The sequence below is a fragment of the Symphalangus syndactylus genome, chromosome 23 (assembly GCF_028878055.3).
Source record: "Symphalangus syndactylus isolate Jambi chromosome 23, NHGRI_mSymSyn1-v2.1_pri, whole genome shotgun sequence".
Classification (NCBI taxonomy): domain Eukaryota; kingdom Metazoa; phylum Chordata; class Mammalia; order Primates; family Hylobatidae; genus Symphalangus; species Symphalangus syndactylus.
The window spans coordinates 34,288,443-34,349,941 of NC_072445.2; the positions used below are offsets into that span (position 1 = coordinate 34,288,443).

General features: G+C 43.2%; 4 pseudogenes; 1 reads left to right on the plus strand and 3 right to left on the minus strand.

The window, feature by feature from the left end:
- Positions 1 to 14,980: 14,980 nt before the first annotated feature.
- On the minus strand, positions 14,981 to 16,033 carry LOC129473120 (uncharacterized; annotated as a pseudogene).
- A 15,925-nt stretch (positions 16,034 to 31,958) lies between these two features.
- Positions 31,959 to 33,787, minus strand: LOC129473121 (cell division cycle protein 27 homolog; annotated as a pseudogene).
- Positions 33,788 to 34,071: 284 nt separating this feature from the next.
- Positions 34,072 to 37,872, minus strand: LOC129473122 (sterile alpha motif domain-containing protein 1-like; annotated as a pseudogene).
- A 1,413-nt stretch (positions 37,873 to 39,285) lies between these two features.
- On the plus strand, positions 39,286 to 39,437 carry LOC129473891 (uncharacterized; annotated as a pseudogene).
- The last annotated feature ends 22,062 nt before the right edge of the window (positions 39,438 to 61,499 follow it).

The window sequence follows — 61,499 nt, forward strand, 5'->3', positions numbered from 1 at the left end:
ATCATGTAACTTTAGTTTGCTTAGTTTTCATTAAGTTTGTTAAACTTGAATTGTGAATAAATATATGGCTGATTCATATTGTGATTAAACTTCACATTGACATAAACTGTACACTAAAACTTGCTGCACATTGTCATCCAAAATAATACTTAGGTAAAACCAAAAATACTATAAGCCAATGTCAAGGAACCTACCCTAAAATAAAAATACAGTTAACATGGAATTGCAAAGCTAGAATGGGAGAAATATTTACCCATAAAATATTGTTTGGAACATTGATATAACACTAGAAAAGAATTTTTCTAAATAACTACAATGTTCAACTGTGACTGTGCATCTGTGAACAGGCATTTTGAATCACTGCCCTGTGGTGTGTGGCAGTACAATTTTACAGAAATGGACTACAATAATTAATAAAATTCTCTAATGGGAAGATTTTAATGAATAAGTATTTACACTATAAATATTTATAATATTGCTGCTATTATTTCACAAAATAAAAAAAGCTGTATTATAGCCTGTAAAAGCAAATAATAGCCTTACATTTCTAAATAAGGAAAAAATATAAATTTTATGAAATACAGTTAAGAGTAATTGATAAAATAAAAATTGGGGCATAAATTATATCATAGTTTGGATAGAGGTTGAAAAAAGTGGATGAAAATTTTAATGAGCCCTTTTTGCCTGCACTAAACTTAATCTTATAGGTGAACATTATAATATATATAGGATACCTACTAGCTATCTAATTTACTTTTTACACAATGTATAAATCCTAGCCTATTGGTCTTAATATTTGAGCCTAAAATAATACACAAGCATAAAAGACAACAAAATAAGGAAGAAATGTATGGAGACAGTGACATTATCAAGGTGGTGGAATAGGGTGTCCCTACTTTTGTATTCCCCTGCAGCAATAAAAACTAGTCAGCCATCCATCAACCAAAGTAACTTTATGAGAGAGCCAGGCACAGTGGCTCATGACAGTACCTCCTCCATTCAGGAGCCTGAGGCGGGAGGAGTGCTTCAGGCAAGGAGTTAAAAACAGCCTGGGCAATATAGTGAGCTTCGGGATACAGGGCATTATGAAACCTTGCTAAAACCCAAGATCGAGAAGAGTCATTTTGAGAAGGCAGGCCCTTTGGTTAATAAGGTGTCATATTATCCAAAGCAATCTGTAAGTTAACTCAAATCCCTATCAAAATCCCTGTCCCACTTTTTATAGTAATAGAAAATGCAAGCCTACAATGTAGGCTGAATGGCCAAGACAAACATGAGGAATAAGTAAAAGATGGGGACATCATACTCGTGACTCACACACAACAGTTCAAATGTCACTGTTTGTAGATAACCTGGGGAAACCCTGCTAGGTACTCAGTGGGAGCCACACTCACCCACACATCTGCTATTAGGCCCAACATATAGCAGAACCTGCCCTAGTGCCTGCTCCACAGAACAAAGCCCTGAAGACAATCCAGCCTGCCCAAAAACATGACAGAACTCACAACCACACGTGCTCCTGGTAACAAGCCCACTAAAGGTAAAACCCACTCCAGATTCGGCAGCCACCTTGTGACGCAGCTACAATCCTTTTTACTGCAAACCCAGTAAAGATCTCATAAGCCTCGAGACCCAACAGTTGAAGATCCTTACCTACAAAAACCAGTTTATAAAAATGAAAAGAGATGGCTGGGCACAGTGGCTCACACCTGTAATCCCAGCACTTTGGGAGGCCGAAGTGAGTGGATCACGAGGTCAGGAGTTCAAGACCAGCCTGGCCAAGATCGTGAAACACTGTCTCTACTACAAATACAAAAATTAGCCGGGCATGGTGGTTGGCATCTGTAATCCCAGCTACTCGGGATGCTGCGGCAGATAATTGTTTGAACCCAGAAGGCGGAGGTTGCAGTAAGCCAAGATCATGCCATAGCATTCCAGCCTGGGTGACAGAGTGAGACTCCATCTCAAAAACAAAACAACAACAATAACAACAAAATGAAAAGAGGTGTTTGCTCCTTCAAATGCACAAACACCAATTCAAGTCTATATTGTGTCCATTCTAACGGTTCTATTTTAACATAGAACTGGAAGTCCTACATAGAATAATTAAGTCCTACATCAAATAATTAAGCAAGAAAACTAAAAGATCCAAATTGAAAAGAAGAAATAACTTCACTGTTTGTAGATGACATAATGTTATATATATATAAACATAAATAGTACATTTAAAGAATGCATTTAATGCATCTAAATATAAATAGTCCATCTAATAAGTGCACTCAGTAAAGAAGCAGAATATACAATTAACATACAAATACCAGTTTTGTTTCTATATGGTAGCAACGAACCAGTAAAAAAGAAAAAAAATCTCATTTACAATAGCAACAAAATAATAGATTTCTTCCCAATAAATTTAACCAATATGGTGAAAGATCTTTACAATAAAAAATAAAATATAATAATAAAAAAATAAAGAAGATACAAATAAATGTAAATATATTACCTGTTTATGGATTAGAAGAATGTTGTCTAAGTGCCATATTATCCAAAGCAATCTTTTCTTTGGAATTAAGTAAATTATTTCCAAATTAAGTAAATTTGGAAAAAAGTAGATTAATTCAACTTCCTATCAAAATTCTTGTGCCACTTTTTACAGTAATAGAAAATAAAGTCTATGATGTATGTAAAACTATAAGAAATATTGAAAGGCCAAAGCAATCATGAGGAATAAAACAAACTCTGGGGACATTATACTTTATTATTTAAAACTACATTTCAAGACTACAGTAAACATAATAGAATGCTATGTTTATAGGAACAAACACAAAAACCAATGGAACAGAATACAGAGCCTAGAAGTAAATCTATGCATCTAAAGTTAATCTTTGACAAGGGCACTATGAATACGCAATGCAAAAAGTTTAACCTTTTCAATACTTAGTGCTGGGAAAACTGGATACTCGCAAGCACAATAATAAAACTTGATCATATTTCTTACGTCAGACCCAAAAATTGACTTAAAATAAAGACTTAAATTTAATACAAAAATCCTTAAAAGAAAATCTTTAAAAAAGCATATGAAAGGCCTCCATGATACTGGTCTTGGCAATGTTGTTTTAAATATCATATCAAAAGTATAGCAATAAAACCAGACATAAAGTTGTAGTGTATTAAACTATTGTGCACAGCAAAAATTAACAAAACATTTAAGATGGGATAAAATATTTGCAAACCATATATAACAGGTTAGTATTCAAAATATAGCAGAAACTCATACAAATCAGAAGCTAAACAATAATAATTATAATACAGAACTAAAAAATAGGCAAAAGACTAAACTTTTTATTATTATTATTATACTTTAACTTTTAGGGTACATGTGCACAATGTGCAGGTTTGTTACATATGTATACGTGTGCCATGTTGGTGTGCTGCACCCATTAACTCATCATTTAGCATTAGGTATAGCTCCTAATGCTATCCCTCCCCCCTCCCCCCACCCCACAACAGTCCCCATAACAGAAGGTGTGTGATGTTTCCCTTCCTTTGTCCATGTGTTCTCATTGTTCAATTCCCACCTATGAGTGAGAACATGTGGTGTCTGGTTTTTTGTCCTTGTGATAGTTTGCTGAGAATTATGGTTTCCAGCTTCATCCATGTCCCTACAAAGGACATGAACTCATCATTTTTTATGGCTGCATAGTATTCCATGGTGTATATGTGCCACATTTTCTTAATCCAGTCTATCATTGTTGGACATTTGTGTTGGTTCCAAGTATTTGCTATTGTGAATACTGCCGCAATAAACATACATGTGCATGTGTCTTTATAGCAGCATGATTTATAGCCCTTTGGGTATATACCCAGTAATGGGATGGCTGGGTCAAATGGTATTTCTAGTTCTAGATCCCTGAGGGATCGCCACACCGACTTCCACAGTGGTTGAACTTGTTTACAGTCCCACCAACAGTGTAAAAGTGTTCCTATTTCTCCACATCTTCTCCAGCACCTGTTGTTTCCTGACTTTTTAATGATCACCATTCTAACTGGTGTGAGATGGTATCTCACTGTGGTTTTGATATGCATTTCTCTGATGGCCAGTGATGGTGAGCATTTTTTCATGTGTTTTTTGGCTGCATAAATGTCTTCTTTTGAGAAGCGTGTGTTCATATCTTTCACCCAGTTGTTGATGGGGTTGTTTGTTTTTTTTCTTGTAAACTTGTTTGAGTTCATTGTAGATTCTAGATATTAGCCCTTTGTCAGATGAGTAGGTTGCAAAAATTTTCCCCCATTCTGCAGGCTGCCTGTTCACTCTGATGGTGCTTTCGTTTGCTGTGCAGAAGCTCTTTAGTTTAATTAGATCCCATTTGTCAATTTTGGCTTTTGTTGCCATTGCTTTTGGTGTTTTAGACACGAACTCCTTGCCCTTGCCTACATCCTGAATGGTATTGCCTATGTTTTCTTCTAGGGTTTTTATGGTTTTAGGTCTAACATTTAAGTTTTTAATCCATCTTGAATTGATTTTTGTATAAGGTTTAAGGAAGCAATCCAGTTTCAGCTTTCTACATATGGCTAGCCAGTTTTCCTAACACCATTTATTAAATAGGGAATCCTTTCTCCATTGCTTGTTTTTGTCAGGTTTGTCAAAGGTCAGATAGTTGTATATATGTGGGTACTATTTCTGAGGGCTCTGTTCTGTTCCATTGGTCTATATCTCTGTTTTGGTACCAGTAACATGCTGTTTTGGTTACTGTAGCCTTGTAGTATAGTTTGAAGTCAGGTAGCGTGATGCCTCCAGCTTTGTTCTTTTGGCTTAGGATTGACTTGGCTATGTGGGCTCTTTTTAGGTTCCATATCAAATTTAAAGTAGTTTTTTTCCAATTCTGTGAAGAAAGTCATTGGTAGCTTGATGGGGATGGCATTCAATCTATAAATTACCTTGGGCAGTATGGCCATTTTCACAATATTGATTCTTCCAACCCATGAGCATGGAATGTTCTTCCATTTGTTTGTATCCTATTTTATTTCATTGAGCAGTGGTTTGTAGTTCTCCTTGAAGAGGTCCTTCACATCTCTTGTAAGTTGGATTCTTAGGTATTTTATTCTCTATGAAGCAATTGTGAATGGGAGTTCACTCATGATTTGGCTCTCTGTTTGTCTGTTATTGGTGTATAAGAATGCTTGTGATTTTTGCACATCGATTTTGTACCCTGAGACTTTGCTGAAGTTGCTTATCATCTTAAGGAGATTTTGGGCTGAGATGATGGGGTTTTCTAGATATGCAATCATGCCATCTGCAAACAGGGACAATTTGACTTCCTCTTTTCCTAATTGAATGCCTTTTATTCCATTCTCCTGCCTGATTGCCCTGGCCAGAACTTCCAACACTACGTTGAATAGGAGTAGTGAGAGAGGTCATCCCTGTTTTGTGCCAGTTTTCAAAGAGAATGCTTCCAGTTTTTGCCCATTTAGTATGATATTGACTGTGGGTTTGTCAGAGATAGCTCTTATTATTTTGAGATACATCCCATCAATACCTAATTTATTGAGAGTTTTTAACATGAAGTATTGTTGAATTCTGTCAAAGACGTATTCTGCATCTAATCATGTGGTTTTTGTCTTTGGTTCTGTTTATATGCTCGATTACATTAATTGATTTTCGTATGTTGAACCAGCCTTGTATGCCCAGGGATGAAGCCCATTTGATCATGGTAGATAAGCTTTTTGATGTGTTTCTGGATTCAGTATGCCAGTATTTTATTGAGGATTTTTGCATCAATGATCATCAAGGATATTGGTCTAAAATTCTCTGTTTTTGTTGTGTCTTTGCCAGGCTTTGGTATCAGGATGATGCTGGCCTTATAAAATGAGTTAGGGAGGATTCCATCTTTTTCTATTGATTGGAATAATTTCAGAAGGAATGGTACTGGCTCCTCCTTGTACCTCTGGTAGAATTCGGCTGTGAATCCATCTGCTCCTGGACTTTTTTTGGTTTTTAAGCTATTAGTTGTTGCCTCAATTTCAGAGCCTGTTATTGGTTTATTCAGAGATTCAACTTCTTCCTGGTTTAGTCTTGGGAGAGTGTATGTGTCGAGGAATTTATCCATTTCTTCTAGATTTTCTAGTTTATTTATGTAGAGGTGTTTATAGTCTTATTTGATGGTAGTTTGTGTTTCTGTGGGATCAGTGATGATATCCTCTTTGTCATTTTTTATTGCATCTATTTGATTCTTCTATCTTTTCTTCTTTATTAGTCTTGCTAGTGGTCTATCAATTTTGTTGATCTTTTCAAAAAACCAGCTCCTGGATTCATTGATTTTTTGAAGGGTTTTTTTTGTCTCTATTTCCTTCAGTTCTGCTCTGATCTTAGTTATTTCTTGCCTTCTGCTAGCTTTTGAATGTGTTTGCTCTTGCTTCTCTATTTCTTTTAATTGTGATGTTATGGTGTCAATTTTAGATCTTTCCTGCTTTCTCTTGTGGGCATTTAGTGCTCTAAATTCCCCTCTACACACTGCTTTGAATGCGTCCCAGAGATTCTGGTATGTGGTGTCTTTATTCTCGTTGGTTTCAAAGAACATCTTTATTTCTGCCTTATTTCGTTATGTGCCCAGTAGTCATTCAGGTGCAGGTTGTTCAGGTCCCGTGTAGTTGAGCAGTTCTGAGTGAGTTTCTTAATCCTGAATTCTAGTTTGATTGCACTGTGGTCTGAGAGACAGTTTGTTATGATTTCTGGTCTTTTACATTTGCTGAGGAGTGCTTGACTTCCAACTATGTGGTCAATTTTGGAATAGGTGTGGTGTGGTGCTGAAAAAAATGTATATTCTGTTGATTTGGGGTGGAGAGTTCTGTAGATGCCTATTAGGTCCACTTGGTGCAGAGCTGGGTTTAATTCCTGGATATCCTTTTTAACTTTCTGTCTCATTAATCTGTCTAATGATGACAGTGGGGTGTTAAAGTCTCTGATTATTATTGTTTGGGAGTCTAAGTCTCTTTGTAGGTCACTAAGGACTTGCTTTATGAATCTAGGTGTTCCTGTATTGGGTGCATATATATTTAGGATAGTCAGCTCTTCTTGTTAAATTGATCCTTTTACCATTATGTAATGGCCTTCTTTGTCTCTTTTGATCTTTGTTGGTTTAAAGTCTGTTTTATCCGAGACTAGGATTGCAACCCCTGCCTTTTTTTCTTTTCCATTTGCTTGGTAGATCTTCCTCCATCCCTTTATTTTGAGCCTATGTGTGTCTCTGCACATGAGATGGGGTTCCTGAATACAGCACATTGATGAGTCTTGACTCTTTATCCAATTTGCCAGTCTGTGCCTTTTAATTTGAGCGTTTAGCCCATTTACATTTAAGGTTAGTATTCTTAAGTGTGAATTTGATCTTGTCATTATGATGTTAGCTGGTTATTTTGCTCATTAGTTGATGCAGTTTCTTCCTAGTCTCCATGGTCTTTACAATTTGGCATGTTTTTGCAGTGGCTGTTACTGGTTGTTCCTTTCCATGTTTAGTGCTTCTTTCAGGAGCTCTTTTAAGGCAGGCCTGGTGGTGACAAAATCTCTCAGCATTTGCTTGTCTGTAAGGGATTTTATTTCTCCTTCATTTATGAGGCTTAGTTTGGCTGGCTATGAAATTCTGGGTTGAAAATTCTCTTCTTTAAGAATGTTGAATATTGTTCCCCACTCTCTTCTTGCTTGTAGAGTTTCTACTGAGAGATCAGCTGTTAGTCTGATGGGCTTCCCTTTGTGGGTAAACTGACCTTTCTCTCTGGCTGCCCTTAATATTTTTTCCTTCATTTCAATTTTGGTGAATCTGACAATGGTTTGTCTTGGAGTTGCTCTTCTCGAGGAGTATGTTTGTGACATTCTCTGTATTTCCTGAATTTGAATGTTGGCCTGCCTTGCTAGATTGGGGAAGTTCTCCTGGATAATATCCTACTGATTGTTTTCCAACTTGGTTCCATTTTCCCCATCACTTTCAGATACAGCAATTAGACATAGATTTGGTGTTTTCACATAGTCCCATATTTCTTGGAGGCTTTGTTTGTTTCTTTTTATTCTTTTTTCTCTGAACTTCTCATCATGCTTCATTTCATTCATTTCATCTTCCATTGCTGATACCCTTTCTTCCAGTTGATCGCATTGGTTACTGAGACTTGTGCATTCATCACGTAGTTCCTGTGTCATGGTTTTCAGCTCCATCAGATCCTTTAAGGACTTCTCGGCATTGATTATTCTAGTTATCTAATTTTTTCTCAAAGTTTTTAACTTCTTTGCCATTGGTTTGAACTTCCTCCTTTAGCTCGGAGTAGTTTGATCTTCTGAAGCCTTCCTCTCTCAACTCATCAAAGCCATTCTCCATTCCATTGCTGGTGAGGAGCTGCATTCCTTTGGAGTAGAGGTGCTATGATTTTTAGAGTTTCCAGTTTTTCTGCTCTGTTTTTTCCCCATCTTTGTGGCTTTATCTACATTTGGTCTTTGATGATGGTGACGTACAGATGGGTTTTTGGTATGGATGTCCTTTCTGTTTCTAAGTTTTCCTTCTAACAGTCAGGACCCTCAGCTGCAGGTCTGTTGGAGTTTACTGGAGGTCGTCCACTCCAGACCCTCTTTGCCTGGGTGTCAGCAACGGTGACTGCAGAACAGCAGATACTGGTGAACCACAAATGCTGCTGCCTGTTGTTGGTTCTTCTGGAAGTTTTGTCTCAGAGGAGTACCCGGCCGTGTGAGATGTCATTCCACCCCTACTGGGGGATGCCTCCCAGTTAGGCTACTCAGAGGTCAAGGACCCACTTGAGGAGGCTGTCTGCCCATTTTCAGATCTCAAGCTGCATGCTGGGAGAACCACTACTCTCTTCAAAGCTGTGGGACAGGGACATTTATGTCTACAGAGGTTATTGCTGTCTTTTGTTGGTCTGTGCCCTGCCCCCAGAGGTGGAGCCTACAGAGGCAGGCAGGCCTCCTTGAGCTGTGGTGGGCTCTACACAATTCGAGATTCCTGGCCACTTTGTTTACCTACTCAAGCTTGAGCAATGGCAGGTGACCCTTCCCCAGCCTCACTGCCACCTTGCAGTTTGATCTCAGACTGCTCTGCTAGCAATGAGTGAGGCTCTGTGGGTGTAGGACCCTCAGAGCCAGGTGCAGAATATAATCTCCTGGTGTGCTGTTTGTGAAGCCTATTGGAGAAGCACAGTATTAAGGTGGGAGTGACCCAATTTTCCAGGTGCCATCTGCCATCCCTTTCTTTGACTAGGAAAGGGAATTCCCTGACCCCTTGCACCTCCCAGGTGAGGCGATGCCTCATCTTGCTTCAGCTCATGCGTGGTGCACTGTACCCACTCTCCTGCACCCACTGACCAGCACTCCCCAGTGAGATGAGCCTGGTACCTTAGTTGGAAGTGCAGAAATCACCAATCTTCTGCGTTGCTCACACTGGGAACTGTAGACTGGAGCTGTTCCTGTTCAGCCACCTTGGCTCCACTGACCAAGACTAAATATTTTTTACAAACATATTCAAATGGTCAACAGTTGTGTAGAAAGATGCTAAACATTACCATTCATGAGAAAATTGCAAATCAAAAGATACCACTTTACAGAAGTTGGAATGGCTAATATAAAAAAAAGAAATATGACAAGTGTTAACAAGGATGTGACAAAATATTTCTGAACAGTCTTAATGAGTTGTAAACTGGAAGAGTCATTATGAAAATTAGTATGCAAGTTATTTTAAAAAATAGAACTATTGTACAATCCCGAAATTCCACTTCTGTCTATAAACAAAATAAAATCAGCATCTCAAAAATAATTTGCACCCCTGTATTCAATGCAGCGTTATTCACAACTGTCAAGGGCATTTTTTTAAAAAAAACGACTTATCTGTAAATGCTGAATGGATAAGGAAAATGTGTTATAAATAGACAACTGGATATTATTCACCCATAGAAAGGAATGAAATTCTGCTATTTCAACAACATGAATGGACCTGCGTACATCATGCTCTGCAAAATAAGCCAGGCACAGAAAGACAAACACTGTATGTTCTCACTTAAATGGAGAATTTAAAAAGCCTGAACTCATAGAAGCAGAGAGTACAATGGTAATGACCAGGCCTGGAGGTAGAAAAAATGATAAGGTGTTCAGAGTACAAACTTTCAGTTATTAGATAAATAAGTTTTGGGGGTCTAATGTATAGCTTTAAAATGTAGTGAATAACAGTGTTTTGTATGCTTAAAATTTGCTACAACAGTAGGAGACCTCAAATGCTCTCGCTACAAAAAACATAACCATGTGAGGTGACATAAATGTTCATCTACTTAATTGTATTAAACATTTTACAATATATATCTATCAAATTATTATAATGTACAAAATACATAATTATGCAATTTTTGTTGGTCAAAAAATTAATGTTATGTACACATGCATATATTCACATAAGTATGTATATACACATATATAAAACATATACACATATATCAATTACATATGTTATGTATATACTTGTGTGTGTGTATATATATACACACACATACATATCAATGACAAAATCCTAGTAAGCTTCAAACTAAACAATAGAAAATTATAAAATGATAACTATTTAAAAATCAGGAAACCAATGGGTATTTCATACATGATCAGCAATATTCTAAGTTCCTCAATGGCAAAGTACATGTTTTAAATTTAGAAAGTAGATACATTAAACCATATTACAGTTTAGGAATTATGGCACAGAGTGTTTACACTATTAGCCTCAATACATACCAAAAACTTAAAATTTTGAAGTAAAATAACATTAGGTTTTATTATATGGAGTAGATGCTCAGTGTTCTGATAAAATTATTGAGTATGAATTTCTGTAGAATCACATTTGAAACTTTCACAGGATATGAAATTATAAAGCAGAAAACATAGGACATCTGAATGTGGTGTTTCTGGGATTTCTAAACCAAATCCCAATATCTCCACTACTGTCACACATTTTAGACAAGACTCAAAATGGAAATTAGAAAATGTTTAACATAGAGTTCCTTAAAAATCACAGATGGCCCCATGTCCTCAAAGGCAATAAAAGAGCAAGCAGCCAGGTTCTCCAGTCCCTTGTAAGCCATGCAAAGGGCTTTGATTTTCTTTGTAACCTAGATGAATGATCGTTGAAGGGGAAGTCCAGTCCTAGAAAATTGAAGAGCACGGGGCAGAAGACGTCTGTCTCTAATGAAAGCAAGAGAAAGAAATCAGGGCTTCTCAGAAACGATTTCCATTGGAGCATAGCTTCACAAACCACTTAAGATCTGGCTTTCTCCTTGACCTTTGGACATCTCATCTGTGTCATCTGCCTTATTCACTCCCACCTATTTGGATGTTTGGCTACTATCTCCTGTCTCCTCACACTCTGGGGCTTTTTTTTTTTTTCTCAATGTAGGTGATTAGGTTTAGCTTAGAGAACAGCCAAGGTGTCTGTATTAGAAAAAGTAATATGACTTATGCTGTGATTTTCCAATTACTACTTAGTACTGTGCTCAGTGGATAAAAACAGAACATTATAAGAGTCTAAAAATGTAATACCAAATACTATTTCCTCACAGAAACGTTATGATATTTAAAAACTTTACTAAACTTGTGGGTCCTTAGCTCCACGTCCCAGTGCTGCTGAATCAAAACTTGAGTGGTTGGCTGGGCATGGTGACTAACACCGCTGATCCCAGCACTTTGAGAGGCCAAGGCAGGCAAATCACTTAAGCCCAGGAGTTTCAGGCCAGCCTGGGCAACATGGCGAGACCTAGTCTATGCGTTGAGGGTGGGGTGGAGGGGGAAAGGTGGTGGTAATGGGAGGTGGTAACGCGATTATTAGGTGTGGGCAACCACATTTTGCGCCTCTAAATTTGTGGAGTTACCACTAATCTAAAATTAAGGATACAGAACAGCTGAAGAAAGAAAAAGATTTTTGTCGAGATGAAACCTCCTCGTGGGGGTCCGCAGCTGCAATACCGCCAGGAGGCAGCATCCCACCTCTTCCGCCTGGCTGTAGCCCCACCAGGAACCCGGCTGTAGCCGGTACTATATCCCGAAGGCTCAGGCTAGGGTTTTCTGCCCTCCTGGGTGTCTTCCCGCTCCCCGGACCCCAGGCAATTGAATTCATTCATCAAGCGCCGGAGCGACCGTCCAAGCTGGGTTAGCAGGGCCCACAGTCGCCAGCCAAGACCTCCGCTCCAGAACCCGTGGGCTGCTTTCCCCGGGGGAGGACATTGTCTTCGCCAGCCATGAAGAAATCCGTCCCTGTGCACCCTGTTTCCCATTGCCACCGACTTCGTGTAAACTCTAGTCCCAAGGACATGAGAGAGACCCAGGCCTGGCCCCGTGGACACGCTCGGTGCCACGACTTCCACCAGATGGACGGGTGCACTCTACAAATCTCGGGGCCCACCGCACCAAGGAGACAGAAGCAAACAAATGAAGGACCCTACGAAACGCACCCCCAAAGCAACCAACCAATCCAAGAAAAAAAAAACACGTCTCAGGTTTCCATTGGTTATCCTGCATGGGGGGCCCTGACCCTCTGTTCTAGCCTGTCCCAAGCACCCTCCTCCTCACCCCGGCTTGCTCAAAGGGGCCCTGTCTACCTGAGCAGAGCCTCCCTCTCCAAGGCTCTGTCTCTCCCGCTCTAAAACTCCCTCACCCTCTCCCTTTCTCTACTTCCTCCTCCACCTCTCGCTTTTCTGTCACCTTCTGTCTCTCTCCCCCTCCACCTTTCTCTCTCTCCCCCCATTTCTATCTCTCCATCCCGGTCTCCCTAGCTCTCTTTCAAGATGTGTCTGTGTCTTTGTGTGTCCTTGTGTTTGTGTCCGTGTGTGTGTCCGTGTGTGTGTGTGTGTCCGTGTGTGTGCGTGTGTGCCTGTGTGCGTGCACCCGTGTGTATCTCTGTGTGTGTCGGGGTGGGTTTGCTCCTGGTGGTGGTGTAGTGTGTCTGGGTGTCCGTCAGCCCCTCTTTCCCGCGATCAGGCTGCCGGGGCTCTAGTGCCAGCGCGGGGCAAGGCCTTCTTGTCCTTTTGGCCATGGGCGGGTTCTCCTCGGGACAAGCGACGATGGTGTAGGTATTATGAGAAAAAAAGTCCCGCGGGTTTGGGCCGGCTGTTCGCCCCTGGGCAGCCCTGGCGGCTCTGGGTGTGTGGGGCAAGAAGGGGCCTTGCAGGAGGGGCAGCGAGGGATCCAAAACAATTTTCCGTGGCATGGCGGAGGACCCGAGGGGATCCCAGGACTGTGGCTCCCGGGCCATGACGCCTCCGAGCACACCCTGTCCTGAGGCGGCCCGATGTGTTGGAAGCTCGGAAGCTCGCTAGCCGGGGTAAGGCCTGGAGCGTCAGCGAAAGGGAGGCTGCCTGGTGGGCCTGGAGCCTGGGCAGGGGACTGAGGCATCGCGGCCTGACTAGGGATTCCTGTTTCCTGCAACATGGGGAGTCTCCAAAATGGCCTGTTTGGAAACTGGAAAGGAGAGCGAAGACACGATGCTGCTTTTCCACGCTTCGCTGGAGGTTTCTGTGTCCCCACAGAGCTCAGGAAAGAAACAGTCAACATGGTCACGCTTTTGGGGGCCAGAGACACGTGAGCAACAGGCCCCCTTGCAGAGGGCAAAGGAACGTGGAATCCGGAATCATGGTTCACTGGGCTTGAGTGTGACTCCTGTGTGGACGGGAGTGTCTTCCTCGCACTCTGTTGCAGGCTCAGCGTGAGGATATGTCATCTATGAACCATGTGGATGAAAAACGGACAACCATTCGGAGTCTCGGCTCTGCTCTTTGGGGAATTCGCTCATTCCTTGGGAGGCGGAATTCGTCTGAATCGCTCCCGGATGAAGTAACCCAGGCTGGCGATCCCAAGGGCCGGTGAGCGCACCCTCAGCCGACGCGGCCGTGGGTCGAGCACTCAGCCTGCACTGGGCACCCAACATTTTCCCGGAGTTCGAGGTCCTGCTGGTCCAGGAGGCAGAAGACCGCTTTTCTCTTTGCCTTCCTTTCTCTGTTTCTTGCTCCTTTTCTCCCTCTGTCTATCCTTCCCTCTGTTCTTCCTTGTCTCCCTCTCTCCCTCCCTCCCTCTGTTCTTCTTTCCTTCCCTCTCTCCCTCCATCCATACCTCCCTTTCTCAATCCTTCCCTCCCTCCCTTCCTGTCTTTTTCTTTCCCTCCCTTCCTCCCTCCATCCCTTCCAAGTTCCCTCCGTTCATCCGTCCTTTCCTCCCTCTGTCCCTCCCTCTCGCTTTGTCTCCGTTCCTCTCCCCATCTCTGCCTGGCTTCCCTCCGCCTAGAAAGGGCAGAACCACGGTTTGCGCGAGATCTCGGAGTCTACATTTAGTTACCGGGCGCTCCACGTGATGCCGACGAGGATGGCGGGGCACGGGTGGGCAAGTGAGGGTGGAGCTGGGAGGTAGTGGAGTTGAGCTGCTGAAAGGAGAGCAGGCCTGGCCGCTGCACGGGCCGGTGTTTCCCGGGGTGGAGGTCTCCGCCTACACCACTGAAGAAAGCAGGGGGACGGGGGAAGGGATGAGAGCCCTGCCTGGGCTGGTCCCAAACCCTAGCCGGCTGCCCGCGGACCCGCGCATGCGCAGTAGATGGCCCATCTCTGAGTACCTGGGCTGGCTCTGAAATCCTTGGGATGCTCAGGAAAGAATGACAGCCCTCCTTTCTGTGGAGTCTCTCGCCGGACCTGGACTCAGGGATCCTAAACAGGTCAGCTGGAAGGGAAGACACAGGTCTCCATGCCGAACCAGAGGTTCACCGCGAAAGAGGGGCCACCGCCCTGCCCCCACCCGGTCCCAACCCCGCGTCCTAAAGCTCCTCCAGCTGAGCCCAGTGTTCTTCTCGGCTGAGGAGTGGTTCCAGAAAAGCGGGCTCTTCCACATCCTTCAACTCCCCCAGTGGCTCCTTTGCTAGGAAAGGTTGTGCCTATTGCTGAAATTCTGGGGTCGACAGGAGCTCATATAACAGGGTGGATGCTACTGCAGATGAACGCTCCAGCTCCTGGAGCGGTTGGGAGGGTGCCTGGATGGCTTACATCTGCTTCTGACACGCAGAGGCCTCCATGGGCGCGAGCTGCGGAGGTAGATGTGCCTCAACTTCGCGTTCCCACGCGCCCTGGCGACCTGGGGACCCTGGCCCCAGCCCCAATACGGACTCGTGTGGGACGTGTGCGGCGCAAGCACACCTTGCCCCTGTGACTCAGCCTGAGCGCCTCAAGTTGTCCCACTGAGCACGCACCCAGAAGGCCGCCGTGCTGTGGGTCCTGGTCCCCCTGCCATCTATTTGACTCAGCCTGAGCGGCCCAAGCTGTCCCATTGAGCACGCACCCAGAAAGCCACCGTACTGCGGGTCCTGGTCGCCCTGCCATCTGTTCGGGTGCGGAGGTCACCCAGGTGTCTGAGGGTGGGACAGCGCCACTTCCGAAGGAGCCAGGGCAGCAAACCCAAAATCCCCTTGTGCCGCGGCAGGTTGGGAGATTCCTTCTGCCTGCGAAGCCTGGCTGGGCTGCAGCAGAGGGGCGACCCTTGCTGCCTGGTTCACGAAAGCCCCCTGTTCCCCACGCCCTGGCGTGGGTGAAGGCGACCAAGGAGGGAGGGTGTCACCTGCTGAGGGCCGCGTTGCACAGGCCGCCTGCGTGCGCGGGTTCCCTGCCACCCTGGCCTGGATGCCTGGACCTTCGATTCTGACACGAAATCTGAATCCTGGACTCCAAAAGTCAGGTCTCTCTGGCCAGTTCGGATACGGGTTCCGCTCAAAGTACGCTGGCAGGGCATCTTTTTCGTTCATGTTACAAAGGAGTCTCCTCCGCCATCCTCGTCCTAGCGGGGAAGGGGCTGTCAGAAGGTGTCGGGAGAGCCATCGCGAGGGCACCTGGCTGGAATTTCACGGACAGACACGGGCAGAGAGAGGCCGGCGTCTCCCGTGAGCCTCAGTTGGCCTCTGTGCTGCAGGCAGGTCCAGTCAGGAGTCCGACCCCGCCAGTGGCCCTTATGAAGACCCACCAGCTTCACCCCTTCATGAATATGCATGAGCACGCAAGGGCCCTGGGTAACCCGTCCTCGGAAGCCAGAAACCACAGACAAAGGGCCTTGTGTGGTAGGTGAAGTGGGGGCCAGATCGGCCGGGAAAGGGGGTTTCTGGGGCTGGCTCTCTGAGTTCTCCAGAATTCTATAAAAACTGAAAGTTTCTCTCTGGGCTCACACACGATTTCATGGAGAAACCACCCTGGAAGGGTGGAGAACTGAACCTCCATGACATGTGGAACTGAACCTCCATGACAGTCTTGAGTTTTCCAGGCCCTCTCCGTGAAGGCAGCAATGCCCGTGGGTGTCGCCGTTGCCGTGATAGTCTCACACAAGCAGGTGTGTGGATCTCATTCATTTTCTTTTTTTTAATTTTCATTTTTATTTCTACCTCTTAAAGTCAATGATAAAGTCACAAGTGTAAAATGAATGCATTTAAAAACATAAAAGATACATTTTGGTGACAAGAAGTATGCAATGATCATGAAAATCTACTGTACACTTTGCCAAGGTCAAAGAATGAGGGACAATGTGGAAAAGCCAACCTTCAAATATATCCTTAACAAAAACTCTCTCCTACATAGTAAAAGCATCATCTGAACAGCAGCTCCAACCGAGAAAAAAAAAACAAAAAAACAAAAAGCAGGATAGATGAGAGAGATAACTTTCCCCAGGTTTTCCACATAAAAACATGTGGTCACCAGGAATTCAAGGTAACTTCAAAAGCCACATTTAATTCAAAATAAAATGAACATTTCTGACAGATGACAACAGTATGATACTGATTTTTTTCTTTCCTAGATACAAATGATATGGGGGGTTTCTTAACAGTTTAGTAATCTTCTAAGAACAACTGTAGAAATAACCCCAATTCCACCATCCCAGCCACTGGTATAAAACAAATAACCTTCCATTGATACTGTCTTTCACATAACTAAAATATCCTCACTTACTTGGAACAATTTCATGCTTGCACATGATCACAAGCACTTGTTTTTAGATGTTGTGGAATTATTGGAGCTGAGATTTTTGAAACAATATCTGAATCTTAGCAGAGAGATAATAATCCTTTCACTATACATTGATTGGGCTTCCTTAACCAAATCTGAGCAACTACTGTAATAATAATGCTGGTAGTAGTCCATGATACTCCCAAATTCTTCCCTTTAATAAATATATAATTCATGTAACTCTAGCAAATATGTTACATTGCACACTTTCTTAACAAGAAATGGCTGTTTTCAGGCCTTATTAGGAAAACAAACAAACAAACAATGGCGGTTACTACCTGTTTTTTTATCACTGATAAGCTACAATAAAGCTCAAATACGGACAGTTTAATTATGTGATATTAAGTAAAAAATGAAAACCATTATAGTTTTACCAAAAGAAACATAAAAAATATAGCAAGAAGTCAAATGATCATGGCATAAGTCCCAAAGATTACACTATGATTCTGAACAGGATTTTCAAAACAAAGGGTATCTACATACAATTTCTGTAAATATTTCTTGTACTAGAAAGATCCAAAGCAAACGTAGGCACAGCCCTACCTTGTCAAAGATAAATATTCAGATAAACTAGAAGTTCCATCTGCTAAAGTGCATCCGCTGACCAGGTCTACCGTGGCCCTGCTACTTACAGCCATCTAAGAAAGTGGCCTCACTCATGCTCATTCATTCATTCTGTGGCCTATCAAGAGTCACACATAACAATGGTTTTGCTTTTTTAAGAAAACCAAATACTTTATACAGTGAACTAGAGAAAAAACAATTCTAAATATACTTTTAAAGTTCTAGAGAGTTAAGATAACCTCATTTTTTAAAATAGTGAAAATGTAAAGGGTCCATAGAAAGAGTTGTATTAAGTACATGCTTCCTATTTTAATAATTAACTTGCTGTGCTCTTAAAATCTGTATGAGAGAAGCGAATATTTTACTCATGTCTTTTGTCAAGAGATTCAAAAGCAAAAGTAGCAGTGCTGTAAAATTTCATAAAATTTGTGGGATTTTTAAAAGCTAAATTATTCAATATTTTGTATTGTTATTGCACTCATATATTGATTGCCCGGAATATATATACAGCAACCCAGCAACAGTGATTGCAACAAAAGTAAGGTAAATAGATCTACAAAGCATTTGATTTCCTTAGTAGATACATGAAGTTTTCATAGAGGAAATGCAAATTCAGATCAGGTTACATAAGCTTAACAATTATTTATACCTTATATAAAATTAAATCTAACCCTCACCACTACAAATCTGTAAGGAATCCCTGTCAGGAATCTACAGGACTTGGCTCGTATTTACATTCGACACACACTTAGAAATTTCATAAATGATGAGATGCAGGCTTAGGGGATTCCTCAAAGGGCTCCACCCAAAAGGAAAAGAAAGTGAGTTAAACAGAGAATTACCACTGACGTATTTGTGGGTAATCAGCTCATTCCTCAGCCTCTAGACAGTGAGGAGGATGAAAAAATGGAAGAAGATAACAAAGAAGAGGAAGAAAAAGATCACAGTGAAGCGATGAAGCCAGAGGAGGGACCTCAAAATTTAGAGAGAAAAAATCATGAAGCTGCCCCTCCCTGAATCTTTAAAAGCTTACTTGACATATTTTAGAGACAAATAACTTAGATCAAGAAGAAAGAATGCCTACTGATAATTCCTTCAGTCTTGAAAATGTAGCATTTGTTAGGAATTAAAAGAATTATTTCTTTCATCAGAGCAAATTATAGTGGAAAAAGTGTCACTTGTTACTGTCAGTAACATAAATGATGTATTGAGTGAATAAAAGAATTCCTTTTATAAAATCTATTTTTCTTTAAATCTTGGAAAATTGTTGTTTTAGCTCAGAGTGATTTCAAAGCGGAATGCAACAGCAGTCAAGACTTGTGTACTATAAATCCTTTTGTGATTCCTTATGGATCTCGTTCATTTTCATGTAGAAAAGGAGAACGAAACTACAGAGAAAAGAAACGCCCTGTGCATCACGGCCTGACGATAGATTCCTGTTTCCTGCAACATGGGGAGACTCCACTATGGCCTGTTTCCAAACAGGAAACTGGAAAGGAGAGCGAAGACACGATGCTGCTTTTCCATGCTTCTCTAGAGGTTTCTGTGTCCCCACAGAGCTCGGGAAACAAACAGTCAACATGGTCATGCTTTCAGGGGCCAGAGACACATGAGCAACACGCCCCCTTGCAGAAGGCAAAGGAACGTGGAACCCGAAACCACACTTCAGTCGGCCTGAGTGTGACCCCTGTGTGGACGAAACTATCCACCTCGAGCTCCATTGCAGGCTCAACGTGGGGCTATCTCATCTGTGAACCATGTGGATGAAAAATGGACAATCACCCCAGTCTCGGCTCATTGCTCTCTGGGCAATTCGCTCATTCCTTGGGAGACGAAATTCGTCTGAATCATTCCCGGATGAAGTAACCCAGGCTGGCAATCCGGAGGGCTGGTGAGAGCCCCGCAGGCCGATGAGGCTGTGGGCCCAGCACTTAGCCTGCACTGGGCACCCAACATTTTCCCGGAGTGCGAGATCCTGCTGGTCCTGGAGGCAGAAGACCGCTTTTCTCTCTGCCTTCCTCTCTCTGTTTCTTGCTCCCTCCCTCCCTCTTTCTCTCCGTCCCCCCCTCAGTTCCTCCCTTCCTCCCTCCCTCCCTCCTTCCCTCTCTCCCTCCTTCTATCCCTCCATCCCTTCTGAGGTCCCAATGTTCATCCGTTCTTTCCTCCCTCCATCGCTCCCTCCCTATCTGTCTCCGTTCCTCTCCCCATCTCTGCCTGAGTTCCCTCCCGCGTAGAAAGGGCGCGGAAAGAAGAGCAGGACTGGCATCTGCCTGGGCCAGTGTTTCCCTGGATGGTCTCCGCCCGCCCCACTGAAAAACGCGGCAGGGGGCAAGACGGAAGGGATGAGAGCTCCGCCTTGGCTAGTTAGAAAACCTAGGCTGCTGCCTGCTAACCCGCGCATGAACAGTAGACAGTCAGCCTCCAGGCACCTGGACGGGCTCTGGGATCCCCGTGATGTTCAGGAAAGAATGACAGCCCTCTTCTGAGTGGAGTCTCTCACGGGACCTGGAACTCAGGGATCCTAGGCAGGTCAGCTGGAAGGGAAGACATGCCTCTCCATACAGACTCAGAGGTTCACCGCGAAAGAAAGGCCGCCGCCCTGCCCCCAACCCGCCCCAATCCCGCGTCCTAAAGCTCCTCCAGCAGAGCCCGGTGTTCTTCCTGGCCGAGGAGTGGTTCCAGCCGAGCGGGCTCTTCCACGTCCTTCAACTTCCCCAGTGGCGCCGGATCTAGGAAAGGCTGTGACTTTTGCTGAAACTCTGGGGTTGAGAGGAGCTTATCTAACAGGCTGGGGGTGAGTGTGGATGAGCGCCCCTGCTCCTGGAGCGGTTGGGAGGCGCCTGGATGGCTTGCATCTGTGCTTGACGCAGAGGCCTCTGGGGTCGTGAGCTTCGGAGGTGAATGTGCCCCGTCTTCGGTTTCCCACGCCACTCTGGCGACCTAGGGCTCCAACACCACCGCGGACTCCGGTGGGACGTGGGTGGCACAAACACACCTTGCCCCTGTGACTCAGCTTGAGGGGGCTCAAGCTGTCCCACTGAGCACGCGCCCAGCAGGCCCCCATGCTGCGGGTCCTGGTCCTCCTGGCATTTATTGGGGTGCAGAGGCCACCGAGTAGTCTGATGGTGGGACAGTCCTACTTCCAGGGGAGCCAGGGCAGCGAACACAAAATCCTTGCGCGCCGGGGCAGGTTCAGAGATTCCTTCTGCCTGCGCAGCCTGGCTGGGCTGGAGCGGGGGGACGTCTCTTGCTGCCTGGCTCACGAAAGCCCCCTGTGGGAGATCCTCAGGCGTGCAGAGCGTGTGGGGTGCGGGAAGCCCCGTTCCCCACGCCTGGGTGTGCGTGAATCGATTGAGGAGGGAGGAGGCTGACACCCGCCAGGGGTGTTAATTAGTAGCCACAGTGGCCTCAAAGAGCTCAAATGAAAGGAAGAATTGCACGTCTCTCACTTGAAGTCCAGAGCTAGAAATGATTAAGCTTAGTGAAGATGTACAATTTGCATCGCTAGAGAGACGTCAACACTTGGCTTCAAAACTTCAAAGGATGGGCTGACTCTCTTTGAGGACCACTGCAGTTGGTGAGTAACTTACAGCCAATGCTCAAGAAATGGAACGTCACAGTCTGAGTGACAACACATCTGTTAACAGCATGGTTTACTGAATATTTTAATCCCACTATTGAGACCTACTGCTCAGAAAAAAAAAAAAAAAAAAATTCCTTTAAAGGGATAGCTACTTGGCCAGGGGCAGTGGCTCACACCTGTAATCCCTGCACTTTGGGAGGCCAAGGTGGGTGGATCCCTGAGGTCAGGAGTTCGAGACCAGCCTGGCAAAAATGATGAAACCCATCTCTACTAAAAATACAAAAAAATTAGTTGGGCATCGTGGTGGTACCTGTAATTTCAGCTACTTGGGAGGCTGAGGCAGAAGAATGTCTTGAACCCTGGAGGCGGAGGTTGCAGTGAGCAGAGACCATGCCACTGCTCTCCAGCCTGGGCAAGAAGAAGGAAACTACATAAAGGAAAAAAAAAAAAGGAAAGAAAAGAAAAAAAGGAAAAAAGATTGTTGCTTATTGACAATTCACCTAGCTACCCAGAAGTTTAGATGGAGATGTACTTGGAAATTAATGTTATTTTAATGGCTGCTAACACAATATCTATCCTTCAGCCTGTAGATCAAGGAGTGGTTTTGACTTTAAAGTGTTTTTATTAAATAATAAATGCATTTTGTTAAGGTATAGCTGTAATAGATAGTAATTTTTTGATGAATCTGGATAAATTGAATTGAAAACCTTTTGGAAAGATTTCACCATTAATCCCTTCATGATATTTCAACCTCCTCTAGTGAATCACAAATGCCCTTAATAGCAAATGCCATTAAGGACATTTGTGATTGACGGGAGGAGGTTGAAATATTAACATTAACAGGAGATTGGAAGAAGTTGATTACAGCCTTCAGGGAAGGCTAATTCTACATGCTAAGGCCATAATTGTGCAGGGGCACAATGCACTACAGAAAGCCGCAGGGACCTCTGACCTTGAAAGCACAGTATTGTCCAAGGTTTCTCCCCATGTGATAGTCTGAAATATGGCCTTGTGGGATGAGAAAGACCTGACCATCCCCCAGCCCGACAACCCTTAAGGGTCTGTGCTGAGGTGGATTAGTAAAAGAGGAAAGCCTCTTGCAGTTGAGATAGAGGAAGGCCACTGTCTCCTGCCTGCCCCTGGGAACTGAAAGTCTCAGTATAAAACCCGAGTGTACATGTAGAATTAGAATACAACATAGTTTAAGCATAACTTTTATAAGCACTGGGAAACAAAATGTTCATGCGACTAACTTGATTGTAACATTTGCCTTATTGTGGTTGTCTGGAACCAAACCCACACTGTCTCTGAGTATGCTCGTAGGTTTTTGGTTGTTCTTTGTTTTGAGACAGGGTTTCACTCTGTCACCCAGACCAGAGTGCAGTGGCACGATCATAGCTCACTGCATCCTCAAACTGCTGGGTCAAGTGATTGTTCTACCATAGCCTCCTGAGTAGCTGGGACTACAGGCATGCAGCACACTATGCCTGGCTATTTTTGTTTGTGTGTTTGAGACAGAGTCTCGCTCTTTCACCCAGGCCAGAGTGCAGTGGCTCTATCTCGGCTCACTGCAAGCTCTACCTCCCGGGTTCATGCTATCCTCCTGCCTCAGCCTCCCGAGTACCTGGGACTAGAGGCACCCACACACGGCCCGGCTAATTTTTTGTATTTTTAGTAGAGATGCGGTTTCACCATGTTAGCCAGGATGGTCTCTATCTCCTGACCTCGTGATCCACCAGCCTCGGCCTCCCAAAGTGCTGGGATGACAGGCGTGAGCCATCGTGCCCAGCCTGCCTTTTCTTTCTGGTGGCAGAAGCCCCATCGTGTGTGGTGCGCCTGATCTCCAATGCTTTTGAACAGTGTAGAAAGTGTTGCTGTCTGTATTTAATTTTTTCCTACATGTATGGTCTCGATCGATCACAAGATCAATAAGCCCTTCTCCTTATTCTACTTCCCTTTCTAGCAACGGAGAACTTTGATTGGATTTTTCCTGTCTACAGACAGGAATGAGTCTGCTGTTTTCTTTTTTAAACCCGAGGTGACTGAGCCTGAGGGCCTAGAGCATAGCTACCCTCCCCCAATCCCCAACTGGTGATTGTGGTGGTGGTGGTGGTGGTGCTTTTGTGTTCCAGCTTCTGTTCTGTTGTTGTTGTTGTTGCTGTTGCTGCTGCTGCTGGTGCTGTCGTCGTTGTTTTGGTATTTTACAGACTCAGAGGGTGTAGGTGCTTGTTTGTTAGAACAGCATATTACTGCCTCCGGATGTAGAAGTGGACCTCCAGTGTATCCGATATCCACGTGGTGAACGTTTTCTCCGACGGGCGATTTATTCATCCCTCATTCCCTTCTTACCCTCCTCCTCCCTTTTGGAGTGTCTGTTATTTCCATCTTGATGACTGTGTGCCTACCCACTGTTTACCTCCCTCTTGTAAGTAGAAGGCAGTTTACTGGATACATACTTGCTTCCAGCTCTATCCATGTTGTGGGAAAAGACGTGAAATCACTCATTTTTGTGCCTGCACCATTGGAAAATTGTAACTTTCTTGGTAGTTTTCTTTTTTCTTTTCTTTTCTTTTCTTTTTTTCTTTCCTTCTCCTCCTCCTCCTTTTTTTCATTTTTTTCAGCTGGGCTCTCCTACTTGTGTTGCTCAGTTGCTCAGGCTGGTCTCAAACTCCTGGCCTTGACACTTCTCCCGTCACATCCACTGTCTGGTTGTTGAAATGATCATCTCTCATAAAATTGAAAAGATGAAAAAAATAAAGAGAAAGACAAAAAGCACGGGGTGAACGTTTCTCTTGCCGCCTCCCAGGGTGCACGTTGGACCCGATAGGAGGGAGGGAGTTTGGCTGGGTGGGTTTTCAGTGCTAAATCCTCCTGAGGGCCTCCTTCCCTCTCCCCCTTGTCCCCGCTTCTCCTCCAGCCAAGGATCCCACCGCCGCCGTGGGATTTTCCATGGGAGAGGTATGGGAGAGGACTGACACGGCTTCCAGATCTATATCCTGCCAGACGTCTCTGGCCCAGCGTCCCCCACCGGCTGCCTGCCACCTTCCGGGAGCTCTGAGGCCGATGCCCCGCCCCCCTTCACGTCCCGCCACCCTCCCCTGGCTGGCCTTTGCCAGGTGACCTCAAGGGAGCCGCGGTGATGCTGCTTTCGAATCCTCCAGCGAAGACTTCCACCAGATGCCCCAGGAGGGCCGGATGGGATGAGACTGGACCACCCCGGACCGTGCTGTTCTTGGGGGTGGGTTGACGTACAGGGTGGACTGGCAGCCCCAGCATTGTAAAGGGTGCCCGGGTATGGAAATGGCACATAGGATGCCCTCCTTCCAGTCAGCCTTCTTGCAGATTCCTCAGGCATGAAGACATCTTCCCATCAGAACCTCTTTTCTTCCCTTCCTCCACCACACAGATGAGACGCATGAGAGGGAGAAACAGCTCAATAGATACTGTTGACCTTCATTTGTGGAATCCTCAGTCATCTACAGACAGACAGGTGACTAGACAGGGACCCACATCAAATACCATTTCCAGGTCCTCATGGTGGGATTGGTCTCTCTCTCTCTGTCTCTCTGTCTCTGTCTCTGTCTCTGTCTCTCTCTCTCTCTCTCACACACACACACACACAATTTCCACATCTAGTTCACAAACCACACTAATTTACCCTTTTCACAGTACGCAGACTGAGTAAAACCCACCCCAACCTCCACCAGGCGGCTGACGAAACTCCTTCTCTACAATTGATTAAAAAGATTATTTGGGCTGGGCACAATGGCTCACACCTCTCATTTCAACACTTTGGGAGGCCAAGGCGGGCGAATCACTTGAGGCCAGGAGTTCAAGACCAGGCTGGCCAACATGACGAAACCCCATCTCTATGAGAAATAGAACAATTAGCCAGGCCTGGTGGCATAGGTTTGTAATCACAACTACTCGTGAGACTGAGGCGGGCGAGTTGCTTGAACCAGGGAGGCCGAGGTTGCAGTGAGCTGAGATCGTGCCATGGCAATTATTGAGACAGAGCGAGACTCTGTCTCAATAATAATCATAATATTATAATAAGATTAGTTGTGCGTGCTGATACCTGCCTGTAGTCGCAGCTACTCGGGAGGCTGAGATAAAGAGAAGATCACTTGAGACTCCACAGGTCAAGGCTTCAGTCAGCTGTATCCTGGGCAGTCACCAGTCAAGGAGATATGAACCTCCCTGTTTTCTTTTCTTTTCTTCTCTTTTCTTCTTTTTTCTTCTCTCTTTTTCTCCCTTCCTTCCTTCCTTCCTTCCTTCCTTCCTTCCTTCCTTCATCCCTCCCTCCCTTCCTCCCTTCATTCCCTTTCTTTCTTTCTTTCTTCCTTCCTTCCTTCCTTCCTTCCTTCCTTCCTTCCTTTCTTTCTTTCTTTCTTTCTTTCTTTTCTTTCTTCTTTCTTTTTCTTCTTTCTTTCTTTCTTTCCTGCCTGACTGCCTTCCCGCCTTTCTTCTTTCCTCTCTTCCTCCCTTCCTTCTTTCCTCCCACCTCGGCCTCCCAAAGTACTGGGATTACTGGCATGAGGCACCATGCCTGCTTGGCCTAAAGAGACTCCCTTTGAAAGTAAGGCACAGACAGCGCCTTCCAGTGATCTGATTCATTGATTGACTGATTTAGAGACAGCGTCTCACTCTGTCACCCTGGCAGTGGTGTCATCGTAACTCACTCACTGCAGCGTGGACCCTCCTGGACTCAAGTGATCTTTCCACCTCAGCCTCCAGAGTGGAGTACCTGAGACCACAGACACGCGCCACTGTGCCCAGATCATTTTTATTTATTTATTTATTTTTTTCCCGAAACAGAGTTTCACTCTTGTTGCCCAGACTGCAGTGGAATGGCGCGATCTTGGCCCACAGCAACCTCTGCCTCCCGGGTTCAAGCAATTCTCCTGCGTCAGCCTCCCGAGTAGCTGGGATTGCAGGCATGCGCCACCATGTCTGGGTGATTTTGTATTGTTAGTAGAGACGGGGCTTCTCCACGTTGATTAGGCTGGTCTCGAACTCCTGATCCGCCCTCCCCGCCTCCCAAAGTGCTGGAATGGCAGGGGTGACCCACTGCGCCTGGCCTTCATTTTTACATGTTTTTCCACAGACAGGGTCTCATCATTTTGTTGCAACCCTCCTGACTCTGCGTCTCCAAGTGCTGGCCTGACGGGCATGAGCCACTGCGCCTGGACTCCGGGGAATGATTCAGGACCACGACTGCTGTACTAATTCTTTCTTTCTTTCTCTTTCTTTCTCTTTCTTTCTTTCTTTCTTTCTTTCTTTCTTTCTTTCTTTCTTTCCTTTCATTTATTGATGAATTTTTTTATTATTGACTGATTGATTGATTTTGAGATTTAGTCTCGCTCTGGGCGAGGCGAGGTGAGGCGAGGCACATCGCTTTCGGAGCCGCAGCACCGCCTTCTAAAGCAGCATTCAAATGCACAGAGCCCTATTCCCTTCCTGGAGTTGGAGCTGATGCCTTCCATTGCCTTGGGCTTCTTTCCATTCAGAAGCTTTTACAGGCACAACCCCACCAAGAGGCTGGCTGCGGCTGAGGATTAGGGGGTGTGATGGGGCTGGACACTCGGTACCCTATTGTTGCAAGCTCAGCCAAGACATCCCCCGACCCCCATCGCTTGCTCACCCTTTGAGATCCCCTGCCTCCACCGTCTTGGAGGCTCACCTCTTACTTTAATTTCTGTCTTTCTTCCTTTCTTGCGTTTGAGGAGGGAGCGCAGGAATGAGGGTGTGTGTGGGGAGGGGGTGCGGGGTGGGGACGGAGGGGAGCGTCCTAAGGGTCGATTTACTATCATGCCTCTTTCACCGCCACCACCGAAGATGAAAGCAACAATCAGCTAAATATCACGTGTTCTCATCTAGAAGTGGGAACTTCTAGATGAGAGTTCTGCGTGGGCAGAACGAGGGGGACGAGAAACGTGGGAGCCTACTTGAGGGAGGAGGGGTGGAAGGACAGACAGCTTCAGGAAAAAACAAAACACAACAAAACATGAAAACTGTGGAGTACTGCGCTCAGTATCCAGGTGATGAAATCATTTGCACACTGAACCCCCCCCCCGTCAGAAGATTACCTGTGTAACAATCTTGCACATGGATGCTTGAACAAGAAATGAAAGTTAGGGGAGAAAGAGAGAGATAGAGGAAGAGAGGGAAAGAGACAGAGAAAGAGAGAGAGAGAGAAGTAAAATGAAACACCACCTCCTTGACCTGAGTCGGGGTTTCCGGCTTTTTGGGGGAACATTCAGCGACAATGCAGTATTTGGGCCTTTTTTTTTTTTCTTCTTTTCTTTTTTTGGACTGAGTCTCTTTTGCTCTGTCACCCAGGCTGCGGTGCAGTGGCGCTCTCTGGGCTCACTGAAACCTCTGCTTCCCGGGTTCCAGTGATTCTTCTTCGGTAGCTGGGAACCAGCTGTTTTCTCCTGTTATTAACTAGCGCTTTTCTGAATCTCTCCAAGTGCAGTGAGAGCCAGTTGATGTTTACTATACTTCATAACATCTTATTTTCTAGAAATCCGTAAGCGAATGCTGCTGCTGCTCTTGCTGCTGCTTCTGCTCTTGTTGCTGTTGTTGTTGTTGTTTTCAAAGCACACCCCGGCCACCGTTTATGGGATCAAAAGCATTACAAAATATGTGTAATTATTTCCTGAGCACGCCCTTCCTCCTCCTCTCTCTGTCTCTCTGTCTGTCTCTGTCTCTCTCTTTCTCTTTCTTCTCTCTCTCTGTCTCTGCCTATTTCTCTCTCTCTGCCTGTCTCTCTCACTGTGTCTGTATTCTGTCTTACTCCCTTTCTCTGCTTGTCTGTCTGTCTCTCTCTCTCCCTGTCTGTCTGTTTCTCTCCATCTCTGTCTCTCTCTCCTTCTGTTTCTCTCTGTCCATCTCTGTCTTTCTCTGTCTGTCTCTCTCTTTCTTTCTCTCTGTCTCTGTGTCTCTCCCTCTCTGCCTGTCTCTCTCACTGTGTCTGTCTTCTGTCTAACTCTCTTTCTCTGCCTGCCCATCTCTCTCTCTGTCTCTCTCTCTGTCTCTCTCTTTCTGTCTCTTTCTCTTTGTCTCTCTCTGTCCATCTCTGTCTTTCTGTCTGTCTCTTTGTCTGTATCTCTCTTTCTTTCTCTGTCTCACTGTCTCTGTCTCTCTCTCTCTCTTTCTCACTGTGTCTGTTTTCTGTCTTATTCTCTTTCTCTGCCTGTCTGTCTCCCTGTCAGTTCTCTCTCTCTCTCCCTGTCTGTCTGTCTCTCTCTCTCTCCCTGTCTGTTTTTTCTCTGTCTCTTTGCCTGTCTGTTTCTCTGTCTCTGTCTCTCTCTCTCTGCCTGTCTCTCTCTGTGTCTGTCTTCTGTCTTACTGTCTTTCTCTGCCTGTCTGTCTCTCTCTGTCTGTCTCTCTCTCTCCTTGTCTGTTTCTCTCTCTCTCTGTCTCTGTCTGTCTCTCTCTCTTTCTGTTTCTCTCTGCCTCCCTGTTTCTGTCTTTCTCTCTGTGTCTCTCTCTCTGTCTGTCTCTCTCTTTCTTTCTTTCTGTCTCTCCGTCTGTCTCTCTCTCTCTGTGTGTGTGTTTGTGTCTGCTTTCTGTTTTACTCTCTCTGCCTGTCTGTCTGTCTCTCTCTCTGTCTCTCTCTCTTTCTGTATCTGTCTCTTTCTGTTTCTCTCTGTCTCTGTCCATCACTGTCTTTCTCTGTCTGTGTCTTTATCTGTCTATCTCTCTCTCTTTCTGTCTTTCTCTCTTTGTGTATCTTTGTTTCTCTCTGTCTATCTCTCTCCGTCTCTGTCTCTGTCTCTCTCTCTCTCTCACGCTCGCTCGCTCTCTGGCTCTCGCTATCTCCTGCCCTCTCTTTCTTTGCAAAATAAGTTCAAGTACATCTAATCTAATCCATTACCACGGCCTGAATTCTTAGCTTTAGATATCCCAGATTTGATCTCCCTACAGAATGCTGTACAGAACTGGCGAGTTGATTTCTGGACTTGGATACCTCATAGATACTACATATTAATAAAGATCCAACCCTAAAATCTGGGGTTGCATCTCCCTCGACTGTCTCAAAAATCATGCCTCTGTTCACCTAGGATGCTGGGAGAGTTTTCTCAATGTGCATCTGCCCGTGTCCTGTTCTGTCTCAAATATGTATCTGCAAACACTTCTCTCCATTTCCACAACTACCCACGGCCCCTTGTGGAACCACTGGCTCTTTGAAAAAATCCCATAAGTGGCTTTGGCTTTTCAGCTAGGAGACCTAAGCCTGCTGAAAACTTTCCTGCCCAGGATCCTGTGTGAACAAAAGTGACTGCTGGGAGCTGGGACCCTCTCGGGACCATGCTTGCTAGAGCTGGATGAGCCTCTGGAAGGACGCACGGAACTCCGCAAAGCTGACCTGTCCCACTGAGGTCAAATGGATACCTCTGCATTGGCCCGAAGCCTCCAACTTACATCACGGTCACCAACCATCACCCTCAGCATCCTTGTGAGCCTGCCCAAGGCCCCAAATCCGGGGAGACTCTTGGGAGCCCGGCCTTCATGCTCTGTCCCCCCCGACTAGAGTGCAGTGGCATGATCTCAGCTCACTGCATCTTCTGCCTCCTGGGTTCAAGCCATTCTCCTGCCTCAGCGTCACCACGCCCAGCTCGTTTTTTAATTTTTAGTAGACACGAGATTTCACCCTGTTTCACTGGTTTTCACTGGAGATTCTAGATTCGAGCCACACCTCATTCTGTGCCACATAATGACTTCTTTTTTTTTTTTTTAACAGCACAATATATCTGCTTTGAGTGGCTTTATATATCGTTATAATTGTGTTATAGATGAAGAAAAGGTGTTAAACACGGTGCTAATGATAGTAAAAGTGAAAACAAAAGAAAGACTATCTATTCTGTAGTTAGAATACAGTTGCTCAGCATTTAGAGTTACCTAAATACGTCAGCATTTAAACTCCTCCTAGGAAAAGCTTGCCAATCTGAATAATCCTCCTTTAAACACAATTTTTGATATGGTTAAGTTTTTTAAGAATGTGCCCCCTGCAAAATAGCTGAACAGACAATACACATTTAAAAAAAAAACACAAGGATCAACCAGGCTTGGGAAAAAATCTAAAACAATACAAGTCTTATGAAGAACTGAGTTCTTAAAATATTACAGAGAACATAGCCATCAGAAGAGAAGGCAGTATTGGCAAGTTGATTGTTACATTGGTCAGCAAAAACTAGCACTATTTTTTTGGCCATCTTTCAGGCACTGCAACTACTACTGCAAAATGAGATATAATCCATTAAACAACACAATCACAAATCAAAAAATGTTCTAGTAATATAATGTTTCAGATTTAGAAGCAAATCAAGTGATAAAACTCAACTGCTAGGCCGGGCGCAGTGGCTCACGCTTGTAATCCCAGCACTTTGGGAGGCCGAGGCGGGCGGATCACGAGGTCAGGAGATCGAGACCACGGTGAAACCCCGTCTCTACTAAAAAATACAAAAAATTAGCCGGGCGTGGTGGCGGGCGTCTGCAGTCCCAGCTACTCGGAGAGGCTGAGGCAGGAGAATGGCGTGAACCCGGGAGGCGGAGCTTGCAGTGAGCCGAGATCGCGCCACTGCACTCCAGCCTGGGCAACAGAGCGAGACTCCGTCTCAAAAAAAAAAAAAAACTCAACTGCTATAATAATTAACCATAAAGATAACCGTATCTGACAAAAAACTTCCACAGAGTTATGACTTCATAATTATACTTTCTCTTGATATTTATTTTATTTTATTTTTTTCTTGAGATGGCGTCTCGCTCTGTCACCTAGGCTGGAGTGCAATGGCGTAATCTGGGTGCCCGACTACAGGTGCCCGACACCATGCCCAGATAATTTGTATACTTTTAATAGAGGTAGGGTTTCACCATGTTGGCCAGAATAGTCTCGATCTCTTGACCTTGTGATCCGCCCGCCTCAGCCTCCCAAAGTGCTGCGATGACAGGCATGAGCCACCATGCCTGGTCTTCTCTTGATATTTAAGCTTTTAAGTCAGTCCAGAAAAATACAGTAAATGTCAATAGTAAGTACGGTGTTGAGGCAGAAGTAGGAACAAACTTTGTCATATGTTATTCAGTTGATAACAATATGACCTGGGTAGTAACTTCCTATGTGTCTATTTATACACAAGTACAAAAAAGTAAAACAAAGATACTGCTAAATAAAAGGGTAGACTATGTTCTTAATGGTAACTCAATAAACTGGAACACTGTCAAAAAGCAGCAATTAGTGAATTTTTTCAGTGTTTTTTTCTATTATCCAATAAGTGAATTATGCTATTCCTTTCCAATTTCCCAAGCACTTTTTGTCCCAATCACCATTTCTGTGTTTGAAGAAAAAGTAACAAATCAAGTAACAAAACTAAACAAATAAACAAAAGACAACTACAGTATCTGCAACAGTTTGGTAGAACACTGTAACTGTTGAGTATAAGGATCTGGTATTCTATTATCATGAGTTAACTTAAGAGTGTGTTAAAGACATACATTTCATAAGAAAACATGTTAGTTTGAAGTTATTGACCAGTATGTATCATCCCTAACTATTAGTAACCAAATTCATGACAATAAAGAGCTGTCTAAAAAGAAAAATTAGTGACTACGAGCACCATCAGCAAGACTTTGCCTTTACACTTCACTACCACTTTCCATGCATTATAATGTCCAGGATTGACTCTTAAAGCATTTCAAAAACAAGCTAATGCTTTGTCCAATTCTTCAGTTAAGACAAATTCATGCTCTAATAGAGTATAGGCATAAACATAATTTGAATCCACTTGGATAGCTCTCTGGAAGAATTTAATTGCAATATCGTGTTCCCGTTGCAGACTGATACAGTTCCCTGCAGCACACCAGGCCTCTGGCGAATTTTTATCCATGTCTCTTAAGTCTTTTGACAGAACTGAAAGAGCAACATCTTTTTGAAGATGCCAAAGTGTTGTAGAGTAGATCTCCATGGCTTCGATTCTATAATTCTCAATCCTTCTAACCGCTGAGAATAATCTTTCAGCTTGCATGTACTCTGAAAGTTCAAAATAGGCCTTTCCAATTTGGCACAGTACCCAACCAGTATTGTAGTGGTGAGAAGGTAGATGGCTCAAAATATTGATAGCTTGTTTGCAGTGGTAAGAACATAAAGCTAAATAACCTTTCCCCCTTTCACGAAGAAGGCTCATCAAGCCTTCTGCTGCTGCTTTTTGTAGATTAGAAGCTTGAATCTGAGGTGTGATTGTGGATATTTTCTCTTCTGAAATGATGGAAGAGTCCAATTTTGTAATTTCCAGGCTATCATTTATGTTAGGTTGAGTTATTCCTCCTTTATTAGTTTTACTTTTTGTTTTTCTGTTTGGGATTTTAGGTGGAAACTTCTTTTTTATTTTTTCCTATTCTCCTTGATTGTGGAAATGTCACTAGTCAAGAGTGGTGAACTTCTTTGATGCAGTGCATTTGGGGGAGGTGCCACAGTGGGGCTCAATACCTGAGGTGTTGTACATATTTATGGACCAGAACTTTCTGTTTGTGCAAGAATTGGAGTTACCTCTCGGCTGTTTCCACTCCGTGAGAAGACAGACTTTGCTCCCGTTTGGCCAATTCTGGCAACAGACTTTTTTGAAGAGGCTCCGGTGGATGGCACATCAATTACAGAAGGTGTATTAGTGTAGTTTTGAAAATAGGATCCATCTCCAGGACTTGGGGTTTGTAATGGCAAAATCCCAAAACTTGGGGTTAATGGACTAACAGCTGCTGGTCCCCCTAATAATAAACTTCGACCAGTTTTTGGTTTATTTTGAACCTGTTTAGATAATATGGAAGTTCCTGTTCCAAGTGGGACAGTATCAGGTGAAATTACAGCTGAATCAATAGACACTGGGGAACCTGTATTCAAGGAGTACTTTGAATTGGAAGATTCTAAATTCAATCTGTTTAATTCATTTGTGTCCTGGGTTGTTTCCGTAAGAACGGCCTCAGCCTGTCTGTGACACAAACTATGTTTAGGTACTTGTGCAAGAGTTGGGCAGACAGTTGCTAAAGTTCTGTAAAGATGTGAATTTAAACCTTTGGTCAGGATCTGGCTTTTCACCTATTTCACATAATGATTCAAAGGGATACCAGAGGAAAAGCTTTAAACTAAGGCTCTTTCAGTAACACTCTGATCCTTTGGCAAGCTGATCTGTCTTGCAATATACATGTCCCAACAATGGAAAGGGAAAGCAAGCTGAATCACCAAACTCAGTAACAATACCATCATGGCTTTTCTGCCTATTAAACACTCCACCAGATAAGATTTGTTCCCCTTCTGCAAGCTTGCTGAGATCAACACAACATTTTGCAAGCAGGTATTTGCATTGCGATGTAGGACAACTGTGTCCTTTCAAGAGTCTATATGCTTTATAGGCCTTTCCTGGGCGGTAATAACAGGTCTGCAGTAAACCAAGGCTTCTTCTGAGTGTAATTCTGCATAAAGGCATTCTGCAAGGAAAATCGCGTCTCGGTAAGCATAGTGGTTTAGTGCTTGCCATATAGCAGCCTGGACGGGTTCCTGCAGCACCGTCATCCTCGAGGCTCAGGCCCACTTTCTGCAGTGCCTCAGGCACCCCCCCACCCCCCCACCGCCCCAACCCCCCTCCCCCCGATAGCAGCTCCGGCCCGGCCAGCCTGGGCTCATTTAAACTCAACAGTTACCAGGGGATGGAGGAGGCCGAGCCAGAATGACTTTTTTACCCTGCCGACTCTGGAAAGCCTGGTCCCTTGTGATCCATTTCAAAGCGAGAGTCACCACATGTTTGGAAAACAGATCCGCTCCCAAGTTCAGTGGAGGGATGTGGCATGTAGGACGAAGGATTCTCTTCCTTCTGATTCGGTCTGCACAGTGGAGTCTAGGGTTGGAGCTCTCTCTGTGCAGACCGCTGACTCCCTCTACCTTGGGTTCCATCGGCCCCACCCTGGAACACGGGCCTTGGCAGATTCTGGCACTTCCTGGCCCTTAAGTTGCAGTCAGAAACCCCATCTTGTGCTCGGATGCCCCAAATGACTGTGGCTCACGCCTCTCTGGAAACATTTGAAATCTCTCCTCTACGCGTGGCCACCTAAAACCACAGGAGTTCGGGAAACATGGCCGCCATCCACCTCACTGTTTTCGGGAGAGAACGCTGAGTGTCTCTTACCGACTCTCTCTTGACTTGAATTCTTCATGGGTGTGTGGTTAAGAAGTAGTGAGACCAGATGTATTAACTCAGGCCAGATGCTGGTGGCTCACACCTGTAACCCCAACACTTTGGGAGGCCAAGGACGTAGAATCCCTTGAGGAATTGCCTAACCCTGGGGAGGCTGAGGCTGCAGTGGGTGAGCCATAATGGTATCACTGCACTCCAGTCTGGGCGAAAGAGTGAGGCACTGTCACAGGCAGGCACGCAGGCAGGCAGACAGGCATGCAGGCAGACAGACAACAGCTGTATTATGTTCTTCTCAGGGTAGGAAGCACAAATAACAGAATACAGCCCTTAATATTTTTTTGGGGGGGGACGGAGTTTCACTCTTGTTGCCCATGATGGAGTGCAATGGCAACATCTCGGCTCACTGCAACCTCCACCTCCCGTGTTCAAGCAATTCTCCTGCCTCAGCCTCCTGAGTAGCTGGGATTACAGGCATGGGCCACCACACCCAGCTAATTTTGTATTGTTAGTAGAGACGGCACTTCTCCATGTGGGTCAGACTGGTCTCAAACTGGCCACCTCAGGTGATCTACCCACCTTGGCCTCCCAAAGTGCTAGGATGACAGGTGTGAGCCATTGCACCTGGCCAGCTACGTTTTTTTTTAAATTTTCAATTTTAATCTATTTATTATTATTATTATTCTTTTTTGAGACGGAGTCTTGCTCTGTTGCCCAGACTGGAATGAAGTGGCGTGATGTTGGCTCACTGCAAGATCTGCCTCCCAGGTTCACGCCATTTTCCTTTCTCAGCCTCCCAGGTAGCTGGGACTACAGGCGCCCACCACCTTGCCTGGCTAATTTTTTGTATTTTGAGTAGAGACGGGGTTTCACTGTGGTAGCCAGGATGGTCTCGATCTCCTGACCCCGGTGATCCGCACGCCTCGGCCTCCCAAAGTGCTGGGATTACAGGCGTTAGCCACCGCGCCGGGCCTATTTATCTATTTATTAACTTTGAGTCCAGGTTATGAAACCAGTTAGTTTTTGTATTTTTTTAGAGACTAGGTTTCACCATGTTGCCAAGGCTTGGATCGAGGGATGCACCTTCCCTCGCCTCCCAAATTGCGGGGATGACAGGCGTGAGCCTACCGCGCCCGGCTCCCCCCCTCCCCCCCAGCTTATCCCTCAGGTGCCCGAGGCCTAGCAGTGGTGTGTCGTTCCCACCCCCAGCGCCCCCTCGTCCAGTCGCCGCTGCGGTGTCCGCGAGTGTGTCCTCAGGGAGCTCGTTGGTGTGAGGGTCGAGGCGGTTGAGTAAGACGCGCACCTCCCACGCGGGGAAGGGCGCCGCCTGGTCTGGCGAACGCAGGTCCCACGCTTCCCTCTGGCGGGTGCGCGTTGGCCGTGTGAGCGATCGCGGTGGGCTCGGGCAGGTGACGTGTGCGCCGGCCGGCCGCCGAGGGGCTACCGTTCTGCCTCCGTCCGGTTGTGTGTGGGTTTACTTGGATTGGAGGTGCTTTGCCTGGGAGAAAGGAGGCGGGTGGACGGGGGGGGGCCCTTGGGGGATTGCGTGCATGCGCACCGGCCAGGACCCCCCGCCCAGACCGCAAAGGCTCAAGGTTGCCGCAGGCAGATTTTTCCTCGTACCGCAGGCCCCCTCCCTTCCCCAGGCGTCCCTGAGCGCCTCTGCAGGCCCCACGAGGGGCGACTGGCGGGTGGGGAGTGTGACACACCCTCAGTGAGAAAGCCTTCTCTAGCCATCCGAGAGGTGTGCCTTTGGGGTACAGGATCCCACGGCCTGCCACGTCTCTCTGCGTTAGGCAGCGCTGCCATAGTGACTCGCTTGCAGAGGACACTCCTCCGCTTCCCCCTCGATGGGGTGAGGGGGGAGAGCGAGGGTTCAGCCGGCCTCCGCGGTGGGGGCCGAGGGTGGCTCGTCGCCTACTGTGTGGCCTGCGCCTCCCTCTTCCGAGTCGGGGAAGGATCCCGCCAGGCCGGGCCGGAGTCCTAGCGGTTGGGAGGCTGCGCGAGCGGTAGGTGTGCCCCGCGTTCCGTCCGGCCCGTGACCCACTCCAATGTGAGCCGGCTCTCCGCCCGCTCACCTGCGGAGCAGTGAGCGGTGCAGACGACCGCGTTTGCGTGGCACGGGGTTGGGCCGCCTGGCCCTGGGAAGCATCCCACGGGGGGGTGCGCCGTTCTCCCGGAGCTTGACCGGGTCAGAGGATGGATGAGAAATGAGCAACGTGGCCCTGGCGTTGGGTTTGTGGCTGAGGTCGCTTCGGAGTCCCGATGGCGGAACCCAGGGCTCGTGAGGTGGGGCTCGTTGGGTGTCGAGGGCCGTCCGGCGTCCTAGGCGGGGAGCCACGGGACCTCCCTCCTGTCTGTGGCGGTGGGATCCCATGGCCGTGTTTTCCTAGTGGCCCGGCGGTGCCTGAGGTTTCTCCCCGAGCCGCCCCTCTGTGTGCTCCCGGGTGCACTTGTCTTCGCGGTCCCTGGCCTTTCCTGTCTGTGCCTCCTTCCGCACCCGCGGATCCTCTCTCCCCGAGTGGCTCACCGGCTTACGCTGTGGTGGCCCCGTCTGGGACCAAACCAGACTCCGCCTTGTGGGGATCCGCCGCTGACCACTGGTTGGCCCATTGTCCGTGTCCCCGGGTGCGCGCCTTTGGGACCAGGTTGGCGGCGCCCCACGTGGGCTGGTGGGCACCCGGAAGGTTTGGGGTCGGCCTGCAGCGCGTGCGGGGAAGAGGGTTCTGGAGGCTGGCAGGGACGGTGGCGGCGGTAGGGGAGCCGCGGGCCTGCCGAAGGCGCAGGGCCGCCTTCGTGCTCGGAGGCCACTGGCGGTGAGACCCCGGGCACTGCCGTCCACCTCTCATTCTCTGCCCGAACGTCGGGGGCGCCCCGCACCCACTGTGCGCGCATGGCCGCCAGTCCCTCGCGGCTGCCAGGCATGGGTCGGGCAGTCCGCCTCCTCGCACGCGGGCTTGAAGTGTCGGGGGTGGTGAGCCCTTCGGGGGTTGGATGGGGTGTCCGGTTCGCAGCCCTACCACACCCCTCCCACTACCCTGCGCTCGCTCCCTCCCTCCCAAATGCTCCGTCTCCCGCCGGCCGCACCCATCCTTGCGTCAGGGACGCCGGGCCCATCCTCAGGAGGTACCAGCCTCGAGGCCTTGCCATGCTCTACCTAGCTGGTTGATCCTGCCAGTAGCATGTGCTTGTCTCAAAGATTAAGCCATGCATGTCTAAGTAGGCATGGACGGTACAGTGAAACTGCGAATGGCTCATTAAATCAGTTATGATTCCTTTGGTCGCTGCCTCCTCTCCTACTTGGATAACTGTGGTAATTCTAGAGCTAATACCTGCAGATGAGCGCTGACCTCCTTCGCGGGGGGATGCGTGCATTTATCAGATGAAACCAACCAGGTCAGCCCATCTTCTGTCCCTGGCCAGGGTGCGGGGGGGCGTGCTGGCTGCTTTCGTGACTCTAGATAACCTCCGGCTGATCGCACGCCCCCCGTGGCAGTGACGACCCATTAGAACGTTTGCCCCATCAACTTTCGATGGTAGTCGCCATGCCTACCATGGTGACCATGGGTGACGGGGAATCAGGGTTCGATTCTGGAGAGGGAGCCTGAAAAACGGCTACCACATCCAAGGAAAGCAGCAGGCGTGCAAATTACCCACTCCTGACCTGGTGAGGTAGTGATGAAAAATAACAATATAGGACTCTTTCGAGGCCCTGTAATCGGAATGAGTCCGCTTTAAATCCTTCAGTGAGGATCCATTGGAGGGCAAGTCTGGTGCCAGCAGCTGCACTAATTCCAGCTCAAATAGCATATATTAAAGTTGCTGCAGTTAAAAACCTCCTAGTTGGATCTTGGGAACGGGAGGGTGGGCGAGCCACTGCCCATCCCCACCCCTTGCCTCTGGGCGCCCCCTCGATGCTCTGAGCTGAGTGTCCCGCAGGCCCGAAGCATTTACTTTGAAAAAATTAGAGTGTTCAGGCCGGGTGCAGTGGCTCACGCCTGTAATCCCAGCACTTTGGGAGGCCGAGGCAGGCGGATCACGAGGTCAGGTGATCGAGACCATCCTGGCTAACACGGTGAAACCTGGTCTCTACTAAAAATACAAAAAAAAATTAGCCGGGCGAGGTGGCAGGCGCCTGGAGTCCCAGCTACTTGGGAGGCTGAGGCAGAAGAATGGCGTGAACCCTGGTGGGCGGAGCCTGCAGTGAGCGGAGATCGTGCCACTGCACTCCAGCCTGGGCGACAGCAAGAATCTGTCTCAAAACAAAAAAAAGAAAAGAAAAAATTAGAGTGTTCAAAGCAGGCCTGAGCCACCTGGATACTGCGGCTAGGAATAATGGAATAGGACTGCAGTTCTATTTTGTTGGTTTTTGGAAATGAGGGCATGATTAAGAGGGATGGCCGGGGGCATTCATATTGCGCCACTAGAGGTGAAATTCTTGTACTGGCGCAGGACGGACCAGAGTGAAAGCATTTGCTAAGAATGTTTTCATTAATCAAGAATGAAAGTCGGGTGCGTTGGGCCCATGGGGGAGTCCGTTCGGGTGGCACCTGGCCCCTCCCTCACCTACCCCATGGACTCCACCCCCCCAGCCGGCTGGGGCTGTGCTGCACTAGCATGCCACTACTGACACCGTTGGGGGCTTTACCTGACGGCTGTCATGCCATCATGTGCATGCCGAGTGTGTGGCATGTGCCCCGTGCCATGGGGGCAGTAATGCCCGGGCGCCCATGGGGTGGTGTCTGTGTTCACCCCCCATGGTTGGCACCACCTCCGTGTGTTGTGAAACCTTCCGACCCCTCTCTGGAGTCTCGTCCCATTGCTGTCTGACTGGCCGGCCTGAGGTAACCCCTCTGGGGTTGTGCTATGCCAAGAGGGCCTCCCGGTGTTGGGAGCACCCTTGCCAAATCTACATTGTATGACCTTTAGCGGTGGATCACTCAGCTCCTGCATCACTGAAGAATGCAGCTAGCTGTGAGAATTAATGTGAATTGCAAGACACATTGATCATTGACCCTTCCAATGCACTTGTGGCTTGAGTTGCTCCCAAGGCTATGCCTGTCTGAGCATCGCTTGCCAATCAATAGCCCCTGGGGGTGCCTCTGGGCTCCTCAGGGTGCCTGGCTGGGGGTTCCCTGGCAGGGCCCACCAGGGCCCTCTATCCCCCCAAGTGCAGACCGGCGACGTCCACCCTCCTCTTCTGCCATGCCCGCCCCTTCCCCCTCCACCCGCAGGCCCTGTGTGGTCATGTGTTGGGTGGTGTGGGGAAGAGGGGCTCCTGGCTCTGAGGAAGAGATAGAGGGTGGCGCCACCACCAACAAAAACAGAGGGAAGAGAGCTGCCTGGGTCCAAGTTCCCGTGGCCACCACCGTGGTCTGGGTTCCTCCCTCGGAGGCTCCCTCGTGCCTCACTCAGCTCATGGTGCAGGGTTCATTGGCCCTGGTGGGGTGTAAGTCCCTGTGCTGTCATCATCATCATGCGTCATCGATGGTGGGGGCTTGTTGGGGGGGGGAGGAAGGCAGGTAGGAAGGGTCCACTGGGGAGAGGGTGGGGGAGTGTGTACCGGTCTCCATGGTTTGCCTTCCGCCCCGGTGGCGGCCCAACGTCTGGCCGACCGCTGCTCCAGCGCCCCTCCTCCCCAACACCCCTCTGAGGCACCATCCTCCTCACCCGCCCGCCCCCCGCCCACCCGGCTCATGTCGCGGCATGTCCGGGGACAGAAGCCCACCCTGTTGCCCGTCTGGCAGCGCTCATTGCCATGGTCCTGGGGTTCATGTACCCCTGGCAGTGACCCACTGGATGCTGCAGTGTTGTCTGCCATCACGTGTCCGCCTCTGGCTCGCAGCCACGTGGTGCCTGGGGCCCTGTCCAGGGCTTCCACGTAGGGGCTGGGCAGTGCTGCTGCATCCTCGGACCTGTCCCCCACCTCCATTTAGTATGTAGGCAATCCCATGTAACTTAGCAAAGCTAGCAAGTCCCTAGACATGGCGCAGCCACTGTAGGGGTGGCCTCCCAGTAGCATCATTAACATCAATTGTAATTGGTAGACAATCACTTAGTTTCACATTTTATTACCTGAGTTATACAAATGTGTTAAAAAATACAGTTTTAATAAAAGGGAGTAAAGGATAATATGAGTAATATTCACAATCTCTAGTTGGAAGAGGTAGTGTTTTTTCAGAAATGATGCATTCCTGGAGCAAGGTCATTTTGTGTTTGGTTTGTTAAATATCTATTTCCATTTTGACAAACCACTGGAAAAGCCCAGCTTCACAAGGACTCTCCATGAGAATGATCACACAAAAGAACACCCATAACACAAAATCAAAACAAGGGTGGTCCAGGATTCACATTAAAGACTCATTACCAAGTTTTCCTAGAAGAGATAAAGAACACAAAGTTACTTTTATGTGATGGAAAACAGAGAGAAAGAGTAAATGAAACAATAAGTGTTAGGAAACAACAGTGAAAACCAAGCTGTGGAAAAAAATGAATGGAATTGTTCTGTTTGGTATTGATTTCCTATCCTGATATCAGAAAGTATGAGAAAGAACAAAGCACATTTTTTGAGACAAATAGAACATAAAACGAATGTTAAAGACTATTTTACAGTGCTAACAAAACTATCTGTGACTTGTTTCTTCCCTTTAAAAATACGATTTTGTACATTTATATAAATTATTGAAATAAAATTATAAAGATGGAGAACAGACTAGGGGGTTGCCAAGGGGAAGGGGTGGAGGAAAACGTGTCAGAGTGTCCGCAAAGATCCCAAGTTGGAGCCTGGTGGTGAAGCTACAGTTCTGTATCTTGACTATCAAAGTGGTAGTTACAGAGATCTACACCACATAAAAATGCACAGAACATATGCACACACATACACACATACAAAGACGAATGCATAGAAAACGGTTGTGATCTGAGTAAGCTTTCTGAATTGTACCTATGTCAGTTTCCAGGTTTTGATAATGCTCTATGGCTATGTGAGATGTCACCACTGGAATTAATGAAGAGTACCTAGACATCCCTGTATCTTTTGCAACTTCCTGTGAATCTATAATTATTTCAAAAGAAACTTGAAAGTCATAGCAGACTTTCACTTCAAAGAGGAAAAAAACTGAAGATTAATGAAATTGTTGAAGAACATCAAATACTCAATAGTCTGTATGAGAGCTGAATTCTATCTGCTCACAGCACAGCTGTCATTTAGGCTTTTCCTGACTTGCCCTGGAGGACTTGAGCTCCTCTTGGATTGCCAAGGCCCATAGTGTTTATTTATTACTAACTTTGTACTGGACCCCCCAAAAATGAAAAGTGATTGAATAATCATTTATAATGACAACTAGTACTTTTACTTATAAAGAGACAACAGTGTTAATGAATTTAAATATTTAGGGTAAAGAATAGGATCTTTGTAAGACAATACTGGCAAAATTTAAAAAAGAAAAAATAAGGAATCAGAAACATAAGTAGTTCAGTATTGTGGAAAAACTCTGGATCTGAGAAGGAAAAGAACAGAGATTGTATTGCGTTTCTGCTCCAAACCTGATGAATCACCTTAGGTGTGTTGTGTTTCTGTGCCAAAGCTGCTGAATCACCTTAGGCAATGCATGCCCTTTCCCTGAATCTGTTTTCTTTTCTACAAAATAAAATTACTAGATCATCTCCAAGGTCCCCCAAATATTCACATTTTTGGCTCTACATGAACTTCAGTTGAATTCCTAATTTCAGTGTGGATAATACATGTGTGCTGCACCACAAGCGATGTCTCTAAATGGTCATATTGGTCCTAAAACTAATTATGAGCAGTTTGGAAATTCTGTTGTTGTAGAATCTGCAAAGGGATGTTTGTGAGTGCTTTGAGGCCATGGTGAAAAAGGAAATACCTTCACATAAAAACTATAGAAAAGGTTTCTAAGAAACTGCTTTGTGATGTGTGCATTCATCTAACAGAGGTAAACGTTTCATTCTTTTGATCAGTCTGGAAACTCTGTTCTTGTAAAATCTGCAGTGATATTTGTGAATGATTTGAGGCCTATGGTGAAAAAGGAAATATCTTCACATAAAAATTAGAAGCATTCTGAGAATCTTCTTTGTGATGTTTGCATTCATCTCATAGAGTTTAACATTTCTTTGATTAAAGATTTGGAAACAGTCTTTTTGTAGAATCTGCAAAAGGATAATTGTGAGCTGTTTGAGGCCTATGGTGAGGTAGGAAATATCTTCACATAAAAACTACGCAGAAGCATTCTGAGAAACTTCTTTATGATGTGTGCATTCATCTCACAGAGTTGAACCTTTCTTTTGCTTAAGCAGTTTTGAAATTGTCCTTTTGTAGAATCCCCAAACAGATATTTCTGAGCACATTGAGGCCTTTGGTGATATAGGAAATATCTTCACATAAAAGCTAGACAGAAGCTTTCTGAGAAACTAGTTTTTAATGAGTGCTTTCATCTCACAGAGTTGAACATTTCTTTTGATTGAGCAGTTTGGAAACACTCTTTTTCCAGAACCTGCAAATGGATAATTGGAGCGATTTGAGGCCTATGATGAAAAAGGAAATATCTTCACATAAAAACTAAACAGAAGCATTCTGAGAAACTACTTTTTGATGAGTGCTTTCATCTCAAAACGTTGAGACATTCTTTTGATTGAGCAGTTTGTTAACAGTCTTTTTGTGGAATCTGCAAATGGATATTTGGAGTGCTTGGAGGCCTATAGTGAAAAAGGAAATATCTTCAGAAAAAAACTAGAAAGAAACATTCAGGGAAATGTCTTTGTGATGTGTGCTTTCATCTCACAGAGTTGAACATTTCTTTTCATTGAGCAGTTTCGAAACAGTCTTTTTGTAGAATCTGCAAATGCACATTTGGAGTGCTTTGAGGCCTATAGTGAAAAAGGAAATATCTTCAGATATTCAGATATGAATGCATGCATTCATATCACAGAGCTGAAACTCTTTTTTGATTGAGCAGTTTGTAAACAGTCTTTTTGTAAAATCTGCAAGTGGATATTTGGAGGGCTTTGAGGCTTATGGTTAGAAAGGAAATATCTTCACATAAAAACTAGAAAGAAGTTTTCTGAGAAACTTGTTTGTGATGTGTGCATTCATCTCACAGTGTTGAATCTTTCTTTTGATTGAGCAGTTTGGAACCAGTCTTTTTGTAAAATCTACAAAGGGATATTTCTGAATGGTTTGATGCCTATGGTGAAAAAGAAATATCTTCACATAAAAATTAGACAGAAGCATTCGGAGAAACTTCTTTTTAATATGTGCACTCGTCTCACAGAGTTGAACTTTTATTTCCATGGAGCAGTTTGAAAAGAGCCTTTTTGTACAGTCTGCAAAAGGATACTTTTGAGCACTTTGAGGCCTATGATGAAATAGGAAATATATTCACATAAAAACTAGACAGAAGCATTATGAGAAACTTCTTTGTGAGTTGTGCTTTCATCTCACAGAGTTGAACCTTACTTTTCATTGAGCAGTTTGGAAACATTCTTTTTGAAGGATCTGCAAATGGATATTTGAAGAGCTTTGTGGCTTGTGAAAAACTAAATATCATCACATAAAATCTAGTCAGAATCCTTCTGAGAAACTTCTTTGTGATGTGTGCTTTCATTTTACAGAGTTGAACTTTGCTTTTCATTGAGCAGTTTGCAAGCAGTCCTTTTGTAGAATCTGCAAAGAGATATTTATGAGTGGTCTGAGGCCAATGGTGAAAAAGGAAATATCTTCCCACAAAAACTAGACAGAAGATATTTGAGAAAACTCTTTGAGATGTTTGCATTCGTCTCACAGAGTTGAACCTTTCTTTTCATTTGACAGTTTGGAAACATTCTTTTGTACAATATGCAAAGGGATATATCTGAATGGTTTGAGACCTATGGTGAAAAAGAAATATGTCAGATAAAACTAGACAGAAGCATTCTGAGAAACTTCTTTTTCATGTGTGCATTTATCTCACAAAGTTGAACCTTTCTTTTCATGTAGCTGTTTGGAAACAGACTTTTTGTAGAATCTGCAAATGGATATTTGGAGCACTTTGAGGCCGGTGGTGAAAAGGGAAATATCTTCACATAAATACTAGACAAAAGCATTCTGAGAAACTTCTTTGTGATGTGTGCATTCATCTCACAGAGTTGAACGTTTCTATTGATTGAGCAGTTTTCAAGCAGTCTTTTTGTAGTATCTGCAGAGGGATATTTGGGAGCAGTTTAAGGCCTATGGTGAAAAACAAAGTATCTTCACATAAAAACTAGACAGAAGCATTCTGAGAAACTTCTTTGTGATGAGTGCATTCGTCTCCCAGAGTTGAATCTTTCTTTGGATTGAGAAGTTCAGAAACAGTTTTTTTGTGGAATCAGCAAAGTGATAATTGTGAACACCTTGAGGCTTACGGTGAGAAAGGAAATACGTTCACATAAAAACTAGACAGAAGATTTCAGATAATCTTCTTTGTGGTGTGTATATTCATCTCACTGAGTTAAGCCATTGCTCTGATTGAGCAATTTTTAAACAGCCTTTGGAAGAATCTTCGAAGGGACATTTTTTTGTGCTTTGAGGCCCATTGTGAAAAAGGAAATATCTTCAAAAAAATTAGACAGAGGATTTCAGATAAACTTCTTTGTGAGGTGTGCATTCATCTCACACATTTGAAGCTTTCTTTTGAATCAGCAGTTTGGAAATCGTCTTTTTGTAAAATCTGCAAAGGGATATACGCAGGTGATTTGAGGCCTATGGTGAAAAAGAAATGCTTTCACTTAAAGAGTACATAGAAGATTTCTGATATTTCCTTTTCCACTAAAGGCCTCAAAGCACTCAAAATGTTCACTTGCAGATTCTACAAAAAGAGTGTTTCAAAACTGCTCAATCAAAGGAAAGGTTCAACTCTGGAAGATGAATGCACACATCACAAAGAAGTTACTCGGAATGATTCTGTCTACATTTTATGTGAAGATATTTTCTTTTCCACCACAGTGCTCAAACTTCTGCAAATGTCCACTTGCAGATTCTACAAAGAGAGTGTTTCCAAACTGCTCAGTCAAAGGAAAGGTTTAACTCTGTGAGTTGAATGCACACATCACAAAGAAGTTTCTCAGAATGCTTCTGTCTAGATTTTATGTGAAGATATTTCCTTTTCCACCTTAGAACACATAGCACTCAAAATGTCCAATTGCAGATTCTAAGAAAAGAGTGTTTCAAAACTGCTCAATCAAAAGAAAGGTTTGACTCTTTCAGATAAATGCACACAACACAAAGAAGTTTCTCACAATTATTCTGTCTCGTTTTTATGTGAAGATATTTCATTTTCCACTATAAGCCTCAAAGAGTTCCAACTGTCCAATTGCAGATTCAGCAAAAAGAGTGTTTCAAAACTGCTCCATCAAAAGAAAGGTTCAAGTCTGGGTGATGAGTGCACATATCACAAAGGTGTTTCTCAGAATGCTTCTGTCTAGTTTTTACGTGAAGATATTTCCTTTTCCATGATAGGCCGTAAAGAGCTCTAAATGCCCACTTGCAGATTCTTCTAAAAGAGTATTTCAAAACTGCTCAATCAAAAGAAACTTTCAACCCTGTGAGATGAATGCACACGTCACAAAGAAGTTTCTCAGAATGCTTCTTTCTAGCTTTTATGTGAAGATATTTCCTTTTCCACCATAGGCCACTCTGCGGTCCATATGTCCACCTGCAGATTCTACAAAAAGAGTGTTTCCAAATTGCTCAATGAAAAGAAAGCTTCAACTCTGTAAAAAGAATGCACTCATCACAAAGAAGCTTCTCAGAATGCTTCTGTCTAGTTTTTATGTTAAGATATTTTTCTTTCCACCATGGGCTTTAAAGCTCTCCAAATGTCCACTTGCAGATTCTACAAAAAGAGTATTTCAAAACACCTCAATCCAAAGAAAGGTTCAACTCTGTGTGGTGAATGCACAGATCACAAAGGAGTTTCTCAGAATGCTGTCTAGTTTTTATGTGAAGATATTTCGTTTTCCATCATAGGCGTTAAAGCTCTCCAAATGTCCACTTGCAGATTATACAAAAAGGGTGTTTCAAAACTGCTCAATCAAAATGATTGTTCAACACTGTGACATGAATGCAGACATCACTAAGAAGTTTGTCAGAATGTTTCTGTCTAGTTTTTATGTGAAGATATTTCCTTTTCCTGTATGGGATGAAAAGCCCTCCAATATCCACTTGCAGAATCTGAAAAAGACTGTTTCAAAACTGCTAAATCAAAAGAAAGGTTAACCTCTGAGAGATGAATGCACACAACACAAAGAACTTTCTCAGAATGCTTCTGTCTAGTTTTTATGTGAAGATATTTCCTTTTCCACAATAGGCCATAAAGAGCTCTAAATGCTCAGTTGCAGATTCCTCTAAAAGAGTATTTCAAAACTGCTCAATCAAAAGAAACATTCAACGCTGTGAGATGAATGCACACATCACAAAGGAGTTTCTCAGAATGCTTCTTTCTAGTTTTTATGTGAACATTTTTCCTTTACCCCCATAGGCCTCAAAGCACTCCAAATGTCCACTTGCAGATTCTACAAAAAGAGTGTTTCAAAACTGCTCAATCCAAGGAAAGGTTCAACTCTGGGAGATGAATGCATACATCAAAAAGTAGTTTCTGAGAATGCTTCTGTCTAGTGTTTATGTGAAGATATTTCCTTTTCCACAAAGGCCTCAATGCTCTGCAAATGTCCACTTGCAGATTCTACAAAAAGAATGTTTCAAAACTGCTAAATCAAAATAAAGGTTCAATTCTGCGAGATGAATTCACTCATCACAAAGAAGTTGCTCAGTATGCTTCAGTGTATTTTTTATGTGAAGATATTTCCTTTTCCACCATAGGCCTCAAGGCACTCCAAATGTCCACTTGCGGATCTTACCAAAAAGGGTGTTTCAAAACTGCTTGATGAAAAGTAATGTTCAACTGTGTGAGATGAACGCACACATCACAAAGAAGTTTCTCAGAATTCTTGTCTATTTTTAATGTGAAGATATTTCCTTTTCCACAATAGGTCTCAAAGCGCTCCAAATGTCCACTTGCAGATTCTACAAAAAGTGTTTCAAAACTGCTCAATCAAAAGAAAGGTTCAACTCTAGGTGATGAATTCACACATCACAAAGAAGTTTCTCAGAATGCTTCTGTCTAGTTTGGTTGTGAAGATATTTCCTTTTCCAGCATAGGACCCAAAGCTCTTCAAATGTCCACTAGCTGATACTACAAAAAGAGTGTTTGAAAACTGCCCCATCTAAACAAAGATTCAACTTCATGAGATGAATGCACTCATCACAAAGAAGTCTCTAAGAATGCTTCTGTCTGGTTTTTATGTGAAGATATTTCCTTTTCCACCATAAGCCACTCTGCAGTCCATATGTCCACCAGCAGATTCTACAAAAAAAGTGTTTCCAAACTGCTCAATGAAAACAAAGCTTCAACTCTGTAAGAAGAATGCACTCATCACAAAGAAGTTTCTCAGAATGCTTCTGCCTAGTTTTTGTGTCAAGATATTTTTCTTTCCACCATGGGCGTTAAAGCTTTCCAAATGTCCACTGGAAGATTCTACAGAGTGTTTCAAAACTGCTCAATCAAAAGAAATGTTCAACTCTGTGAGATGAATGCACTCATTACACAGCAGTTTCTCAGAATTCTCCTGTCTAGTTTTTATGTGAATATATTTCCTTTTCCACCGCATGCCTCAAAGAGCTCCAAATGCCTACTTGCAGATTCTACAAAAGGAGTGTTTCAAAACTGCTCAATCAAAACAAATGTCCAACTCTGTGAGATAGATGCACGCATCACAAAGAAGTTTCTCAGAATTCTTCTGTCTAGTTTTTATGTGAAGATATTTCATTTTCCACCATAGGCCTCAAAGTGTGCAAAATGTCCACTTGCAGATTCTACAAAAAGAGAATTTCAAAACTGCTCCATCAAAAGTAAGGTTCAACTCTGTGAGATGAATGCACATATCATGAACAAATTTCACAGAATGCTTCTGCGTAGTTTTTATGTGAAGATATTTCCTGTTTCACCATAGGCCTCAAAGTGCTCCAAATGTCCACTTGCAGATACTTCAAAAAGAGTGTTTCAAAACTGCTCAATCAAATGAAAGTTTCAACTCTCTGAGATAAATGTGCACATCACTAAGAAGTTTCTCAGAATTCTTCTGTCTAGTTTTTATATGAAGATATTTCCTTTTCCCACATTGGACGAAAACATTTCAAATATCCACTTTCAGATTCTACAAAAAGACTCGTTCAAATCTGCTCAACCAAAAGAAAGGTTCAACTCTGTGAGATGAATGCATACATCACAACGAAATTTCACAGAGTGCTTCTCTGTAGTTTTTATGTGAAGTTATTTCCTTTTCCACTATAGGCCTCAAATCGCTCCAAATATCCACTTGCAGTTTCTACAAAAAGTGTGTTTCAAAACTGCTCCATCAAAATAAAGTTTCAGCTCTCTAAGGTGAATGCACACATCACTAAGAAGATTCTCAGAAGGCTTCTGTCTAGTTGCAATGTGAAGATATTTCCTTTTCCCACATTGGATGAAAAGCCCCCCATTATCCACTTGCAGAATCTACAAAAGACTGTTTCAAAACAGCTCCATCAAAAGAAAGGTTCAACTCAGTGAGATGAACATACGCATCACAAAGTAGTTTCTCAGAATTCTTCTGTCTAGTCTTTATCTGAAGATATTTCCTTTTCTACCATAGACCTCAAAGCGCTCAAAATGTCCACTAGCAGATTCTACAAAAGGAGTTTTTCAAAACTGCTCAATCTAAAGTAAGGTTCAATTCTGTGAGATGAATGCACACTTCACAAAGTAATTTCACAGAATGCTTCTGTGTAGTTTTTATGTGAAGATATTTCCTTTTTCACCATAGACCTCAAAGCGCTCAAAATGTCTACTTGCAGATTCTACAAAAAGAGTGTTCAAAACTTCTCAATCCAAAGAAAGGTTCAGCTCTGTGAGATGAATGCACACATCACTAAGAAGTTGCACAGAATGCTTCTATCTAGTTTTTATGTGAAGATATTTCCTTTTCTCGCATTGGATGAAAAGATCTCAATTATCCACTTGCAGATTCTACAAAAGGACTGCTTCAAAACTGCTCAACCAAAAGAAAGGTTCAACTCTGTGAGATGAATGCACACATCACAAAGAAATTTCGCAGAGTGCTTCTGTGAAATTTTCGTGTGAAGTTATTTCCTTTTCCACTACAAGCCTCAAAGCACTCCAAATTTCCACTTGCAGTTTTAGAAAAAGAGTGTTTCAAAACTTCTCCATCAAAAGAAAAGTTCAAATCTCTAAGATGAATGCACACTTCACTAAGAAGTTTCTCAGAATGCTTCTGTCTAGTCGTAATGTGAACATATTTCCTTTTCCCGCATTGGACAAAAAGCCCTCCATTATCCACTTGCAGAATCTAAAAAAGACTGTTTCAAAACTGCTCAATCAAAAGAAAGGTTCAACTCTGCGAGATGAATGCACAGATCTCAAAGAAGTTTCTCAGAATACTTCTGTCTAGTTTTTCTGTGAAGATATTTCCTTTTCCACTTTAGTCCATGAAGCTCTCCAAATGTCCAATGGCAGATTCTACAAAAAGAGTGTTTCATAAGTGCTCAATCAAAAGAATGGTTTAACTCTGTGTGATGAATGCACAGATGACAAGGAAGTTTGTCAGAATGCTTCTGTTTAGTTTTTATGTGAAGATATTTCCTTTTTCACCATAGGCCTGAAAACTCTTCAAATCTCCACCAGCTGATTCTACAAAAAGAGTGTTTCAAAACTGCTGAATCAAAAGTAAGGTTCAACTCTGTGAGATGAATGCACACATCACAAAGAAATTTCACAGAATGCTTCTGTGTAGCTTTTATGTGAAGATATTTCCTGTTTCACCATACACCTCAAAGTGCTCCAAATGTTCACGTGCAGATTCTTCAAAAAGAGTGTTTCAAAACTGCTCAATCAAATGAAAGTTTCAACTTTCTGAGATGAATGCAGATATTACTAAGAAGTTTCACAGAATGCTTCTGTCTAGGTTTTAAGTGAAGATATTTCCTTTTCCAGCATTGGATGAAAAGTTTTCAAATATCCACTGGCAGATTCTACAAAATGGCTCTTCCAAATCTGCTCAACCAAAAGAAAGATTCAACTCTGTGAGATGAATGCACACATCACAAAGAAATTTCACAGAATGCTTCTGTGTAGTTTTTATGTGAAGACATTTCCTTTTTCACCATTGGCCTCAAAGCACTCCAAATGTCCACATTCAGATTCTTCACTGAGAGGGTTTCAAAACTGCTCAATCAAAAGAAAGGTACAACTCTTAGAGTTGAATGCATGCATCACTAAGAAGTTGATCAGAATGCTTCTGTCTAGTTTTTATGTGAAGATATTTCCTTTTCCCGCATTGAAGAAAAAGATCTCAAATATCCACTTTCAGATTCTACAAAAAGACTGTTTCAAATCTACTCAACCAAAAGAAAGCTTCAACACTGTGAGATGAATGCACACATCACAGAGAAATTTTGCAGAATGCTTCTGTGTAGCTTTATGTGAAGATAAATCCTTTTTCACCGTAGGCCTCAAAGCACTCCAAATGCCCACATGCAGATTGTTCAAAAGGAGTGTTTCAAAACTGCTCAATCAAAACAAAGGTTCAACTCTGTGAGTTGAATGCACGCATCACTAAGAAGTTGCCCAGAATGCTTCTGTCTAGTTTGTAAGTGAAGAGATTTCCTTTTCCAGCCTTGGACGAAAAGATCTCAAATATCCCCTTGCAGATTCTACAAAAAGATGGTTTCAAATCTGCTCAACCAAAAGAAAGCTTCAACAATGTGAGATGAATGCAGCCATCACAAAGAAATTTTGCAGAATGCTTCTGTGTAGCTTTTATTTGAAGATATTTCCTTTTTCATCATATTCCTCAAAGCACTCCAAATGTCCACTTGCAGATTCTTCAAACTGAGTGTTTCAAAACTGGTCAAACAAAAGAAAGCTTCAACTCTGTTTGTTGAATGCACACATCACAAAGAAGTTGCTCAGAATGCATCTGTCTACTTTTTATGTGAAGATATTTACTTTTCCCGGTTTGGAGAAAAGGATCTCAAATATCCAAATGCACATTCAACAAAAAGACTTTTTCAAATCTGCTCAACCTAAAGAAAGCTTCAACTCTGTGAGATGAATGTACACATCACAAATAAATTTCACAGAATGATTCTGTGTGGTTTTTATGTTAAGATATTTCCTTTTACATCATATCCCTCAAAGCACTCAAAATGCCCACTTGCAGATTCTTAACACACCGTGTTTCGAAACTGCTCAATCAATAGAAATATTCAACTCTGTGAGTTGAATGCACACATCACTGAGAAGTTGTTCACAACGCTTCTCTCTAGTTTATATGTGGAGATATTTCCTTTTCCTGCATTGGACAAAAAGATCTCAAACATCCATTTGCAGATTCTACAAAAAGACTGTTTCAAATCTGTTCAACCAAAATAAACCTTAAACTCTGTGAGATGAATGCACACATCACAAAGAAATTACACAGAATGCTTCTGTATAGTTTTTATGTGTTGATATTTCCTTTTACACCATAGGCCTCAAAGCACTCCAAATGTCCACTTCCAAATTCTTCACAAAGAGTGTTTCAAAACTGATCAATCAAAAGAAAGGTTCAACTCTGTGAGTTGAATACATGCATCACTTAGAAGTTGCTCAGAATGCTTCTGTCTAGTTTTATGTGAAGATATTTCCTTTTCGTGCAATGCACGGAAAGATCTCAAATATTCACTTGCAGATTCCACAAAAAGACTGTTTCAAATCAGCTCAAACAAAAGAAAGCTTCAACACTGTGAGGTGAATGCACACCTCAAAAAGAAATTTCGCAGAATGCTTCTGTGTAGCTTTAATGTGAAGATCTTTCCTTTTTCAGCATAAGCCTCAAAGCCCTCCAAATGTCCACCTGCAGAATCTTCAGCACAGTGTATCAAAACTGCTCAATCAACAGAAATGTTCAACTCTGTGAGTTGAATGCACACATCACTAAGAAGTTGCTCAAAATGCTTCTGTCTACTTTTTATGTGAAGATATTTCCTTTTCCCGCATTGCACGAAAAGATCTCAAATATCCACTTGCAGATTCTACAAAAAGCCTCTTTCAAATATGCTCAACCAAAATAAAGCTTCACCTCTGTGAGTTGAATGCACACATCACAAAAAAATTTTGCAGAATGCTTCTGTGTAGTTTTTATGTGAAGATATTTCCTTTTTAACCATAGGCCTCAAAGCACTCCAAATGTCCACTTCCAGATTCTTCACAAAGAGTATTTCAAAACTGCTCAATCGAAAGAAAGGTTCAACTCTGATAGTTGAATGCACACATCCCTAAGGAGTTGCTCCGAATGCTTCTGTCTAGTTTTTATGTGAAGATATTTCCTTTTCACGCATTGGATGAAAAGATCTCAAATATCCAGTTGCAGATTGTACAAAAAGACTGTTTCAAATCTGCTCAACCAAAAGAAAGCTTCAACACTGTGAGATGAATGCACACATCACAAAGAAATTTCGCAGAATGCTTCTGTGTAGTTTTTATGTGAAGATATTTCCTTTTTCAGCATAAGCCTCAAAGCCCTCCAAATGTCCACTTGCAGAATCTTCACCAGAGTGTTTCAAAACTCCTCAATCAAAAGACAGCTTCAACTCTGTGAGTTGAATGCACACATCACTAAGAAGTTGCACAGAATGCTTCTGTCTAGTTTTTGTGTGAAGATATTTCCTTTTCCTGCATTGGACGAAAGGATCGCTAATATCCACATGCAGATTCTACAAAAAGACTGTTTCAAATTTGCTCTACCAAAAGAGAGCTACAACTCTGTGAGATGACTGAACACATCACAAAGAAATTTTGCAGAATGCTTCTGTGTAGTTTTCATGTGAAGATATTTCCTTTTTCATCATAGTCCTCAAAGCACTCCAAATGTCCACTTGCAGATTCTTCAAAGAGAGTGTTTCAAAACAGCTCAATCAAAAGACAGGTTCAACTTTGTGAGTTGAATGCACACATCACTAAGAACTTGTTCAGAATGCTTCTGTCTAGTTTTTATGTGAAGATATTTCCTTTCCCTGCATCGGACGAAAATATATCAAATATCCACTTGCAGATTCTACAAAAAGACTCTTTCAAATATGCTCAACAGAAAGAAAGCTTCAACACTTTGAGATGAATGCACACATCACAAAGAAATTTCACAGCATGCTTCTGTGTAGCTTTCATGTGAAGATATTTCCTTTTTCAGCATAAGCCTCAAAGCCCTCCATATGTCCACTTGCAGAATCTTCACCAGAGTGTTTCAAAACTGCTCAATCAAAAGAAATGTTCAACTCTGTGAGCTGAATGCACAGATCACTAAGAAGTTGCTCAGAATGCTTCTGGCTTGTTTTTATGTGAAGATATATCCTTTTCCCACATTGGATGAAAAGATCTCAAATATCCACTTGCAGATTCTACAAAAAGAGTGTTTCAAATCTGCTCAACCAAAAAAAAAGTTTCAACTCTGTGGGATGAATGCACACATCATAAAGAAATTTCTTAGAATGCTTCTGTGTAGTTTTTATGTGAAGATATTTCCTTTTTCACCATAGGCCTCAAAGTACTCCAAATGTCCACTTGCAGATTCTTCAAAGTGTGTTTCAAAACTGCTCGGTCAAAAGAAAGGTTCAACTCTGTTAGTTGAATGCACACATCACTAAGAAGTTGCTCAGAATGTTTCTCTCTAGTTTTTATGTAAAGATATTTCCTTTTCTCGCATTGGATGAAAAGATCTCAAATATCCACTTGCAGATTCTACAAAAAGACTGTTTCAAATCTGCTCAAGCAAAAAAAAGCTTCAACTCTGTGAGATGAATGCACACATCCAAAGATATTTTGCAGAATGTTTCTGTGTAGTTCTTATGAGAAGATATTTCATTTTTCACCATAGGCCACAAAGCACTCCAAATGTCCACTTGCAGATCGTTCAAAGTGTTTCAAAACTGCTCAATCAAAAGAGAGGTTCAACTCTGTGAGTTGAATGCACACATCAGAAAGAAATTCCTCAGAATGCTTCCATCTAGTTTTTATGTGAAGCTATTTCCTTTTCCTGCATTGGACGAAATGATCTCAAATAACCATCTGCAGATCCTACAAAAAGACTGTTTGAAATATGCTGAAACCAAAGGAGTCTCCAACTCTATAAGATGAAAGCACACATCACAAAGAAATTCCACAGAATGTTTCTGTGCAGTTTTCATGTGAAGATATTTCCTTTTTCACCATAGACCTCAAAGCACTCCAAATGTCCACCTGCAGATTATTCAAACAGAGTTTTTCAAAACTGCTCAATCAAAAGAAAGGTTCAACACTGTGAGTTTAATGCACACATTACTAGGAAGTTGCTCAGAATACTTCAGTCTAGTTTTTATGTGAAGATAATTCTTTTTCCCTCATTGGACAAAAAGATCTCAAATATCCACTTGCAGATTCTACAAAATACCATTTCAAATCTGCTCAACCAAAAGAAAGCTTCAACTCTGTGAGATGAATGCACACATCACATAGAAATTTGGCAGAATGCTTCTGTGTAGTTTTTATGTGAAGATATTTCCTTTTTCACCATAGTCCTCAAAGCACACTAAATGTCTACTTGAAGATTACTCAACCAGAATGTTTCAAAACTGCTCAATTAAAAGAAAGGTTCAACTCTGTGAGTTGAATGCACACATCACTAAGAAGTCGTTCAGAATAATTCTGTCTAGTTTTTAAGTGAAGATATTTCCTTTTCCCACATTGGACAAAAAGATCTCAAATAGTCACTTCCAGATTGTACAAAAAGACTGTTTCAAATATGCCCAACCAAAAGAAAGCTTCAATTCTGTGAGATGAATGCACACATCACAAGAAATTTTGCAGAATGCTTCTGTGTACTTTTTTATGTGAAGATATTTCCTTTTTCACCATAAGCGTTAAAGCCCTCCATATGTCCAATTGCAGATTCTTCACCAGAGTGTTTCAAAACTGCTCAGTCAATAAAAATGTTCAACTCTGTGAGTTGAATGCACACCTTACTAAGAAGTTGCTCAGAATACTTCTGTCTAGTTTTTATGTGAAGATATTTCCTTTTCCCGCATTGCATGAAAAAGTCTCAAATATCCACTTGCAGATTCTACATAAAGACAGTTTCAAATCTGCTCAACCAAAAGAAATCTTCAATTCTGTGAGATGAATGCACACATCACAAAGAAATTTCAGAGAATGCCAGTGGGTAGTTTTAATGAGAAGATATTCTCTTTTTCACCACAGGACTCAAAGCACTCCAAATGTCCACATGCAGATTCTACAAAGTGTTTCAAAACTGCTCAATGAAAAGAAAGGCTCAACTCTGTGAGATGAATGCACACATCAGTAAGAAATTCCTCAGAATGCTTCCATCTAGTTTTTATGTGAAGCTATTTCCTTTTCCTGCATTGGAAGAAAAGATCTCAAATATCCACTGGCAGATTCCACAAAAAGACTCCTTCAAATCTGCTCAACGAAAGGAAAGCTTCAACGCTGTGAGATGAATGCACACATCACAAAGAAATTTTGCAGAATGCTTTTGTGTAGTTTTTATGTGAAGATATTTCCTTTTTCACCTTAGGCCTCAAAGCATTCCAAATGTCCACTTGCAGATTCTTCATAAAGAGTGTGTGAAAACTGCTCTATCAAAAGAAAGGATCAACTCTGTGAGTTGAATGCACACATCATTAAGAAGCTGCTCAGGATGCTTCTGCCTAGTTTTAATGAGAAGATATTTCCTTTTCCCACATTGGATGAAAAGATCTCAAATATCCACTTGCAGATTCTACAAAAAGACTGTTTCAAATCTGCCCAACCAAAAGGAAGCTTCAACTCTGTGAGATGAATGCAAATATCACAAAGTAATTTCACAGAATGCTTCTCTGTAGTTTTCATGTGAAGACATTTCTTGTTTCACCATAGGCCTCAGAGCACTCCATATGTCCATGTGCAGATACTTCAAACAGAGAGTTTCAAAACTGCTCAATGAAAAGAAAGTCTCAACTCCGTGAGTTGAGTGCACACATCATTAAGAAGTTGCTCAGAATGTTTCTGTCTAGTTTTTAAGTGAAGATATCTCCTTTTTCCGCAATGGAGGAAAATATCGCAAATATCCAGTTGCATATTGTACAAAAAGCCTCTTTCAAATCTGCTCTACCAAAAGAAAGCTTCAACTCTGTGAGTTGAATGCACACATCAGTAAGAAGTTGCTCAGAATGCTTCTGTCTAGTTTTAATGTGAAGATATTTTCTTTTCCCGCATTGTACGAAAAGATCTCAAATATCCATTAGCAGATTCTGCAAAAAGCCTTTTTCAAATCTGCTCAACCAAAAGAGCTTCAACTCTGTGAGATGAATGCACACATCACAAAGAAATTTCGCAGAATGCTTCTGTGTAGTTTTTATGTGAAGATATATCCTTTTTCACCATACGCCCCAAGCACTCCAAATGTCCACGTGCAGATTCTTCAAACAGAGTGTTTCAAAGTTGCACAATCAAAAGACAGGTTCAACTCTGTTACTTGAATGCACACATCATTAAGAAGCTGCTCAGATTCTTCTGCCTAATTTTAATGAGAAGATATTTCCTTTTCCCGCATTGGATGAAAAGATCTCAAATATCCACTTGCAGATTGTACAAAAGACTGTTTCAAATCTGCCCAACCAAAAGAAAGCTTCAACTCTGTGAGATGAATGCACCCATCACAAAGAAATTTTGCAGAATGCTTCTGTGTAGTTTTTATGTGAAGATATTTCCTTTTTCAGCATAAGCCTCAAAGCCCTCCAAATATCCACTTGCAGATTCTTCAACAGTGTTTCAAAACTGCTCACTCAATAGAAATGTTCAACTCTGTGAGTTGAATGCACACATCATTAAGAAGTTGCTCAGAATGCTTCTGCCTAGTTTTTATGTGAAGATATTTCCTTTTCCCGCATTGGACAAAAAGATCTCAAATATCCACTTGCAGATTCTACAAAAAGACGGTCTAAATTCTGCTAAAGCAAAAGAAAGATTCAATTCCATGAGACGAATGCACACATCGAAAGATATTCTGCAGAATGCTTCTGTGTAGATTTTATGAGAAGATATTCCCTTTTTCACCATAGGCCTCAAATCACTCCAAATGTACACTTGCAGATTCTTCAAAGTGTTTCAAAACTGCTCAATGAAAAGAAAGGTTCAACTCTGTGAGTTGATGCACATATCAGTAAGAAATTCCTCAGAATGATTCCGTCTAGTTTCATGTGAAACTATTTCCTTTTCCTGCATTGGAAGAAAAGATCTCAAATATCCACTTGCAGATTTGAGAAAAGGACTCCTTCATGTCGTCTCAATGAATGGAAAGCTTCAACTCTGTGAGATGAATGCACACATCACAAAGAAATTTCGCAGAATGCTTCTGTGTAGTTTTTATGTGAAGATATATCCTTTTTCACCATACGCCCCAAGCACTCCAAATGTCCACGTGCAGATTCTTCAAACAGAGTGTTTCAAAGTTGCACAATCAAAAGACAGGTTCAACCCTTTCAGTTGAATGCAAACATCACTAAGAAGTTGCTCAGAATGCTTCTGTCTAGTTTTCATGTGAAGATATTTCCTTTTCCCACATTGGACGAAATGATCTGAAATATCCACTTGCAGATCCTACAAAAAGACAGTTTGAAATATGCTCAACCCAAAGGAATCTTCAACTCTATGAGATGAATGTACACATCACAAAGAAATTTTGCAGAATGCTTCTGTGTAGTTTTTATGTGAAGATATTTCCTTTTTCACCATAGACCACAAAGCACTCCAAATGTCCACTTGCAGATTATTCAAACAGAGTTTTTCAAAACTGATCAATCAAAGGAAAGGTTCAACTCTGTGAGTTGAATGCACACATCACTAGGAAGTTGCTCAGAATGCTTCCGTCTAGTTTTTATGTGAAGACATTTCCTTTTCCCACATTGGACTAAAAGATCTCAAATATCCACTTGCAGATTCTGCAAAATACTGTTTCAAATCTGCTCAACCAAAAGAAAGCTTCAAATCTGTGAGATGAAAGCACACATCACAAAGAAATTTTGCAGAATGCTTCTGTGTAGTTTTTATGTGAAGATATTTCCTTTTACACCATAACCTAAAAGCCCTCCATATGTCCACTTGTAGGTTCTTCACCAGAGTGTTTCAAAACTGCTCAATCAAAAGCAATGTTCAACTCCCTGAGTTGAATGCACACATCACTAAGAAGTTGCTCAGAATGCTTCCGTCCAGTTTTTATGTGAAGATATTTCCATTTCTCGCATTGAACAAAAAGATCTCAAATATCGATTTGCAGATTCTACAAAAAGACTGTTTCAAATCTGCTCAATGAAAAGAAACCTTTAACTATGTGAGATGAATACACACATCACAAAGAAATTTTGCAGAAAGCTTTTTTGTAGTGTTTATGTGAAGATATTTCCTTTTTCACCTTAGGCCTCAAAGCACTCCTAATGTCCACTTGCAGATTCTTCATAAAGAGTGTTTCAAAACTGCTCTATCAAAAGAAAGGATCAACTCTGTGAGTTGAATGCACACATCACTAAGAAGTTGCTCAGAATGCTTCTCTCTAGTTTTTAAGTGAAGATATTTCCTTTTCCCTCGTTGGATGAAAAGATCTCAAATATCCACTTGCAGATTCTACAAAAAGACTGTTTCAAATCTCCTCAACCAAAAGAAAGCTTCAACAGTGTGAGATGAATGCACATATCACAAAGAAATTTTGCAGAAAGATTCTGTGTAGGTTTTATGTGAAGATATTTCCTTTCTCACCATAGGCCTCAAAGCACACCAAATGTCCACTTGTAGATTCTTCAAACAGTGTTTCAAAACTGTTCGATCAAAACAATGGTTCAACTCTGTTACTTGAATGCACACATCATTAAGAAGCTGCTCAGGATGCTTCTGCCTAGTTTTAATGAGAAGATATTGCCTTTTCCCACATTGGACGAAAAGATCTCAAATATCCACTTGCAGATTCTACAAAAAGACTGTTTCAAATCTGCCCAAACAAAAGGAAGCTTCAACTCTGTGAGATGAATGCAAATATCACCAAAGTAATTTCACAGAATGCTTCTCTGTAGTTTTCATGTGAAGATATTTCTTTTTTCACCATAGGCCTCAGAGCACTCCATATGTCCACTTGCAGATACTTCAAACAGAGAGTTTCAAAACTGCTCAATGAAAAGAAAGGCTCAACTCCGTGAGTTGAATGCACACATCACTAAGAAGTTGCTCATAATGTTTCTGTCTAGTTTTTAAGTGAAGATATCTCCTTTTCCCGCAGTGGACGAAAATATAGCAAATATCCAGTTGCAGATTGTACAAAAAGCCTCTTTCAAATCTGCTCTACCAAAAGAAAGCTTCAACTCTGTGAGTTGAATGCACACATCAGTAAGAAGTTGCTCAGAATGCTTCTGTCTAGTTTTAATGTGAAGATATTTTCTTTTCCCGCATTGTACAAAAAGATCTCAAATATCCACTTACAGATTCTGCGAAAAGACTTTTTCAAATCTGCTCAAGCAAAAAAGAGGTTCAACTCTGTGAGATGACTGAACACATCACAAAGAAATTTTGCAGAATGCTTCTGTGTAGTTTTATATGAAGATATTTCCTTTTTCATCATAGCCCTCAAAGCACTCCAAATGTCCACTTGCAGATTCTTCAGACAGCATGTTTCAAAACTGCTCAATCAAAAGACAGGTTCAACTCTGTGAGTAGAATGCACACATCACTAAGAAGTTGCTCAGAATGCTTCTGTCTAATTTTTATGTGAAGATATTTCCTTTTCTCACATTGGATGAAAAGATCTCAAATATCCACTTGCAGATTCTACAAAAAGACAGTCTAAAATCTGTTAAAGCAAAAGAAAGCTTCAACTTTGTGAGATGAATGCACACATCCAAAGATATTTTGCAGAATGCTTCTGTGTAGTTTTTATGAGAAGATATTCCCTTTTTCACCATAGGCCTGAAATCACTCCAAATATCCACTTGCAGATTCTTCAAAGTGTTTCAAAACTGCTCAATCAAAAGAAAGGTTCAACTCTGTGAGTTGATGCACACATCAGTAAGAAATTCCTCAGAATGCTTCTGTCTAGTTTTTATGTGAAACTTTTTCCTTTTCCTGCATTAGATGAAAAGATCTCAAATATCCACTTGCAGATTCCACAAAAAGACTCCTTCATATATGCTCAATGAATGGAAAGCTTCAACGCTGTCAGATGAATGCACACATCACAAAGAAATTACGCTGAATGCTTCTGTGTAGTTTTTATGTGAAGATATATCCTTTTTCACCATATGCCCCAAGCACTCCAAATGTCCACGTGCAGATTCTTCAAAGAGTGTTTCAAAGTTGCATAATCAAAAGACAGGTTCAACTCTGTGAGCTGAATTCACACATCACTAAGAAGTTGCTCAGAATGCTTCTGTCTAGTTTTTATGTGAAGATATTTCCTTTTCCCACATTGGACAAAATGATCTGAAATATCCACTTGCAGATCCTACAAAAAGACTGTGTGAAATATGCTCAACCCAAAGGAATCTTCAACTGTATGAGATGAATGTACACATCATAAAGAAATTTTGCCGAATGCTTCTGTGTAGTTTTTAATGTGAAGATATTTCCTTTTTCACCATAAGCCTCAAAGCCCTCCGTATGGCCACTTGCAGATTCTTCACCAGAGTGTTTCAAAACTGCTCAATCAAAAGCAATGTTCAACTATGTGAGTTGAATGCACACATCACTACAAAGTTGCTCAGAATGCTTCTGTCTAGTTTTTATATGAAGATATTTCCTTTTCCCGCTTTGAACAAAAAGATCTCAAACATCGATTTGCAGATCTGCAAAAAGACTGTTTCAAATCTGCTCAACCAAAAGAAACCTTCAACTATGTGAGATGAATGCACACATCACAAAGAAATTTTGCAGAATGCTTTTGTGTAGTTTTTACGTGAAGATATTTCCTTTCACCTTAAGCCTAAAAGCACT